A 71,384-nucleotide genomic window follows, 5' to 3' on the forward strand; every position below is an offset into this window, starting at 1 on the left:
ATTGTATGTAGAGAGGAAATTGACTTTTCCTGTGCAAGTCCAGAATGACCAGGGTGACTTAGACCTCTAGAAACACTCTCTCAACCTCTCACCCCTCTGCCAGTTTCATACTCCACTATGCAGGGTTGGAGGAAACTGGAAACTTGTCTCAGGGGTATGTGTGTGTGTGTGTGTGTTAGTGTGCGTGTGTGTGTGTTTGTGTGTGTGTGTTGGTGGGTGGGATTGTGTCTGTGTCTGAGTGTGTGTGGGTGGAGGGGGGGGATTGTGTGTGTGTGTATGTGTGTCTGTATGTGCGTGTGTGTGTGCGTGTATGGGTGGGGGTGGATTGTGTGTTTGTGGGGGGGGGGAATTGTGTGTGTGTGTGTGTGTGTGCGTTTGTGTGTGTCGATTCATTGTTTGAAGCAAGCACTAGTGGTAATACAGGCACTTCCGGCTGACCTCTTCCTGGCTGACCCCGGGGATACACTTCTTATAGGGGGTTACCACATTGGCGCGACACTGGCTTCTTCCATCTTCCAAGACACCTTTTTAAATAAATCGTAGTTTGTCGATGTTCGATGGCGACAAGGACACGATTTTAGTGTCCTTCTACTTCCGGCTCACGCGCATCTCGAGCATGCGCAGAACGCAAAATCAGATTCCAATCCGATTTAACGTATACGTGCACGATTAATGCGACTATCAATCGAATAATCCGATTGAGAAAGCCGATTGGGTCAGATTTTAGTCCGACTAAGGTGTACACATGCATCTTAAAGGGAACATCTTATACCACCAAGTGTGAGTGTGATTAGCCGTTACAAGCCAAGTGGTCGGGTCCACCTAGATGTGTGACGGATAGATGAGCAACATTTGCTACAGTCCACTGGGTAGGCTGGTAGACCGATCTATCCAGCACAAACGTTATGCCAGCGGGCTGGTGAGCTCTGTAACCCAGCTGCATGCTAACAGGACTGAGGGCTGAATCTGGTGTGCAGAGATACGATGATACGCAGTATCAGAGATGGCACACGATTACCACAGGAAACGCCCAGGAAACCCACTTCCTGTTTGTCCAAAGAAGAAGAGAGTGAAGGGTGAGTGCACACCAGGTGTGCCCATAAACACACACACACACACACACACACACACACACACACACACACACACACACACACACACACACACACACACACACACACACACACACACACACATAATCCCAGGGGGGGATAGGGTGACTCCTCCCACCCTCACAGATCGGTATTCACCCAGGGCCGTCTAGAAACAGATGACTCATGCCTGCTCACTCCCAGGTCTTTTGCATGCGTCTGACTTCGGCTGTATAGTAGGAGGTGGTGTGGGAGCTGGTGGAGGAAGAGTTTGTGGAGGTGGATGTAGGGGAGTTGTTGGGGGTGGAGTTGGATGTGGTGGAGGTGGTGGTGGTGGAGGTGGATGTAGGGGAGGTGGCGGTGGATGTGGTGGAGGTAGTGGTGGTGGTGGTGGAGGTGGATGTAGGGGAGGTGCTTGTGACGTAGGAGAGGGGGGTTGTGGGAGCTGGTGGAGGAACAGGCTGGCGTGGGGACTTTACATTGAATGCAGTGGAATGGTAGACCAAATGTATTCTCCTCAATCGCTCCCTCCCCCTCCACTGCTGGTGTAATCCCATTCCTTACTTCCTCTTCTCATTCGCTTGCTCTCTCACACAGCTCAATGCAAGACCCCAGAGGACCTCAGGGGGCCTGAGGTTCACACACACACACACACACACACACACACACACACACACACACACACACACACACACACACACACACACACACACACACACACACACACACGCGCACACACGCACACGCACACGCACACACATCCAGAAACTTCTGGCAGCGGGGCAGTATCAGTGAACTCAGTGACGTAATTAATTCGGTGACAGCGCGTCCCGCCTGCGACTCTCAGAACGCACGTCGCCGACAGTTAAACAGACTGGTGCACAAAGTGCCGGCTAAGGGCTGGATTAGACTTGCTGTAAGACCAAGCGTGTGCGACCTGCTGCGACCGGCTGTGTCCTGTGTGCAGACTTGCTGCAGCATTATGCGGCCAAAACGTAAGATGCTGGAAGTCTCCACTTAGGGCAGACCACAGTCACATCGGATCCGGAAATCGTGCAAAAGCATGAGTATTGCATGCTCATGTAATTAAACAACATGGAGTCACTGGTAGAGGAAGAACGGATCATTTTACTACTGATAAGAGGGCGGCAGAAAAATGTATCGAAAGAGTGATATCATACAGGTGTGGGCAGTGGCGGATGGTGAATTTTATTTTAGGGGGGGCTGAAAGTTTGTAAACCAAACCTCTGTAGGGGGGTCTGGGGGCATCATCCCCCCGAAGATTATTTTGTGATTTTCATATAAAAACAAAGCATTCTGGTGCTGACAAAATAATAAAGACAAAAAAGAACATTTCCTTACAAAGACGAATGGAGCCGGGAACTAAGTTTTAGCTTAATTTATTTGACTTGTAGAATTCAGCAAGATTAAAAGTGCAGATACATTAATCAAGGGAATCATACACAAGTTATATCAATATCCCACACCATGTGGGATATTGCAGACTAGGTCCGACAGTCTCATCTCAAACATCATCATGATCATCAAACTTGATCGCACCAAACTTTATGGTCAGTATTGCGTCTTGTGAACGCGTCATGTACGCTTGCGATGACGTGTGCGACAGACGCACCATACAGTCACAGAAATCGCATGGCAGCCTGTGAAAAGGTAGCCCTCCTTTTCACGAACATGAGCACCTGGGATTTAATCATTGCCTGATTGGGATGCAGTAACATGACTGGTTGTAAAGGGGGGGGGGGGGGGGGGGGACGTTGTTTTTCTATGTTTAATTATCGTGCTATTTTGCATTTTTGCAACAGTGAACTTTATGATCAAGATGCAAACTGTTAAGATATGCAATGAAGTGTCTGGTTGATTATGATTTTGTTATACAATATAAATGTATTGTGGTACTTGGGTCGGTGAACCCCCATGGCAGTTGGTATCTACCATTTTGTGTAATTGGTTGGCTTTATTTAAGCCCGGTATTTTCTGCTTTCAAGGTTGGTGGAGGATAGAGAGACCGCTTGCTGTGAGGCTGGTTAATGTTCAGGTTAATGGAACTTTTCTTGTTTGTTTTGTTTATCAAGTATTTTGTTTGGCGTTGCAATTTCACTTTTCAAGCATGGAAAATAAATCACAGTTTTTCAACTAATTTATGCTGCTGGCTGAATTTTTGCGGCCTACTCAAAGACCTTCATTGCGTCCTAAACCGCTACGTCCCGAAGTGGAAGTGAGTCGGGAGGCTCATTTTCACACAGCCATAATCCGTACGTATGCGTTGTCTGCAGCAGGTCAATTCCAGCCCTAAGAAGATAATTGCAGCAAACAAACATCCCTGGTTGGTAAACTGAACACACACACACACACGCATAACGTTATAATGCCAACCATGTGTGTATTCATCTCCTTTCTACATAATTGCGCTGTATTTAGGTACCTACAGCTAGCTAGCTAAGCTTTATCGGAAAGGACCAGACTTCAAGGTCTCTCGTCTGGCCCTGCCAAGCTTCAAAGTGGTGACCTCCGTACTTCCACCTGTCAAAAACCCTCGTAGAAGTTCGGATCCATTAAAAGTTTTTCATTTGTAAAAAACGTTTCATTGTTCTGTAAGACGGAACCCCAAACCCCCCTCCCCCTGTTTTCCTGGCTTTTTTTAAGCCAGTCTCACCGATTGTCTGCCCGTACCTCAACAGCTCATCAGAGCTGTTGATTTCCCCCATCACTCGACACCCCAGGAGAGAGGGACGCCCGCGATGCCGCAGGAGACCCGAGCACACAATGGATCCTGTTTCCATTTTATTATTGTAATAACCCCTGTCCAAACATGCTAAGATACATGTGCAGAGTAGGACACAGTGCCGTTTCTAAGAAGTTATTATGACTTTGAATACATGAGTGTCGGCACAATGGGATGTTTTAGGTGTAGCCATCGGTGGAGGATGTTCCCCTGATGGATTTCCTGCAGTTACATCGTGAATCACAGCCAATAAGGCAACATGGGAACAGGAAAGACTCACTCAGCGGTCAGTGGACCAATCCACCGCCCGACTACAATAATAATATTACATGAGACTTATATAGCGCTTTTCCAAATACCAAGACGCTTTACAGAGTGAACACAAAATAAAATAATTTAATAAGAAATGTATTAATATATACAAGAAATAAAAAAATAAAAATCTCAAAAATAAAGAATAGGATTAAAAAACAGGTAGCTAAAAAAACCCCAATAAAAACAAAGAACAGGATCAAATAAAATAAATAACTAGAAAACTAAAATAGTGAGTTAAAACTAGGGAAAGTTAAAGGGGTAGTTCGGAATTTTGGACATAGGGCCTGATTCCGAAGTGAGCATTGGTATTCTATATCACTGGAGACAGTTTAACACATTTCATTCAGTCCTTCTAGTTGCAGAGTTCGCTCGTGCTAGGCTAGCGCACGTCAACGGGCAATGCTAGCCTGCTATTAAAAACAGTCTTACCCACTCCACAGTACACCCGAGGTAAATCAATTATAACGCCAGACTATAGATTTAAATGTCTGTGTTGATAGAATAATGTTAGAAATAAAACCAACTTTGCATCGCATGAATCATCGAGGGACTACTTTCTCAGCAGAAGCGGAATTCTACTATGCACTGCTTAGGTTTGTAACCGAATCACGACAGAACGTAAACAGAAGCGTGGGACAGAAGCGCAATTGAACGACTAGGCAACATGATGGTTCAGTGTGCTTTTAGAAATTGTAGAAATAAACGGTACAGAGGCACCACAAAGTTTCCAGCAATTTCCAGTGCGAGATCCAGAAAGGACTCAACTGTGGCTTGTTGCTGCTGGCTTTGACATCAAAACACCGGCTCGTACATGTACGGTTCGTTGTATACAACAAATTCCTCATAATCGTCTTCAAAAGCAGATGCATCGCTAACGCCTCCAAACGTTGCCATATCTTGTTAATTTAATACGCTTGTAGAATTCCTTCGTTCACTGTACTCTGCGTTTGTAGCAATGACAGCGGCAGGTAACCTAGGTATCAGTCCGCCGCTGCCGTAGCCTATACGTACAGGAATATAAACACTGCTGCTGAGACCCCGCAATTCCCTCAAAATGCAATGCAAGGTTGGTTTTATTTCTAACATTATTCTATAAACAGACATTTAGATTTATAGTCTGTCGTTATAATTGATTTACCTCGGGTGTACTGTGGAGTGGGTAAGACTGTTTTTAAAGCAGGCTAGCATTGCCCGTTGACGTGCGCTAGCCTAGCACGAGCGAACTCTGCAACTAGAAGGACTGAATGAAATGTGTTAAACTGTCTCCAGTGATATAGAATACCAATGCTCACTTCGGAATCAGGCCCTATGTCCAAAATTCCGAACTACCCCTTTAAAAGGAAGAAGGGGAGAGGAGGGAGGGAGATCAGGGTTCAACGAGCCTCCTGCTTGTTTCCCTTTGGGACAACAGAAACACTGTAATGCAGAAGCCAACATGGGAACAGGAAAGACTCACTCAGTGGTCAGGGGACCGCTGTGTGAGTCACACCAGGCCCCCAGGATAGGCGCATACTTCCGCAATCCCCCAGTGCTCAGAGGCCAAGCCTGGTATTGCAGCTGTTTAAGCTGGCTGTGGACGGGGGTCCGTCATTTCAGGCGGCCCAGAAGTAGATATCGCCGTCCACTCCAATACAAGTGGGGAAGAGGATTGTGTCTCCGCAAAAAATGTCTGGATATCAACCAAAGGCTCATAATTACCTTCATGCCATGTCCTAAAAAAATGTAAGTTTTTTCTTTTCAAAACGCCACCTCAAGCGTTTTATTAGCCGTTATCTCGCTGGTGTGCTGCTGAAAGGAGTCCTAGTGAAACAAATGGCATCCGAGAGGGCCTAGTTCAGTGCTCCGTTAACGTGTCCGATTTTTGGACTGGTTCATCTGCTGCTCAATAACTCTCACGGTCCTCTGCTTGCGATCATTGTGATTCATCATGTATTGATCCATTTATTCAAAAGATCCAAAGACCAAGAAGCGGTGCATTACGGTATCAGTTCTATATTTCTGCATCCGGTACGTCACGGACTAGCCCACGTGTCTTGGCCGCATAACGCGGAAGCCAATCGCTCCTGTATGTTACCCCGCGCCACTGAGCAGTTTGTATAGGAATGAATGGGCGGCCATTTTCCAGTCCGTGGTCCATCCTTTATTATGTCCATGAGTCACACACGTTTCGAATGAAATCTACCGCCCGACGGCACAGATAACGTGCCAGGCTACACTTTCTTTTAGCCTGGTACGTCATCTGATAATAATACAATAATAATATTACATGAGACTTATATAGCGCTTTTCCAAATACTCAAAGACGCTTTACAGAGTGAACACAAAATAAAATAATTTAATAAGAAATGTATGCAAGTAAAAATATACAAGAAATAAAAAAATAAAAATCTCAAAAATAAAGAATAGGATTAAAAAGGTAGCTAAAAAAAAAACACAATAAAAACAAAGAACAGGATAAAATAAAATAAATAACTAGAAAACTAAAATAGTGAGTTAAAACCAGGAAAAGGGAGAGGAGGGAAGGAGATTATTTGGGACTCCCAGCCATAGGGGCACACTGAACCTCAGACCGGCTTGGACTTGGACGTTGGCTCGAGTCTGCAGGCCTCGAACGCCTGAAGACGATCACTGGCGATGTTAAGTTGTTCCAGAACTCCCTCTAATGCCACATGTGTAACGGATCAGGAGAGGACCCAAATGCAGCACATGTAGGCAGACAGTCAGTAATGTATTTTATTTACTGATAGGAGCAGACGGAAGACAGGCAGGATCCGTTGTCGGGGGGCGGAAGGCAGGGTCGATCCCCGGGACAGAGACAGACAGACAGGGTCGATAACGGGGAATCAGTCTGGAAACCGCTGGAGAGACTAGTATTAAAGACATAGGACAATCTGGCACTGAGTGAACTGAGAGGGGAGTCTATATACCGGGTTGATTAGTGGTCAGAGGCAGCTGAGCGCAAGCAGGGGAGGAGAGTTGGGTTAATGAGTGGAGAGTGGCCGACAGGCAGGTGAGGAGAAGGAGGGGCCCGTGGAAAAACACTGGGAGCTTAGGTGAAATGAGATGACTGAGGAGAGAATACATAGACGCGACGCAACTTTTGCGTCTTCTGTTCAGACCGTCATTATGTAAACGTAGCCTGAGAGAGGAGATCATGGCAATATGGATTTCAACCAAAAGTCATACAACTGTCATATAACCGTTATTGAGTCAACACCAGTTTGCGATGAAGAGATAATGATTTGTTTGTTTATTTAATTTCGTTTATTTGGTCACCCCGCCAACGCAAATAATTTCGCAACTGTACCTGGACTGGACTGTTGCCAAGCTACACACAAACATTTGACTGTTTTTGTTTTTTTTAGCTTTGATATTTTGGTAGGCATGTATCATGAGCATGTATCAGTGTCTTTACATACACTGGGCCACAAGTGAAACCTGAACCTGTTGACACTTCTTGGTTGGGAATGGCGATTTAGCGGTGAGTTCACAGCTGAGGCTCGTTAAGTTAATTAACGGGTAGGCTACCCAACAATTGGACTCAGTCGGCCCTAGCTGTTTAATGTTTAGCACATGGTCGTTCTTTTTTTAACCAGTATTTCCTGAACGTGCATTGTCTTGACGGGTGTCAGCTTTCAGCTGACAAAGAAAGTGTACCTTTGTTCAGTGACCCAGCTTGTCGCATGTAAATTAAACGCCCGCAGCGATGAAGCATGCTGTGGTCCATAGCATTGTTAACGGTGAGTTTGGGGCTTTTTAACAACTGTACCTTACTTCAGGCGGTCCTACCTAGTGGGAGGCTAACCAAATGACGGACAGCCAGAGGGGTGACAGGGAACACCCGATCGCTCATTTGCCTTCCAATGCTTTGCATGACTAGACAAAACAACGACACTCATAAGTTGCTACTGCCGCAGTTCGTAGTGTGCAGAGATTAAATCAGACAGACAACACAGACAAAATGGCAGACAGGTTGATAGACAGGCATATAGATGGATAGATAGATAGATGGCTACAAATTGAAAGACAGACACAGACATACAGATAGATAGATAGATAGATAGATAGATAGATAGAGAGATAGATATGTAGAGACAAAAAGGCAGACAGACAAAGTTCGGCCGAAAGACGAGATAGAAAGAGATATAGAGACAGACAGCGGGACAAATAGATGAGACAGTCAGATAGGCATGCAGATGACATATTTTGTTTACAGAGCAAGGCAAAAACATCATATTCATAACGTGTGTGCGTGAGCCTCAATTATATCTGACATCATGTGAGGACTAAACATTTCCCTGTTGCCTTGGCCGTTTACCAAGGCTTGATCGTCGTGACGACCACGTGCTGAATGGGGTGTCGTTGTCAATGCCGGTGTGCCAGGGTTTTGCTCACATGCACTTCACACTCCCTCTCCCTCACACTCTCTCTCTTTTTCTTACTCTCTCTCTTTCTCTTGCTCTCTCTCTTTCTCTCTCTCACACTGTCTCTCTCTTCCTCTCTCTCTCTCCCTCTCGCTCTCTCTCACACACTCTTTTTCTCACTCTCTCTCTCTCTTTGTCTTGCTCTCTGTCTCTCTTTGTCTCTCTCTCGCTCTCGCTCTCTCTCGCTCTCTCTCTCTCTGCATGATCACTGTCAGAGTGGCTAGTTTGATTCCCTCTGAAGTCACCCATGCCCTCACAGTAAGACACGGGGACAGGGACAGCTGGGTGGCTGACGAACTACACACACACACACACACACACACGGGCGGCAGTAGCTCAGGAGGTAGAGCGGGTTGGCTGGTAACCTGAAGGTTGTTGGTTCGATCCCCGGCTCCTCCTAGCTGAGTGTCGAGGTGTCCTTGAGCAAGGCACCTAACCCTGACTGTTAGCTCCCGACGAGCTGGCTGTCGCCTTGCATGGTTGACTCCGCCGTCGGTGTGTGAATGTGTGCGTGAACGGTGACTGTGAGGCAATATTGTAAAGCGCTTTGGGTGGCCAATGGTTAGAAAAGCACTATATAATGCAGTCCATTTACATTTACATTTACACACACACACGCACACACGCACACACATAAACTCACACCCTTGACCAAAAACATTTAGCCGGTAGAATGCGAATACTGTCTCATGCATACTCCCACATGCACACGCATTTAAACCTGTCACATTTACACCGCTCTGCAATGCAATTCAGCATTCAAAATAGAGACTGGTTTTGTTGTCCGAAATCTAGGAGGACGTTGAAGGTCATTCTATTACCCTAATTGGATTTAGACGGCTTGCTCCGCAGCGCAGCGGCCAGGGCAGAGAGGAACACGTTGTCCCTGGCCCGGCATGCTGACTCAAGACAGACCTCGCTGGGTCAAGTTGCTCCTCTTTCTTATTGGATTCTGCTCTGGGCTGTCGTGGGGTGAAGTCGAGTACACACACATAGTTCAGAATCTCTCTTCAAACAGGTACACACACGCACACATGCGCGTGTGCATAAACACACACGCATTGTGTAACCTGAAGATGTTAACATTTCTTTGTTGATATCAAATAAATTCTATCTGCAGTAAAAGAGCAGAGTTTCCTGGTGACAGTGTTGTTGTGCGTTGTGTGTAGAGAGAGAGAGAGAGAGAGAGAGAGAGAGAGAGAGAGAGAACTAAGTAAATACATCCACGTGACACAGTGGGCGGCTGGTGTGTGGATCTGTGGTTGCTGTGACTGTTCCTGTGATCACTGTCCCCCAGCCGTTGACTGGAGTAAGAGTCCAGCGGGCTCCGGTGAGGCTGCCGTTGACCTTCCTCCGGGCCTGCAGAGAAGTCAAGAGAGGTTTCTTCTCTGTATGTGTTGAAACGATGAGTCTCCATCACCCACTGCCCAACGCCTCCCTGTGAGAGAGAGAGAGAGAGAGAGGAGCAAGCAAGCCAGCAAGCCAGCAAGCCAGCAAGCGAAAGAACAAGAGAAGAGAGAGGGAGAGAGGGAGAGGGAGAGAGAGAGAGAGTGTGTGCACATGGGCATGACACAAGTTACCCCCCCCCCCCCCAACAGTGGAGAGACCTTGGCCAGTGTTTGTTTTCCCTCTGGGGGGCCCTGGCTGTGTGTTGGCTGCTCCACGCTGTTCTTAATGCTGACCCCTCGGGCCCCGATAGAGGCCCCGGCCAGAGGGCCCGAGAGCTCCATGTTTGGCTACCGTGGCGATGCACGACCCGAGTCATGTGCACTCACGCACGCACGCACACACACACACACACACACACACACACACACACACACACACACACACACAAACACACAAATGCACACACACACACACTTACATACAGTGCATTCCATTGTTAGCATTGCACAGAGCCATGCTTATGCTGAGGCAAGCATGCTTCGGTATGGTCCGCGTGTCGTTAAACACACATACACACGCGTGCGTGTGCGCGCGCGCGCACACACACACACACACACTGACACAAACACCACTTAAGAAACACTCGCAGATGGGTGCACATTCCCTGCTGTTACTGACACCGGTATCTCTCCCATGGGTGGGGTGGGAGGGGAGGCTGTGAGTGTCAGGGTTTGGGTGTTGGGGTATGCTGCCCGGGGGGGCGGGGGGGGGGGTAATCACACGGGTGCATAGCGAGCAGCTGCCCCCCAGTGCATGGGTTCTGGCACGCCTTGCACCGTAGAGTAAACCCTCGTGCAGCAGGTATGTCAGGCACGTCCCCCCCCCGCCCCCCCCACACACACCACCACCACCCCCACCCCCACCAGCCCAGAAGCACCCTTAGGAACCACCATCCACGTGTGTGTGTGTGTGTGTTTGTCTGTGTCTGTGTGTATATTTTGTGGATACGTGTGGGGGTGCCTGTGTGTGTGTGTGTGTGTGTGTCTGTATGTGTGAGTGTGTGTATTTTTGCATGTGTGTGTGTGCATGTGTGTGTGTTGGGGTGGATGTATGTGTGTGTCCGTGTATGTGTGCGTGCATGTGAGTGAGTGTGTGTGTTTGTGTGGGTGTGTGGGGGGGGGGGGGCAAGGGAGGAAGGAAAGAAAAGGGGAATCAAGGAAGTGGATGGCCAGTCCACTTCCGTGATGTTCCTCATGTTGACTCACCGTCCAATCACAGTGAGAAGGAATGCGTTGTCGACATCCACCTGTTGCGACCATCGCTGGACAACTGCTCAGGACAAAGGGGTCGTGGGAAAAAGATGCCGTGCTATGATGGTTTGAGTGTCTGCCTTAGATTAGCAAGCCCAACAGATGAGTGGCCTCTCACGGAATCTGAGCTAAAAATACAAGCGAATATAAATACTTATACATGTGTATACACAGCATGAAAGCTTTAGTCAGTCAGCGCTACGGGATGACTGATATCAGTCATCCCGAGTCCTGCTAGATACTGTACTACTTGGGAGGGAGGGAGAGAGAGAGAGAGAGAGAGAGAGAGAGAGAGAGAGAGGGAAAATGTATATAGAGAGATAGATTAATAGAGTAAAGATAGACGAAAAATAGATTTAAAATTTATTACTTAAATATCGTAAAACCTGGATAGATTTGCATGTTGCGATAAAAAAATATTTGTTTGAACCCATCATGTCCTTTCAAAAAGGACACAGATAAGTAATTTGCTAATTTTCAGGTCAGACAAGGGGCTGTAAATAGTAATTATCGTTCTTGATACATTCCAACTCAGAGCCCAGAGCTCTTCAAACAATCGCTTCTCACACCCATGCATGCACGCACAGTCGCACACACATACCTGCACACGTATATAAGCACGCAATCGTGCACACGCACGCACGCGAGCCTACACAGACACACAGGGCACACAGGTATCCACACAAACACTCACCCACTCCTACAGATGAACACAAAAAATACCCTTGTGGTGACGCACACACCCACAAAAGCACCCACATGCACCAAATAGAGGAGATCACGTCAGGTGACACAGTAAATCCATTGTGACGGGCTGATAATTTTCTGCGATAACTTTTTCTACGACGGCGCCCTGGGCTGCGAGGCATCACCAAGCAAGTAGAGTCTCTTCTTGACACACAGAGACTCGCGCTGTGAGGGGACGGGGGTTAGACCTGCACTGGGTACCTTCTCCCATTAGCGGTCTCAGTTGTTTTAATCGTCAATTATATAGTTTTCAACGAACGGTTACGCCGGTTAATGCCCATCGGGGAGCACCAGCCCGACCATGTACCGATGCAAAGAGCGTATGGCGCGGTTCCACTTCTAGACGGCCCTATGTGCCCTTGTGCTAACACGCATTGGCTGCAGACTAGCGTCTGGCAAACTTTCATCCGCTGCACCTTATCTCAGCTGCAGTGAGGGATGATGTTTCATAAACCTGCTGTGTGTTCCACTTCCAACCACTTCCGAGGGCTTTCTGTATCGCTTCGTTGTTAACAACATGATGCGTTAACGGTGGGAAACTCTATGTGCCCCAATTTGCTCAACCACAAGCCTAACGCCGAAACCCTTCGCCCATATCCCGGTCTCTCTTGCTTCACATGTATTACGCTCTTTTTTTAATATAAACCACAGTCGCAAAAATAGAGGCAAGACAAAAAAAGAGAAAGAGGAAGAGGAAGACCTGTTCCAGGCCTGACACCTCCCGAGCCTCCTGATTGGCCGAGGCTGAATTGTATTGTTGCCGTGTGGACAGAGAGGAAGAGAGGCTGTTCTTTGATTCCAAGCCATCTCAGCTCTCCTAACGATTGAACACACACACACACACACACACACACACACACACACACACACACACACACACACACACACACACACAATCCCCCTCCCCCACACCCAAACACACACAAACACACGCACACAGACACGCACACACACACACACACACACACACACACACACACACACACACACACACACACACACACACACACACACATACATGGCTAACACATAAAAAATATGTATACTTGTGTGTAGTAGTATTTGTGTGAGTGTTTGTGTACGTGCATGCAAGTGTGTGCCTGTGTGTATTTCTAATTTCTGAAGGTCTCTCTCTATAAATATATCACAATGCATCACACTACACGATTTTACAACATTGGCCCATTGGCTCTGTTTAAAGAAAAAAACAAAGAGGAACTTTTAATTTCAACACCTGAGCCAGGTGAATCAGGTGGTCATGTGACTGGGTAGTCATCCATATTTATGGCCCGGGGTGTTCTGTTCTGTGAGATGGTGCTGAAAACCTCCTCCAGACAGCTTGCTTTCTCTATGGAAAGACAAATACAACGACAACTGTAATACTACAGTTGGTTCTCTGTCTGGATGTTCCCAGACACAGGCCAGCAGCCAGGCTTCTGATTGGCCGAGCAACTTCTGACTCACTCCTGTCTGTAATCACGACAATACGACCCTGCTGTCGAGAATGTGTGTGCGTGTGTGGGATTGTGAGTGTGTGTGTGCGTGCGTGCCTGTGTGTGTGTGTGTGTGTATGTGTATGTGTTACACATACACACACACACACACACACACACCGTTTCTCATGTTCTCTAAGTGGTTAAAATCTACTTCATTGCACATCAAACCGCAACCACTTCTTAGAAAAAACACACACTGTCGCAGACAAAGCCTGAGAGGCAGATCAAAGCGATACCACACACACACACACACACACACACACACACACACACACACACACACACACACACACACACACACACACACACACGATATTCGAATAACAGCAAGCCCTAAACACCAGTGAGTCCATATGGATCTATTTAGCCCTCACCCTCACTACAATCCTCACTACAATCCCCCTCCACTGACCGAAAACATATGCACGCACGCACAGACGGACACACACACACACACACACACACACACACACACACACACACACACACACACACACACACACACACACACACACACACACACACACACACACACGATATTCTAATAACAGCAAGCCCTAAACACCAGTGAGTCCATATGGATCTATTTAGCCCTCATCCTCACTACAATCCTCACTACAATCCCCCCCCACTGACCGAAAACATATACACGCACAGACGGACACACACACACACACACACACACACACACACACACACACATAGACATTTTGTTTGTATTCCCCTTCCCATCGATAATCTATTAACAGCAAGACCTAAACACCAGTGTATGGATCTATATTTAGCCCTCACTACAATCCCCCCCCCCCCCCTCCCACGACGGCAGGGCCCAAGAAGCCTAACTGGATATTCACTGGTGAACCAGGGGGTTACCGCACTGATGTGAAGCTAGAGGGTTCAAGCATCAATGCGAGAGTCTGTTCCAATAAACATGTGAACGGGGGGAAATGGCCACCATTGAATAGTAGATTTGATCCAAAGCGACTTACAATAGGTACATTTGTCAGAGGAAAGAGAAACAACAATATCTCTCTGCCGGTACGGTAAGGATGTTCATAGAATCAAGTGCCAAGCACTAACAATTGTTCGGTTAACTCATTCCCTCGTATACAACAGAGATAGCTAGGATAAGATGCTGCAAACTACTAAGTACTATGTTAAGTGCAAGGAGGGACAACATACAATGAGTGCGTACATTAAGTGCCAGGACGTACACATACAATAAGTGTGTAAGAGGGGGGTCAGGGGTGTGTGTGTGTGTGGGGGGGGTAAAGCTATGCAGAGTCAGGGTGTAAAAGTGAGTCTTGAGTCTTTTCTCAATCCCGTCATGAAGGTAGTGTGATTAAGATGTTGTAGCAGCTCCTCATAACATATAACCGTTTCTGTTCATATAAAGGTTGTTCTAGGGCTGTGTTATTCTAGGGCTGTGTCGCCTCATGTTTCCTGTCCTCTCACTAAAGGGAAGATTCGTATGTTTATCGTAAATGACTAAACCGACTGTTTGCAACCAAAACGTGTGTGGTAGAGCCACAGGGCTTTTCAGACTTTTCTAAAACATTTCCTGTTTCCGTTTTTCTCACCAAAGTTAAGCGTAAACAAGTTTTTCGTAAAGGTCAACTACCAATCCGACTATTTTGTTTCCAAACGGATGCGGTGAACGTGTATGTGAAACTTTCTAATGCTTCCGGTAATCCGCTTCTCACCATAGGGAGAATGTTTGAGTTTCCAAACTAGGAGGTGGAGTCCATCTTTTTCCATTGCACCAGGTACAGAGAGGAGAGCATTATAGCTATAAGAACACACAACTATCTTTAGTGTGATTCACCGTACAATAACGACTTTGTCTTAACATGAGAAGATAACAGTTTCACTTTGGGTGTGTCGCACAATGTGGTCGAAGCAATCAGGATTAAGGTCTACAGAAACAAATTGGACTTGACATGGCTTAACCCATTTTTGCCTAAAACGCCTGCTAAAAACGCCTGCTAAAATCCTATGCTATTCTAGGAAAAATAACCTCATTTCCTGGGGGTTTTCTGAGAAAAGAGTAAGAATTGTCAACGTCTACCTAAACCTTAATATCTAAGCCTCTGGAGCACCTAGAAACATGAAATAAAAAGCATTGTAAAGGTAAGAACTACAGGTTTTATTAAAACATGCTGTCTGAGCACAACCATAACAGCAACATTTTAAAAACATTCTCAAAACAAGATTAAGAAGAAAAAACAGTATAAATCAATGATATAAAATACAACAAATAACATTTTAACCAAAGCATTGTAAAGGCACACCCCTGACCTGCAGATCCAGCAACAACTTCACGCTGGTGTAAAAGTTGTCCATGTAAACACACAAGTTTGACCCAAAATACGGTTTAGCCAGGTCTGACACAATCCGGTAAGCCAGGCCTGTCTCGGTCTTGCCTGCAATGGCCCCTGTGTAAACTTAAATTGTTTACGTAGCCTGTATTGCTCTCTGCCATGACCCACACCTTTATCCCCCACTTCACCGGCTTCATGGGGAGGTACTGCCGGAAGGCAAGGCGTCCCTTGTATTTTACCATGGACTCATCCACGCTCACAAACCCATTGACCTCATAGAGGGCCTGGAACTGATGCAAGAGGAGGTCCATGAACCGCCGGATCTTCCACAGCTTATCGGATTTATCCAAGGCAGGGTCCAAGTTATCTTCTAGATGGAGATATCTGAAAATGCATATATGACAAAGAATTTGAGCCTGACATTTATTTCCATCATTGTGTTTATTTGTATTATTTATAGTATTTATATTTATTCATAATTGTATTACTATTTATTCATTATTCCATTATTGTATTTATAACTAACATTATTGTATTGATTCAATATCAACCATCATCACCATTAGTAATTGCTATAGCACCACTATCATTACTGGCCATTCCGTTTTCTAAGAGAAGAGAACGGAACTGGGAAGAGAGCACAAGAAAAGAAAACATAAATAATTACCTCCAGATCATGTCGAAACGGTCCCCTGACATTTGTTTGGTAGAGCCACTTAGTTTGCCTCCAGTAATCGCGGCGTGCTGGTAGCTTTAAAATTTCAAAGCAAAGACACAGCCCGAGGAATGTTTTCATTTCTGTTTTCGGGACCCGGGTCCACTTGAGTCCTTGGGGTCTGACTCATACCTGTTCCGCGTACTGGTTGTTTCACCCCCGGTGTGCGAGAGAATGTCTTTGTTTTCCGAGGCTGGTAATTGCCGGTTCTCCAGTCCACCTGGAATCCCCGAAAGTCATCCTCCTCCTCTCCTTCGGTGTCCAAAATTTCCCACTTCTGTGCCCGATCCAGTGGATCAACCGGCACAAAATCATTCTCGTCCTCATTCTCATACTCAAATCCCTTGAATTCTATGTCAACATCACTGCCATCGCTATCAAAATCCTCCATGTTCATTGCTACTTCTCGGTCGCCAGCTAGACGCGTCGTTAAAAACAAAGATAGAAAATCACGTGTATATCTGATTGATCTGATTGATTGACGTGATTTTCAGCCAACCAAAGTGCATTTTGGTGGTCACCAGATCTTTACCAAAGCCTTAAGACCCACCTCATGTTTATTTTAACCAACCAAAGTGAGTTATTTGCTGCATTCGTCATGAAAACAATCACGTGTACAAAATGCTGCGCCACGCAGCAGCCGGCAGAAGAGCTAATGTTGCGCTACGCAGCTCCCGGCAGGAGGGGCCATGTTGCGCGACGCAGCATCCGGCGACAATGGGTTAAACACAGACACAGATACTGCTAATGAAACTCAAGCATTGGTGTGATGCATGTTGTTGACCCAGGTGATGACTCTGACATGGAAGGGGGAAGGGAGGAGGTCAAAGGTCAAAGCTACTCTGTAGAGATGGTACTGATAGATACGTACCAAGGGCAAGGTCACAGTTCACGCCTGCAGGCCAAGTGGTTCCACCTCTAAACCCTTAATTACTTACCTACTTGGCCGGCCATTGTTGTTTGAATGGTCGTCTGTGGCATTCCGATGTCGGATTACACACCAAAGCATTCCGCGGATTACCAAAACATACGTGTTGGTGTGTGTGTCTGAAAATACGTAGTATTACTTTTAAAATGAAATAAGTGCTTTGTCTTGTGTATTGTGTCATATGTCAGTTATTAGGTCATCTTTGCCTTATCGATCGATTTACTTCGTTATCAGCCTATGCTTATTGTGCAGTAGGATCTACAACAAAACATTAGTTCCCTTCCCACACACGCTTTTTACATTTGTCATGGGTGAAGACGTTTGCTGCCCCAACGCACCTGTATCCTGGAACTCATTTGCTTATTTTCTCTCTCTATTACCATCTCTTTTTTGCTTATTCTCTTTTTTTTATTCGCAGCTTTAGCTGATTCATCAGAATGGTCCTATTATCAAAATCTTCTTTGCTTTCTGCTCTGGTGGATACAGAACAGATGCATCTGTGTTGAGGTCAAAAGTGGGCTGTGGTTTCAGGTCTGTGGTTGAAATGGTAGCGGTCTCACTCAGGAACCATGCGTTGAGGTGTATCTTCCTCGTTACACCTGATGGAGGAAATGATAGACCAGTCAACTGTGGCTCTTATTTACGTTATGACTGTATTTTACTACCATGTTCCCTTTTTCAAAGCTGAAAAACAGTTTACTTTTTGCACCTGAAATTCATCAGGCAATCAACATTCCGGCTCATTAGTTTCCAAGAATCGGAATGCCAAGACACATATGGCATCAAGGGGAACTTCTTCGTTAACCATTTTTCCTTCATAATTAACATATTGATCATATTCATATTTATATTTCTTCGGTTAGTGTTCTTGACTACAAATGTTTAATTTCCCCATAATTTCAAAGATGTTTCAGGTATATGCTTTGAAGAAAGCCCTTAATTCACTTGAGAATTGTGTGCTTTGGGTTTTCTGGATGTTGTGTGCTTCACAACATCCAGAAATCACATTTTGACCATGTGAATGAGGCTGCAGTTCAGGTTTATAAGTGGAACATCTTTCCTTAAATATGACAATTATGTTATATTTATATATCTCTCATTAGTGTGTTCTTGACTTTTAATTTTGCTCGGACCCTGTTAATCACCGCTTGCGGTTATATTAATTATAGGTATTGGATAAGACACAATTAAATGCATGCAATCAACCGCTATGTAGGCCTAAACAACAGAAAGCACATCAAACTTGTACACGATGTGGGTGAACTTTATTCTAAAAAATAAAATGCCAACCATTACACGTGAGGAAGTAGGATTATGTGGTTCTCTTGTTTACTATAGCTCGCCAAATGAAGGAGTCTGATCTGATCCAGTTGAAAGCTTTCAAGTCTGTTGTTTCAAATACACAGCCGAGTCAACACTTCTCGTTCAACGCTTTATTCTTGAGCTAGCGCAGGACTCCCAGAACACCCACCACAGTCCCTCCAGGGTTATTTTAATGATCCTATTCTGCGTGTTAATCCTGCATGCTCTCCCTTAATTATTCAGTCATTCATCACAAAACACAGAATATCCAAACTTGTGAAAAGGGCGGGGCTATCATTCACCTCAAGTAACTACCGAAAGGTGTGACCCACTGACTCCTATTGGCTTACCGTTATTAAAAGGAAGCCAATCACAAATCGCCTTCACCCTGGTTAGGCTGAGGAGCCATAAGAAGGGCCATTTGATGCTGATAACATCCCCTCAGTGGCTCTTTTAATAAATTCCTATAAGACCAGTAGGCGGGGATTAGGGACAGAGGTCCGGCAGGGATGAGGAGAAGAACATGTTTGTTTACGGTCTGATCCACCTAAAGTGGGGTTCGGAGACGGGAATCTGTCAGAGAGGGGGAGGAAAACAGAACAAGGAGAAACCATATCTAACTGTGGAGAGATTGATACATCCCTCCCTAAACCATGAAGGACCCAGGCAGAGAGAGAGAGAGAGAGAGAGAGAGAGAGAGAGAGAGAGAGAGAGAGAGAGAGAGAGAGAGAGAGAGAGAGAGAGAGAGAGAGAGAGAGAGAGAGAGAGAGAGAGAGAGAGAGAGAGAGAGAGAGAGAGAGAGAGAGAGAGAGAGAGAGAGAGAGCGCCTTACTTTAAAACAACACAGTCATTAAAAGCCCGGCAGGATATAAAAAAAAAAAAAAAAAACTAAAATGTTCTGCCTTTCCTTTTGGTGACTCGGATGATGATAAGCATCAGCCATACTCTCCCTATTAACACTATTTTCCTCCAGCAAACACAGTCTGCCTAAGCACAGTCCCCACCTCCTTTACAAACACATTCATCCAAGCAACACAGGCCTCTCTTATATCTCTCTTTTACTCTGAAGGGGATTACGTGACGAGAGTCACAATTCAAACTCCAGCGTCTATCTTCGAAGAGCGACGCCTAATCACTGAGATGATTATCCTAAACGATTAGCGCTAAACGGTCGTCTCAAGAAATGTATTCGCTTAAGTGTGATTTCCTTAACATCCACCATATGATTAGCGACGAGATGGCTCGAAGACACGAGATGGAGCACTCCGACAAAAGAGAGAATGAAAGAGAGAGTAAGAAAGAGAGAGAGAGAGAGAGAGAGGGAGGGAGGGAGGGGGAGAGAGAGAGAGAGAGAGAGAGAGAGAGAGAGAGAGAGAGAGAGAGAGAGAGAGAGAGAGAGAGAGAGAGAGAGAGAGAGAGAGAGAGAGAGAGAGAGAGAGAGAGAGAGAGAGAGAGAGAGAGAGAGCATCTGCCAGCGGCACCAGACGTTTTTCTCGAGGCTACATAAAGAAAAAAAACACAACGTCATCAGAAGTATGTGTCATCAGATATGTGTGGGTGTGTGTATGTGTGTTTTTGGGGGGGGGGGGGTCAAATTGAGGGCAATGCTTATTAGCGTGCAAAGGTGTGCCACCTGTATCGCTGATAACCCTGGTACTGGCACTGAAGGCAAGCGAGGGCACAATGGGGATGTGTTGTGCTGTCCTCAATCACAGCCAGTGAGACAAACCCATCCAACCGGTGTGCTCTGAGTGTCTTTATACATTTAATGACTGTGTTTGTGTGTGTGAGTGAGTGTGTGCATGTGTGCGTGAGTGCATGCTTGCGTGCGCTGTGTGTGTTGCTGTGCAATTGAATGCATGTATGCCAGTGGACCTGGTTCACCTGTGTGTTGATTTGCATGTGTACCTGTGTGTTTCAGTGGCTGTTGGGAGACAACAGCGAGAAGGCTGGTTTTTCTACTTGCGTACCCCCTCTAAGAGATTTCTCCTTCTCCCCTTCACTGGCACAAAGAAATGTTGGGAGAAAAAACTTTAATAATGTATTTGTGTTCTATTTGGCAGTGTAAACATGAACATTAAAAGGGTGCAAATACTATATATTTTCAGATTTACATTTCAATTACTTTTTTCTGAATGTGATGTGTTTTATCCAAACCGTATTTATAATGATTAAGTGTGATGTGTTTTAACCAAACTGTGAAGCCGAAGACAAATTTCCACATTTGTGGACAATACAGATAATTGTTTTCATATTAACAATAAAAAAGAGCTTGCGTGTTGTTGACGGAAGTCACAAGCTCTGTGTTTGCCAATCTACCGAGGCTTAAAGACAAGATGGCGTTGACGGGTGAACTACTGATGGTATTGTTTGTATAAAATTTATTTTTTAATAAACAATCTGCACACTTACAAAGTTATCAATGCCTCGTTTAATATGTTAAGACCCTTATTATACTACCAAAGAAGTGTCATGCTACTTCTAGCCTTGTAAATGGCTTAAAGTAGCGATTTATTTTTTACCATGGGACATGCCCCTATCGTTCCAAGTTTATAGCGTTTTGGTAGAATCAGCTAAAAACAGCCAACTTAAGAACGAGTCTATATGCTCTTTTTTGCTCCCAAGCGAACATTCCAACTCGTTATCATACCAAACATATCCCAGATCCATTTTACACTTGATTTCTCCTTTAAGCTTTTAAATTCCCATAGGAACAAGGGTCGAACCTTTGCAGCCCTGGGCCCTCCACTCCAGATGAGGCCAAGACAGCGCTTCGTTCATCTTCTCCTGTTCAGAACTGGAGAGAGGAAGGAAGGGCTGTGTTCACCTTACTGTTTTAAGACTGATTTAAGACTTGCCCCAACTCTGAGCACCTTCAAAACAAGACTGAAGACTTTTATGTTTGCTATAGCTTTCTGCTAAATCTTAAATACATTGCACTTTCTAAAAAGCTTTTTTAACTTTGCCTTTATTTTCTATTTTAATACTAAAATGCCTTTTTAACTTTCTATTTTTTGCATATGTTTTTCTTTTACTTACCTATTATTTAATTTAATTGTATGACAATGTTTATATGTGAAGCACTTTGAGTCTGCCTTGTGTATGAAAAGTGCTATATAAATAAAGTTGCCTTGCCTTGCCTTGCCTTGCCTACTGTAAAGTATGCCAGCTAATCCAACGATATGCTCTGCTGTGTTTGTGGAAGAGGTCATTTCTGGCATATGATGGGACTGAAGCATAAAGCAGTGATTTGTGTTGTGTTTGGGATGAGAGTGACCCCATCTGGCTGGAGGGAGCCCAGCTTGACCTCCCCCCACCTCACAACCCCCGCCTTTAAATGTCTGTTTGTGAGTACAGGAAATGGGTGTGTTGGGGGGTTTGTGTATATATCTGTGTGTGTGTGTGTGTGTGTGTGTGTGTGTGTGTGTGTGTGTGTGTGTGTGTGTGTGTGTGTGTGTGTGTGTGTGTGTGTGTGTGCTCAGGCATGCAGCTGGGGGCAGCGTTCCCCGTGCAGGTGTTCCGGTCCGAGAAGGCCTGGGTCAGGTTGCAGGACAATGTCAGAACAGGTGCCGGGAATGATCTCCCTTGAAGAGCTTCTTTGTGCGGTGGCCTTTGTCCGCGTCCTCACCCCTCTGTTCCCTCTGTCTCACCCCGTCTCTCCCCTTACACGCTCCAGGCGGGGTCAAGACTCGGGCTGCATGAACCTCACATGTAATGGAATGCTAGGAAAGAAGCATGAAGGCTAGCAAAAAGCCTGTTGCCAAAAGCAACAGGCTTTGGCTTATTGTATTAAAAATGTTAAAAAAGCAACGTTCTTTGGCTTTTTGGCTTCAAAATGTTTGGGTTAATTATTGACTGTTCGAATCGATGTGTACGTGCCATGTAATTTAGAGCCACAGTTTACAGGTTTAGCATTTATCCTATCAGTGTGAGAAGGAAGATACTCCTCGGGTTCATGGTTCTTGTAACCGCTAACATTTTCATTAGACCGGGGAGAGTATCGACTGAGTCATGTCGACACGCGTGAGCAGTCCTTCAAACCAAGCAAACACACACACACACGCACACACTGTTGATCGTTATTTGTTGGGAGAGCAACCAAGAGTTTAGGAAAGGTCAGGAGAATAATGGGCTTGCTTTTAGGATTACCAACAACGTTTGAGCCACTGCTTGTTGGGCAATATTTGTGAGGCTCAGACAGCGCTGGGGGAGAAAATGTCTCATGCGAAGCGACACTTCCAAAGCAGGGATAGGGAGGGTGGCGGCAGGACGATACTAACACCCTGTAGCTTTATTAACACAACGCAAACATACACGTGTGTGATCAGCCGTTCAAACCAAGCAAACACATACACACACACACACACACACACACACACACACACACACACACACACACACACACACACACACACACACACACACACACACACACACTGTTGAACAGTATTTGTTTTGAGAGCCACGAAGAGTTCAGAATGGCAACGTAAATAGTTTTTGGAAAAAAGATTCATAATGTTCAGTTTGAAGTGCTTGACTACAGTACATGAACATAACTTAAGTACCCTAAAGACACAATTAGGGACATCGGTTGGATTGGCCTCCAGCAGTAGAGCTTACAGCAGAATATGATCTGTGCTGAGTTTCTGAAGAAAGAACAAAGAAGAAGGAAGAAATGAAGGGGCCTCTCTATATTTGAGTCTTGTACATCAGGTTTCTGGACGCTGTTAAGATACAGACTGCACCACGAGGTTGAGACGTCATGCGTGATAAAGACAGACAGACAGACAGACAGACAGACAGACAGACAGACAGACAGACAGACAGACAGACAGACAGACAGATAAACAGACAGAGAGACAGAGAAAATGGGGCGGGGCCGGGGGAGTATTGACTCATCTTTCTTTAATTTAAATGTCTCATTATTTATCAGTTACTTTGCATTTTTCTTTTTGTGCTTTGGCAATGAAAATGACGGTCTTTCCACAGCAAATGAAATAGAAATGGCTTGAGAGAGAGAGATAGAGAAAGAGACAGAGAGCGAGAAGGGGAGCTGATTGACGGACAGATAGATGGACTCAGCACAGAGTATTAACAGTTGCTATTGTTCATCGAGTAATTGAGTTCCCCGACGCGCAGCGTGGAAAACCTGCAACTGGCAACAGAGCGTGTGTGCGGGCTTTTTGTCCTTGAGAAAGACAAGAAAGAGAAAGAGAGAGACACACACACACACACACACACACACACACACACACACACACACACACACACACACACACACACACACACACACACACACACACACACACACACACACACACACACACACACAGTGAGAGAGAGAGAGAGAGAGAGAGAGAGAGAGAGAGAGAGAGAGAGAGAGAGAGAGAGAGAGAGAGAGAGAGAGAGAGAGAGAGAGAGAGAGAGAGACAGAGGGAGAGAGGGTGAGGTAGCCTTAGCGAGAGTGTGTTAGACGCTCGTCTAGACAACAGACTGATCCTTCCTGTCATTGTTGGTCGGCATTGAAAGGCTCATAACAGGAACGCAGTTCTGGGACGCTGCTTTTATAAAACCCAGCGGCGAACCTAAAGCTCCTTAGAATTATTATAACGCATCCGATTATTTTTGATTTTACTGATACGTTGCTGTTCACATATGTTCTGTTAATGAAGAGGGGGAAATTGTACTTAGGATAAAAGCGTCTGCTAAATGCCCTAACTGTAATTGTAAATGTAAGATGTTATCAAGGGCATAGAGGCTAAAGAGACATGGGGTTAAATAACATATTTGACACATGACACAGTGATTCCCCCTTGATTTTTTTGTAGCAGTAGCATGCTACAAAAAAAAAAAAAATTGTAGCATGTCCTGGGGCATGCCCTCTCGGAAGAAAATGTAAAAAAAAAATGGTTACTTCTGGTGAGAGTTTTTTGGGGAAAATGTACAGATTGAACTTCCAAATATGACATAACAACCAACAGAGTCAAGGTGTCTGCTGAGACCAGATCATATGCAAATGTGCCTTGAACTTGGCAGAAACTTTTTCTTTTTGCAGTTGCGCTGACAATTCAGCAGAGGCGCCCCGCTGCATGACACATATTCGATACATCCTCCAACCCATGTTTCTCTACCATGTAGGCCTACCCCCTTGACGACATGTGATGAGCATTCTGGACGTTCTCATTGTTGATTATACCAAATCTTTACCAATGGCCTTCACTGTTCCCCTGAACTAGAAGCTATCAAATAACAACACGAACCATTTTATTCGTTGCCAATCTGAACTGTGGTTTTAATTATTTCAAATTCTAAACAGATCTAAAGTTTCAGGTATTTGGAGTGGTGTATTCTGCCATCTAGTGGACACACAATTACATTATTGAAAAAAGGCTTACTCTGATTAAAACTGACCGCATATGTGAGATCAATTTCTCATCATTAGGAACTGCCAAACTGATTTATATGTTGTACTTGTAGTTTTGGACACAAATTCCCTTAAAAAAAATATATAGGCTGCCTCTGATTAAAAATGTAGCCTACTCTTTATTTGAAAGACATTTTCCATGACTAGGCAGTGCCAAACTATTGAATTGTTTTTTTCAATAAACTAGTTAATAATTCCACATAGATTAAGCAGACGCTGTCCTATCTGTGTAAAATAGGACGGTGACTACTTAAACCGCCAGGTGGCAGTATTTTCATACTGACGACCTGTGTGAGAAATGTCCTTAGAAGAGATCCGTAGAAGGTGCACCACTGTTTAACGTTTCACCGGAGTGTTGATTTGGGCAACACTGCTAACAACTTAACTCCACTCTTTAACCCTAATACTGTATTCAATTTAGGATAACGCAATCATGGAAATTGGGACGGAGATTAGCAAGAAAATAAGGGTGAGTAGGAGATTTCCCCCTTGAATTACTTGTTTTGCATCTAGGCCCGAGTAAGTAAACGTTAGCTTAGCATAGCACGATTGGACCATGGCTAGCCTACTAGCTATAGTGTTATGTGTTGATATCGTATCCACGCCCACCTATCACACACTACAGCCGATTCTGTTACCTGGTGTACAGTATCTCATTGATCCACTCATGCTTGATGTTCTGTTGATTGGTATGAGCACTTGCCCATTCATAAGGTTGCCTGCACCACGCTAGCTATTAGCAGAGCCAGCAGAACCACATCTGGTCAAGCGACCAGATTGTTTTCAAACCTGCCCAACATGTGTTGTTATTTCATTGCAGGCCGCCATAAAGGGCAAGTTGCAAGAACTGGGAGCGTATGTCGGTAAGTTAACGAGTGCACCGCAGACTTTCATTCTGCGACACCCACTGCGTGTTTGCATGTGTTGTTGAGGCTTCTCTTTGACCCCGTGTCCCCGTTTCTCCCCTCAGACGAGGAGCTGCCTGACTACATCATGGTGATGGTTGCCAACAAGAAGACGTCTCAGCAAATGGGGGACGACCTATCTCTCTTTCTAGGGGGCAACACGATCAAGTTCACTGTCTGGTAATAATAGCGACGATCATAATGATAACAATTGGATGGTTCCCCCGCTAAAGTATCGACGTCTTGGGACTCTTTCACCCGGGTGTTGGGTTCTTCTTAAAGTTTTGTTCAAGAAAGACCCTCATTTACTTCAACTTTTTTTATGGAACTGCAGATCACATGATCTGCAGAAACATGATTGAAACAGTAAATGATTATTCATTGTATTTAAAATAGTGTAATATTAGTTTTACCTAAATGGCACTTTTACATTTATTTTATAGGTTACATGGTGTCCTTGAGAAATTGAGATCCGTGGCAGTTGGTAAGTGAACTCTGATGCAAAGGTTTGCCAAAATGTCAGTATATTTACTTGCACAGTTTAGACGGATAAGCAGAGCAATGCCATGATCCCAGTACATTATTTCTATGTTGATTACTGTGTTCACATGGCCACTCATGTTTAACGTGATAAAGTAAATGGAAAGATTGAATCAAGAGCTATTAAGGTGTCCCTGTTACTATACCCCAAGAATAAACCGATCTCCGTTCTTTACATGATCGGTGCATGTAAACATAGTGAGAATCACTTGAATCCGACGCCGGTGAATCTCAATTCTCCCTCGCTGACCCGTGTGTTCTCTCGGTGCGCACAGACCCCGCGTCGTCTCAGCTGCAGCTGGACAGCATCTCCGTGTCGGGGAAGACGCAGTCCTCCTCCTCCTCCGGCGGTGAGAAGAGGGCAGACCCCGCCAAGGCCCTGGCCGTGTCCAGCTCTCGCTCCGACCGCAACGAGACGCGTGTGTCCAGCTCGGCCCAGGAGCACAGGTAGGGCTGGGTCGATGTGCTGCTTCCTTTCCAGTGTCAGTGGCCAGCCGTGGTGACTCTGTTTTAGAATGTGTTGTGAAGGGCTGAAAATGGCAGTAGTAAACCTTTATAGTTCTGCGTCTGGTGTTAGTGAGCGGACCAATCGCAGCCCTGGCTGCTGCGTCGCCTCGATGGAAGGTTACAATTCTTGGGAGGCGCACGTCTGGCCCTTGCGGTGGAGCGTCCGCAAGGACGTAAGGGATCCGTCACCCCCTTTCGATGCGTGAACGTGGGACCATAATCAGGCCTTTACCCTGTGTGGCCGAGGCCTTCATCCAAAAGAACTTCCAGGGAATGGCTCTAGAGGCGCTTCTTTGTGGAGCAGGACGGGTAGGGGGTTGGTTCAGCTGAGGACACGGGGGTTGAACTGGGCACACAGGGGGGTGGAACTGGGGACAGGGGGGTTGAACTGGGGACCGGGGGGTTGAACTTGGGACCGGGGGGTTGAACTGGGGACAGAGGGGGTTGAACTGGGCACACAGGGGGGTTGAACTGGGCACACAGGGGGGTTGAACTGGGCACACAGGGGGGTTGAACTGGGCACACAGGGGGGTTGAACTGGGCACACAGGGGGGTTGAACTGGGCACACAGGGGGGTTGAACTGGGGACAGGGGGGTTGAACTGGGGACAGGGGGGTTGAACTGGGCACACAGGGGGGTTGAACTGGGCAGACAGGGGGGTTGAACTGGGCACACAGGGGGGTTGAACTGGGCACACAGGGGGGTTGAACTGGGCACACGGGGGTTGAACTGGGGACAGGGGGGTTGAACTGGGGACAGGGGGGTTGAACTGGGGACACAGGGGGGTTGAACTGGGCACACAGGGGGGTTGAACTGGGCACACAGGGGGGTTGAACTGGGCACACAGGGGGGTTGAACTGGGCACACAGGGGGGTTGAACTGGGCACACAGGGGGGTTGAACTGGGGACAGGGGGGTTGAACTGGGGACAGGGGGGTTGAACTGGGGACAGGGGGGTTGAACTGGGGACAGGGGGATTGAACTGGGGACAGGGGGATTGAGCCGAGGATACAGGGGTTCAGCCCCGAACCCAGTCAGAAGCACCCTAACCAACTTTCCGCCCGATCGAATGCATTGCTGAATCCATCGCTCTATGACGAAGATGCTCTGACAAAAAGAAAAAGGAGGAACACAAACCTGTTGTTTCCCGACCTCTTCATTAACCAACCCCCCCCCCCCCCCCCCCAGGACGAGCTCCTCCTCCCGCCTCACCTCGGCCGTGAAGCCCCTCATGGAGCAGCCCCCCTTGGAGGCCGTCCTCGACATCAAGCCCGAGATGGACGACGACGACCTCATCGACGAGGACACGCCCCCGGAGTCGGCCCATCAGGGCCGCCAGCGGGGCCCCTCCGGCCGGCCCACCGCGCCCCTCTACCGGCCCTCCCACGGCGGCGGCGGCGGCGGCGGCAGGCTGGCCTCGGGGGGCCGCTCCTCAGACGAGACCAGCGTCCACCACGGCGGGAGGCTGGGGCGGTCCTCGGACGAGTCCGGCGCCCACCACGGCAGCGGGAGGCTGGCCTCGGGCCGGTCCGCCGACGAGGGCGCGGCCCACCAGGGGGGAGGCGGGAGGCAGCAGCACGGAGACAGCCACCGGCACCACCACCACCACCAGGACAGCCGCAGCGGCAGTGGGCGGAGCACCAGGGCGGCCTCCAGCCGGGTGGGGCGCTATGAGACCAGCAGCAGAGAGGAGCTTACCCAGGTAGGGGTTGGGTTAGCCAATCATAGGGCATGTCCCTCATTCGATTAGCCAATCATAGGGCATGCCCGTCATTCGATTAGCCAATCATAGGGCATGTCCGTCATTCGATTAGCCAATCATAGGGCATGCCCGTCATTCGATTAGCCAATCATAGGGCATGCCCGTCATTCGATTAGCCAATCATAGGGCATGCCCGTCATTCGATTAGCCAATCATAGTGCTTGTCTGTCATTCGATTAGCCAATCACATGGCATGTCCGTCATTCGAGTAGTCATTCACGGGGCTTGTCCATTGTCGTTATGTTTGTTTTGGTTGTTGTTTAGTAATTTAATCCTGGAAACTTTTTATCGTTTTGGGGAGAGATTGGTGTGTTTGAAAATCCTGCAATGATTCTCATGTGAGATGCTGAAAAACAAGGTTTTCATTCGCCAGGGTTGCGGTATATTAACCTTTTTATTCAGTATAACTCTCCAGTCCCCTCCATACAATGCTCTGGAGTCCTCTCAATATGCCCATGATGACCCCATGATGCACGGCACGCTGTTGTACAAACCCTCTAAATATCTAATCTTTGTCCAGGGGGAGATGTCCCGCAAGCGCAAGGCGCCGGTGGCGAGCTCCGTGGGCTGGGTCAACCGACGGGCCGAGAAGCAGGACAGCGACGACGTCGAGGAGGAGGAGGAGGAGGAGGAGGAGGAAGAAAAGGGCTACGCCGGCAGGAGCATGTCCAGCCGCGTGTCCCTGCCCTCCAAACCGGAGCGCAAGTGAGTCACACGCACGCACCCGCCTGGGTCGATCACCATCCTAATGACTCGCATGGAGCAATAGTGTCAAACGACATGTGGACAGAAGGTAAACGTCAACCCATGCCCTTCCAGACCCTCCCTGCCGCCGGGCAAGCAGGCCAACAGGAACCTGATCCTGAAGGCCATCTCCGAGGCCCAGGACTCCATCACCAAGACCACCGCCTTCACCGCAAGTAGGTCCACACTGAGGCTTGGCTATTCAACAACCACGATGCGTGTCGCGGCACCTCGTGGAGGAGTTGTAGGCACTAAAGAGAAGGACACAAACGTTTACCGCTGTGTTTTCATAACCGTGCAGTTGATCTGTTTTGACATCAACGACCACCTCGTACCGTTCCCTTCGTACCGTAGACGCTTTTATCCAAAGACGCACACATTAGGTACATTTGTCATAAGAAAGAGAAACGACCCTATATCGCTGTCGGTACGGTAAGGATGTTCGTAGAACCAAGTGCCATGCACTAACAATCACTAGGTTAACCCGTTCCGCGTAGACGAGCGCGAAAGCTAGGACAAGACGCTACACAATACTCAGTACCATTTTTAAAATGCCAGGAAGTACAACATACAATAGTTGCATAAGATGGGCGTGGGGGGGGGGGGGGGGGGGGGGGGTCAGAGGGATTGCCCTGTAACCTGTTGGGCTCTGAACCCGATCCCCGGTTTTCCCCAGACTCCCAGAGGCAGATGGTGCCCGTGGCCCCCCGGACCCGCCTGGCGAACAGCGAGGAGATGACGGCGGCCATCCAGCTGGTCCAGGAGCACCTCCAGACGCTGGCGCCCCAGGCCCCCTCCTACAACCCCACCGAGGGGCCCCCCGCCCGGACGCTGGGTAGGCCACGCGTCCCTGCCGAAACCGCTCCAGAGAACGCACATGTGCAGCCGCTGCTTAGATCGGTGCTGTTTGCAGCGCTCGTGTTGGATTGAGAACGCACATCGCGGAGGACTCTGTCTCTCTCAGTGTGTGTGTGTGTGTGTGTGTGTGTGTGTGTGTGTGTGTGTGTGTGTGTGTGTGTGTGTGTGTGTGTGTGTGTGTGTGTGTGTGTGTGTGTGTGTGTGTGTGTGTGTGTGTGTGTCCGGGCAGTTGTTTCTTTTTAGAAAGTAGGGTGGTCACGCAGAGAAGCCTCATAAAAGCATGCGCCAAACGTATTGTAAATATAATTCAGTCGGCGGCGTTTTGAATCGATGACCCTGGATCAGATCCTAACCGCCCGGCCCGACGGTCCTCTTCTCCTCGTCTGTTGTTCTCCTCTAGTGCCCCCGCCGAGGTCTCTAGCTTCACGCCTTCAGTTGGACCAGCCCCAGAACCTCTCCAGTGTCCCAAAGGAGCCGGCCAACCCCAGTGAGTCTAATTTAAACTTGAAGAACAATCGCGTGTCTTTTTTTATCCGATTGTTGCAGCGGTCCGTCCCGGCGGCTCGACGGCCAGTCGGTCGATGGTGGATATCTCCATCTCTCCGAAACTCGTCCACGAGCTCACGTTATGATGATGTTGTTGTTGTTGTTGTCGCTGCTGTTGTCATGGCAGATGTGGCCGTCACCGGGGGCAACGGCGCCAAGGCCTTCGACACCAAGGCCTTTGACACGCGCTCCTTCATCATGAGCCGGGCCGCGCTCCAGGACACGCCCGTCCGGAGCCGGCTGCAGCTCCAGGAGACCGGGGACCTCGTCAGACCGGGGTTACCCCGCACCGTCCAGGCCAGGTACACACGCACGCACGCACAACGTCACGCACAACGTCACGCACGCACACTGGCACACACGCGCGCACGCAAACACACATCGTCACACGCGCACACACACATCGTCTAGTAAGCACACACAAACAAACACAGTCGCAAATATGCAGGCACACGCATGCACGTCCACACGAAAACACACACCGCCGCACACTCACACACACCCCGCCGTGAGTCCCGTCAGCACTTCCTCCCGGGTCACCTGTCCGCTCTGTGCTCTCAGCAAGGAGACGGAGGCCGGCAGCCCCAAGTTCATCGTGACGCTGGACGGCGTGCCCAGCCCGCTGGGCAACATGGCGGACTGCGACATGGAGCTGGAGAACCCCCGGCCGCCCCCCGTCTCCTCCCGGCTGGGCCTGCAGGCCAAGGGCAGCATCCTGCAGAGGCTCCAGGGCGGGTTCAACATGGCCGACGGTAGGCTCCAGGGCGGGTTCAACATGGCCGACGGTAGGCTCCAGGGGGGGGTTCAACATGGCCGACGGTAGGCTCCAGGGGGGGGTTCAACATGGCCGACGGTAGGCTCCAGGGGGGGGTTCAACATGGCCGACGGTAGTCTCCAGGGGGGGGTTCAACATGGCCGACGGTAGGCTCCAGGGCGGGTTCAACATGGCCGACGGTAGGCTCCAGGGCGGGTTCAACATGGCCGACGGTACGCTCCAGGGCGGGTTCAACATGGCCGACGGTAGGCGCCAGGGGGGGGTTCAACATGGCCGACGGTAGGCTCCAGGGCGGGTTCAACATGGCCGACGGTAGGCTCCAGGGGGGGGTTCAACATGGCCGACGGTAGGCTCCAGGGCGGGTTCAACATGGCCGACGGTAGGCTCCAGGGCAGGTTCAACATGGCCGACAGTAGGCAAGGCAGCTGGGTTGTCTTTCTGGTAGGGGTGGGGGCAGTGCCTCATATGGGTAGCTACTCCTTCCTAAGGAGGTTGAACTTCTAAATTGTTGAGGGTCTGCCCTTCAGACTACCTCATGCATCACGCCTCACTGTCCTGTCCTCCCCCTTCTCTACTCCTCTTCCCTCTCTTCTCCTGTCCTCTTGCTTCTCCTCTCTTCCTTTCCTCTCTTTTCCTCCTCTTCTCCTTTGCTCTTCTATCCTCCTCTCCTTTACTGTCCTATTTTACACTCCTCATCCTACTTTTACCATCTACTCCTTTCCCCTCTCTCTTCTTTACCCTTTCTCTCCCTCCGTCTCCTCTCCTCTCCTCTCCCCTCCTCCTCACCCCTCCTCTCCTCTCCTCTCCCCTCCTCTCCTCTCCCCTCCTCTCCTCTCCTCTCCCCTCCTCTTCTCTCTACTCCCCTCCTCTCCTCTCCCCTCCCCTCCTCTCCTCTCCCCTCCTCTCAGATGACGGCATGGAGGTGGACGATGAAGAGGACGAGGACGGCGCCACCGTCCCCCAGAAGAGGGCGAAGGTTCTGGAGCGATGCCGGTTCTGGCCCGTGTGCAAGAGTGGGGACGAGTGCCCCTACCATCACCCCACCACACAGTGCAAGTACGTAGCCTGGGAGGACAACAACAACATCGACCACAACAACAACATTACAAATGGATGAATTCCCATGTTTGAGTTGTGAAGTCTAACCAAGTGTCTTCTTCTTCTTCTCCTTCTTCTATGCCCTGTTTGCAGGACCTTCCCTAACTGCACATACGGGGAGAAGTGTCTGTTTGTCCATCCCAACTGTAAATACGACGGCAAATGCACAAAGCCCGACTGTCCCTTCACCCACGTGAGCCGACGGGCCGCCGCGCCTCTGCCCCCGCCCAGACCAGGTACCCCACGCACGCACGCACGCACACGCACGCACACGCGTATCCCCACACTCCCTCCCACTGAGACCAAATCAGCTTTTATCCTCACCCCAGGAAAAAAAATAAATTATTTTCTAGTTCAGCAAGTTCAGGAGTTGAGAAGATTCAAAGAAGATAAAGCAGACCCAGGATCTGTAATTATTAGTTTTTTCGTACACGGACTGAGAGAAGTGGAGAGGAGGAGGAGGAGAAGTACAAGGGGGTAATCATAATGAACAGAGAGCTCACTGGATGATGCAAGTATATGCAATTAAATGCAAAATTTGTATAACATAAAATAAATATTGTTCCCCGGCTTTGGCAGTTGAACAATGCATTAATGACACTGCCATGGTAGCATAGTTGGAAAGGGCAGTTGTTGTTGAAGCTGAAATCCCAAGAGCTGACGTGATTGGCTGACATGTCAATGTGTGTGTGTGTGTGTGTGTGTGTGTGTGTGTGTGTGTGTGTGTGTGTGTGCGTCCACAGCGGCAGCAGCCCCGCAGTCTGGCAGTGTGTGTCGCTTCTTCCCAGAGTGCAAGAAGATGGACTGTGCCTTCTATCACCCCAAGGTAACCACGGTTACCTGGTTGTACATCAACATGTCGCACATCGACATGTCGCACATCGACATGTCGCACATCGACATGTCGCACATCAACATGTCGCACATCAACATGTGACGCATCACCGTGTGACATTGACGCGTTGCCATGGTGTCGTTGTGCCCAACAGCCGTGCCGCTTCGCCACCCAGTGCAAGCGAGCGGGCTGCACCTTCTACCACCCCACCACCAGCCTGCCGCCCCGACACGCCCTGAAGTGGACCAAGGCCCAGAGCAGGTAGGGCCCCGACCCCCACAACCCCCCCCCCCCCCTAACACACAACTCACGACCCGTGGACTCCCTCTAGCGGGAGGCATCAGCCCGGCCCTCTGCTCTGCCTGCCTCACTGCCGCCCGCTCTGAGTTCAAACTGACTTTGGGCCACGTGTTGAAATGCACCATTTCCGTTTAGCCAGTCGTTTATAAATATGAATAAAGTTCAAGATTTTCTAAAGCCTGGTTGGTGTTGCTGAAACGTGGGTTTGTTTATCTTTAATGGCGAGTAGCGGTTTGTTTTATTTCAGGATTTAAAATGATTTTAGTCATTTGATCTCGTTGTTAAACAGAGGTTTGTTTCAACGGTTTAACATCGTGGCTGGAAGAAGTTGAACATCAGCTCTCATGTCTTGATACTCCTATTTGGTCGAATACTAATCCATGTGTCTGTCTTTCTTCCGCTGCAGTTAAAGCTGACAGATCCACAGACGTAAAGAAGAAAGTATCGCGACGATGACGACCAGATAGAATTTTGATATCGTTTTCTAAAGTCCTTGGTTCCCCGATCTTAACGTTTTTAGTTTCCATGTTTTGTGAAATGCATTTTATGAAAGGTTTGTGTAAGTGGAACTGTTGACTTTTCTCTAAACGTTGGATGTATTAAAATATCCTCCATATATAAAGTCAGTGTTTTTTATGTGGCCTGAAGTTGTGTCCTTCTTTACACCCAAAAATGATCAAGCACACGATTTTGCATAATATTCACTAAGTACAATGATCAGATACCATTGGACATTTAGGGTAAATACTAAGTACTTTTAGTAAATGCAATAAACACCTTTATCCATAGCAAGTATAAGCAGTGGGAACTAAAAATACAATTTAAATATGATAGCTACGTGACCATAATAGCCTATTAATGTCTGGAGGTTAAATGAAACCACCTGGATTTTGAACCATATCGTCATAATAAATTGATTATATTCCTTTGCCTGGTTTTCTGAAGACAATCATTAAGAGGAAATAAAACGTGAACTAGTTTCGTAGTTGACTGTTGTGGCCGAAGCTTTGTAAAGAGAGAAAGAAGGCTCTCTAAATAGCTCTGGTTGCGGCCACGGTGGTTGACTCATAGCACAAAGTTATAGGTTCCCAGTCAGTACTCCAGCGATGCCTCGCGAGAACATGATCTCGCGAGATCATGCCAGTTAAGCGAGAAACTAATCAGAAATCGCAAGATCAGGATGGTCTCACTCTGAAATATCCAAGTTGGCTGAACATAACTGCCTTCATTTTAATAGCCTACTCTGGGTTATCTCCGATAATGAACCCCTGAAGCCCACTAAAAGCGTTGTTCTTCAGAGGTATTGTTGCCTAAACCTCCTCGGGCTAAGCCAATCATAAACAGAGTTCTGCTTCTGAAAAAAAATCAGCTGTTTTACTTAATTAATGAGATGCCTCAAAATCCCGAGAGAAGCAGTTACCTGCATGGAGTGCGGTTTGCTGACAATCATAGCATTCGGCAACACATTTCATATGGAAAAGGTATGTATTTACCATTTCAATCTCACATAGGCTTTCTACACATAAAGATCGTGCTGTGGCATAAATCGGCACGTTAATTCTAGATATATTTGACAAGGGGCCTGTAACGCTCCCAAGCTGCGAATCATTATCTAACCACCAGATGGAGCGAGAGAGCGTTGGGATGACGTCATGGTTGTCGAAGACAAAACCATTACCAGCGCAGTACAATTTCGCCGGGCGCAGTGGCGTGCGCCTGTAATCCATGCTACTGGGAGGCTGAGGCTGGCGGATCGTTTGAGCTCAGGAGTTCTGAGCTGCAGTGGGCTATGTCGATCGGGTGTCCGCGCTAAGTTCGGTATCGATATGGTGCTCCTGGGGGAGCCCGGGACTACCAGGTCGTCTAAGGAGGGGTGAATCGGCCCAGGTCGGAAACGGAGCAGGTCAAAGCCCCCGTGCCGCTCAGTAGTGGGTTCGCGCCCGTGAATAGACGCTGTAGTGCAGCCTGGGCAATATAGCGGGACTCAGTCTTTTTAAGATAAAATCGATCTACATTTTTAATGTAGTTAAATTTTAAACGTTAGTTCACCATACTGTTCTTAAATAGTATGCAATTGCCATGACCTACTTTCCCCTCAATGCTGAAAATTATAAATATTACAGTAAATGCCTTGGTTTTTATGAATGATTCTAATTCACTCAACATTTAAGAGACAATCCCACCTTTATTGTAATTACGGGGCTTATTTCATACTACTTTTGATGTTCTGAACGCTTACAACATAGCCGATGGCAAGCTCAACGTCCCGTCCAACAGCATCTCCTACTGGTTAAGGGTGTAAAAGCATGACATTTACTCCAATTAGTTCCCTTAACCACCCAGCAGATGTCCCTAGTTTACCATTCAACTGTCATTAAGCTCAGCAGTTTACTTTTTTTCAACTAAGTGGACAGTGTTGACGCATTAATGTTTCACATGTTTTAATGTTTCACCTCAATACCGAAAAGGAGCAAAGATTGTGTATACTGGTTCTGATCTCTTATATTAAAACGCATGTTATTTCCCATGGAAAGGTATTTGGGAAACATAGGCATATAGGCTAATAATAATACATAGGATAAAGATAACTTAAAGGTTGAGGTTAACAATAATTTCAGAGTTGCTTTGATTTTATACTCTTTTTACAATTTAATCACTCGACATGATTAAATCTCGACTGCATAATTATTTTTTAAAGTCCCCTTTAAAGTCCCCTGTGACAGGCAGCTCTTTAAAACTCCCAGTTTAATATTTGCTGGGTCTTCAATACATGGCCATCATGCTTGTATGGTTTGTACAGCCTTACATTTAGCCCACACATTCAAACGGCTACATTAATGTCAAAGTGTGCGTGTCGTTGTGATCCATTGCTTACAATGTTACACAACAAAAAAACATTTTCTTGGTGTATTAGTAAGTTTAAGCCTAAGTTAAGTATTATCCAGGCCATCTCGTCTAAACAATATTAGTGGCAAGGAACATAAAACAAACCTTAACTAGTAGACGCGTACAGATGCATATGAGCGGAATTAATGATTAATATCCCCAAATAATCCCCAACCCCACACATACACACACAAACACACACGCACACACACGCACGCACCTAAAACAAACATTAACTAGAAGACGCCTACACGATGTACAGATGCATCTGAATGAGGGGAATTAATTATCGAAACTATCCCCAAGTAATCCTCACCCCCACACACGCAACCACACACACGTGCACACAGACGCAGCTTGTATTTCCAACTCTCTGTATTAGGTTTTTCTGGGCAGAATCAAGACTGTTGATCCATTTGAGGAGTTTCTGTTTATGTATTTTTTCATATTCAACAGTTTTGGAGCACTCTAAATGCCAAGTACCAGAAACGTCTGTCCGTCAGCCAAGCTCCGCACACTCCGGCTATAGCGCAAAACACGTTTCTGTGTGGGAGGGCTGTTCTGCCCAGTGAAGCTGTTTTCGTCGTGATTTCGCTTTTTCTTTTCAGCTTTTATTTTTTTATATTCGATCTACTCGGTCTTGTGCCACTAATTCTACCTTGTTCCAACGTTTAGGGACAGAGGAAATCATCCCAATAGAGATTTTGGGAACAAATAATTGTGGACATGTGTGGGCATGTATCAAATATTATATATCGTTATTGATAGTTCATTTATACTACACCAGGCTTCTTGCGGGGCAAATATTTAATAATATTTACAATAATAAAAAAAACCATTTGATTTCATATTTTTCTTCAGTTTACCATGCATGGGTACCACCATTTTAAAGACACGCAAATATATGTCATCCCGCGGTGTAAGGGCTGGCAGACCTATACCAAAGGGCATTGAGTTCTATAGGTTACAGGCTCATTCTAATGAGATGTCTCATTTCCTGTAAGTCCCTACGGATAAATGGTGTCCCCCCACCCACACAAACACACATATGCTCTCTCTCTCTCACACACACACACACACACACACACACACACACACACACACACACACACACACACACACACACACACACACACACACACACACACACACACACACACACACACACACACACACACACACACACACACACACAAAGCCTATAGCCTATGCAATGAATCAAAATAATAATATATAAGTTACCGTTATTATGGATTTTTATTCAAAGTTTTCTAATTGATAATAAACCGTACGTTTTTCACGTTAAGGGCTTTTCTGCAGGGTCAGGTTATTTTCAAATAAAATCTACCCCTCCGACGGTCAGTATTCTGCGTACTTTTACCCCTTTCGCCTTACTCGGAAACCTCTTTCTCCTTAAATGCCAATGCATTTCCCTCATGAACACTGTGTCGCGGTCACACACACTTTCCTCCGCTGTTAAGCATGGGCAGAGAGCGCTGGTGAATCAGAGGGATTTCTGACACTAGGTGGGCAGCCAGTCGGTGGAACCCCCCTGCCTCCTCTTCTTCAGATGGCGAGCTGTTCGGGACACCACAGCTGGTGCACAAGATTCAAGAGACCAGAAAGCGCAAGGAGAAAAAACCCACAAAGGGCTTCTGAATACGCAAAACCCAGTCATCCGCGCAGCTTCTCCTTTTCTCCATTCTCTGTCTCTCTCTGTCTCTCTGTCTCTCTCTCTCTCTCTCTCTCTCTCTCTCTCTCTCTCTCTCTCTCTCTCTCTCTCTCTCTCTCTCTCTCTCTCTCTCTCTCTCTCTCTCTCTCTCTCTCTCTCTCTCTCTCTAGACATGGACCATTGAGAATTTGGTCGAAACTTGAAAACAGAAAGAGGTAATTACATTACATTTATTCAGCTGACGGTTTTATCCAGGGCCATTGAACTATGGCAACCCCAAACAAAAAGTGCAAGAATCATGCGAGAATACAAATCAACAAATAGGTCGACTGCTTCGAGTGCATTTAGAAAAAATAAGGGAGAATATTGTTTTAGCTTAGTTTTTTGTAATATCCTAGTAACCTGTACTGCAACTATCCATAATAATTACAGTACAGTATACAACACATATACTCAGTGTCAAATATCATCAAACACACACATCCCTTAATTGGGACTGTTTCTCAATCCACAAATGTGTGTGTTCTGCCACACACTGTATGATAAAAGTAAATGGACTGGGTTTGCACAGTCTTACGATAAACGCAGCGGGGAGTTTTGGTTCTGTGTCGGAGTTTACAAACACCTTATTGTTACCAAGGTGAACATAAAGACCTCACCGGACACATGACTTCTGGGGTAATGACATAACGTGGATCTTACAAGAAAACCCAGCTAATTAGGCACAGTCGAGAGAGAGAGAGAGAGAGAGAGAGAGAGAGAGAGAGAGAGAGAGAGAGAGAGAGAGAGAGAGAGAGAGAGAGAGAGAGAGAGAGAGGAGAGAGAGAGAGAGAGAGAGAGAGAGAGAGAGAGAGGGGGAGGGAGGGAGGGAGGGAGGGAGGGAGAGAGAGAGAGAGAGAGAGAGAGAGAGAGAGAGAGAGAGAGAGAGAGAGAGAGAGAGAGAGAGAGAGAGAGAGAGAGAGAGAGAGAGAGAGAGAGAGAGAGAGAGAGAGAGAGAGAGAGAGAGGCGGGGGGGGGGATAGAGAGAGTGTGGGTGAGAGTCAAATAATAGAGGAGGGTTGTTAGAATGAGAGAGATTCATCACTGGTAAAGTGAAAAGAAGGTTCCTCTCAGAGCAGCCTCACACACAGACACGCATGCTCAGACGCGCGCGCACAAACACACACACAAACACACACAGACACATTGCAGCCAAAGTGAAAGCAGAAGCGGTGCAGAGCGAGACGGGATCGGAGACGCCACACTCGGCATGGCTCACGGCTCCGACAGCAATGACACAAGTTACAACAGGTCTCCTTCACCGGCCAGCCAACCGGTAAGTCGGTAGCGTTTCTCTCTCTCTTTTTCTCTATATATTCCGTCACTGCCCCCCGCCAGGAGAGAGAGGGTAGAATGAATTATTCTCCCCCTTTCAATCTACCCTTCTTTACCTGCTCGGCTTTTTGAACAGTTAAACCTGGGGGGAGGGGGTGGCAAGAACGCTACACACACTCAGAAGAAACCATCTATTGCATGGGTCTGAGGGTGTTCATATTGGTTGATATTCAAATTTTGCCTGAATGGGGGAAACAGCGGGGATTGCAGAGATGTTGTTTATGACTAAAGCAACAGGCGCCAGGGACCCAGAACGCACGCAGTACGAGAATCTGTGAATGAATGAATGCTGCCTGAGATGTCATGTGGTTTTTTGATAACGCGACCTATGGCTCATCTCCGAGTCACTTGTGCTAACTTGTCAGATCAGAAGCTCCGGTCTGGGCCTGTGTGTGCGAACCTATTCAAATCTCCCTACACATTCATGTCCACATTCTTGTATTATGTTTCCAAACCCCAGTGCGATGCAACATGCCTGTGACATGCGCTATGTCTCCTGCGCCCGACTTTATCTTCTGAAGTTCCTGAGAACCACTTTAAGCAACATTGAGGTGGAGATTTTGTTAAATTTATGCAAGCTAGATGATGTCTTATTTTGAAGTGAGATCATTGAGAGAAAGCATTGAGAGGGATATGTCTTGGTGTCTCCTCAATGGCCCACATTATGCTAGTGGCTTTACAGTTGAGTCAGCACTTTGCGGGTGCACCGTAATTCTGATGCCTGTCACAGTTACTGGTGTTTGGGACCTGAAACAGGGTGTGTGTGTGTGTGTGTGTGTGTGTGTGTGTGTGTGTGTGTGTGTGTGTGTGTGTGTGTGTGTGTGTGTGTGTGTGTGTGTGTGTGTGTGTGTGTGTGTGAAATCCAGGGCATATCTCAGCCACACCCCTAACTGTGTGCCATCAGGTACAACGAAAAAAAAAACGCCTATGTCTCAAACTGTCAAACTGTTAATAACCAAAGTATTTGTCTATGTCGAGGTAATTTGGGTGGGGCACGTCGTTATTATTCAGGTGAAATCCCATAACGACCTTAATCATTTTACAACCGTAAGGCATATTTTACCTTCCATATATGGGCCTTATCCACCCAAAAGCAGTCTTGGTTCCATATAATTGAATGCGGCAGGGGCATATAAGGACAAGGGGGCCAGGAAGCAACCTTTGGGAAATTACCTGTGGTCAAAACTATATAAATAACCCATGGTGTTCTCGATTCTAGACAAATGCTGTTGGTTCCATGGTGTTCTCGGTTCTAGAATGAATGCTGTTGGTTCCATGGTGTTCTCGGTTCTAGAATGAATGCTGTTGGTTCAATGGTGTTCTCGGTTCTAGACTGAGGGCTGTTGTTCCAGTGTTCTTGGTTCTAGACTGAATGCTGTTGGTTCTTCTCCGCACTAGGCTGAAGGTTGGTGGTACTGTGTTCTCCGCAGGGTTCCTCAGATGATGCAAAAAGGGTGATGAGACGGGAGAAGAACCGAATCGCGGCCCAGAAGAGCAGAATGAGGCAGACCCAGAAGGCCGACACGCTACACCTGGTGAGAAACTCAGCTTCTCGTGACCGTAGGCCTGGGGGGAGATCCGACCTGGTGCCGTTCTGAATGGGAGTCAAACCCTCTCCACACAAAACTAGATTGTCCTGCCTTGTCTCTCAATTTTACTCTAAATTAGCTACTACTGCTATTACTAATTCAACTACTGAGATAGTTTAGTTTGTGTATCCTATGGGGGGAAGGGGAGCTCACAGTTGATTTCAGGTCAATCTGTGTACACTGTGCGCATGTGTGTGTTTTCAGGGGCACATGTGTGTGTGTGTGTGTGTGTGTGTGCTTGTGTGTGTGTGCATGTGCGAGTGTGTGTGCGTCTGTGTTTGAGTGCATCTGCCCAGCCTAGAACCAGCCTAATGATGACACCCTGATGAAGGTCACAGCTCTGATGAGAGATATCTTGCCAAATTAGGGACAGTAGGGACACACGTACAAACACACACACACGTACACACGTTTGTATATGTGCAGAACGGCACAGAAGTAAGCAAGAAAAGCACACCTGGGTGGACTTGTCGCTCGTTATAACCTGAAGGTCGCTAGTTCGATCCCCGGCTGCCCCTAGGGGGTCGAGGTGTCCCTGAGCGAGAAGTCACCTCACCCTGATTGCTCCCGACGAGCTGGCTGTCGCTTGGCATGGCTGACGCCGCCGTCGATGTGTGGATGTGTGCATGAACGGGTGAACGTCAACATTGTAAAGCCTTTGAGTGGCCACAGGTTACAAAAGCGCTCTATAAATGTAGTCCATTTACCATATAGGCAGAGATGAATCTCTCTCCTCCACCAGTCTCCCTCAGATATGTTTCTCCGCACCCATGCAGTGCTCAGGGAGCGCTTTGGCCCGGGCGTTCTGTTATATTTACAAGGCTCCACCTGACCATGTGGCGCTGGTGTGTCACGGCTTCTGTTGTGTTGCACACTTGGAGGCAAGCGCTGCGTGTTTTCACAGAAGCCTCAGGAATATATTAGCATGTGTGGGCCTCCTCCTCACGTTCTCTCCCGTGCTGTCTCTCGATCTCGCTTGCTCGTGCTGTCTCTCTCTCTCGTGCTGTCTCTCTCTCGGGCTGTCTCTCTCTCTCTCTTTCTCGCTTGTGCTGTCTCTCTCTCGCTCCCTCTCTTCTTTCTCTATCCCTGTCTCTCCATCTCTCTCTCCATGCCCCTCTCCCCCCCATTCTCCCTCTCTCCATCTCCCTCTCTCCCTGTCTCCATCTCCCTCTCCCCCTCCCCCTTTCTCTTTTCTACCTATCAATCTCCTTCTCCCTGTCTCTATCCCTCTCACCCTCTCCCTCTCTCTCCCCTCTCCCTCTCTCTCTCCCTCAATCCTCAGTCCCTCTCCCTTCCTCTGTTCCTCTCTCCGTCTCCCCCCTCTGTCCCCCTCTCCCTCTCTCCCTCCCTCCCTGTCTCCATCCCTCTCTCACGCCCCTCCGGAGCCAAGTGAAAGTGGGCCCGGGTTGAGATTATAGCGCTGAATTTAAACACAGCTGTCTCAATCACTGGCACTGCTCTTTTTCTTGCCATCATCGGCACGTGTTGGACGACACATGAGAGCTGGCCATAAGAAACTGCCCCTTCTGGTCATTACTGTGTAATCATATATTTATTTATATATAGAGAGAAAGGAAGGGAGGGAGGAAGGGAGGGGGAGAGAGAGAGAGAGAGAGAGAGAGAGAGAGAGAGAGAGAGAGAGAGAGAGAGAGAGAGAGAGAGAGAGAGAGAGAGAGAGAGAGAGAGAGAGAGAGAGAGAGAGAGAGGGAGAGAGAGAAGAAAGAGAAGAGGAGGGAGAGAAGAAAGGGGGAGGAGAGAGAGAGGGAGATGAAAGGGGAGGGAGAGAGAGAGACAGAGAGAGAGAGAGAGAGAGAGAGAGAGAGAGAGAGAGAGAGAGAGAGAGAGAGAGAGAGAGAGAGAGAGAGAGAGAGAGAGAGAGGGAGAGAGAGAAGAAAGAGAAGAGGAGGGAGAGAAGAAAGGGGGAGGAGAGAGAGAGAGGGAGATGAAAGGGGAGGGAGAGAGAGAGACAGAGAGGGAGAGAGAGAGAGAGAGAGAGAGAGAGAGAGAGAGAGAGAGAGAGAGAGAGAGAGAGAGAGAGAGAGAGAGAGAGAGAGAGAGAGAGAGAGAGAGAGAGAGAGAGAGAGAGAGAGAGAGAGAGAGAGAGAGGAACTTTTTGTGCCATAACAAAGTCTCTGAAAAGGGATATTTACCGTAACTGTTTTCATATTTGAGATCTGATAACCAGCCCTCTCCAGCCCACGGCCCTATAACGTCCCTGTGACGTAGAGCCCTGCAGGGAAACACAGGGAGGGATTTCCAAAGAACCAAAGCTGCTGTCAGCACATCATCACCTCGTTTCTTACGCAGACCGCTTAATCTTTTGAACTTTATCTGAGTAGAAACAACAGAGAAGAAGTTAGGCGTTGTGGGGGCGGCGGCAGTTCTGGTGTTTGTGAACTCGATCAATGACTTTGTCTTCCCACGCGCGGCAATCGCGGTCCTGATCCCATCTCCGGAGGTGTTTCAGTGTAAAGAGTGCCAGAGCCGCAGCCACACAGACAGGGCTCTTGTGGGTCTTTGGGTTCTTTAGTCGTTCTTCTCTGTCATAAACAGGAAGGTATCTTTTTTTTTTCCTTTACTATGAGAGACGAGAGGCGTTTCCTGTTTCGTCCAGAGTAGTTTATTTTTTCACACTTGCTTTTGAGTCGCGTCACGAGTTCCGTGTAAACGTTATTCAGGGGAGGAGCCGAGGCCGTGGGCAGTTGTTTTGGGGCCGCAGTGGCAGCGGGTTATCACTTCTGGTAAAGATGTCATGCGTGGGAAGGACTGCGTGGTGACAGGCTACGTCACCCGGGGCGATGGGGTTTGCCCAAGGAAAGATTGTGTCTGACGATCAGAGTGGCTTCGGGCTGAATGTGGTTGCGAGACGATGACCTTTTCAATCCCCGTGAGAATTTTGTTGCGTTCGAGGCACCCTCCTCTTCCTCTTCCCTCTGCACTGATCAGAGGTCGACGCGGTTTCAGTTGTAGTAGGCCTACCTGCAAATGTATTTTAACATCATCTTTTTGGAGAAACCCCCAGAGTTCTAGTTATTGTAAATGTAAATAAATATACCATATCCTAGGCTAATCAAAACTTTTTCGCATATTAAACACTCTTAACACTTTTAAAACAACACTTCTTCCCATAATGAGGAATCAATTCAGGATTAATTCCCGAACAATGACCAAACTATTTCTACCTACATAATTAATAACATTCCAATTCTGCAGCGCTCCCAGAATGGCGGCGGTCATTGCGATGCTACGTTGCGATGCACAAGCAACATATCAGGCCTGCTGCATTTCCCACCACTCAGTCAACTGAGCAGTCAGTGATATGCTAACTAATTCCAATTTAGTGAGAAACATGGGTCCGTGCTTCATGCAACTGTTGGCTCCTTTCTCCCCAAAAAAGAAGCGCAATGCTAGGGGAGGGTCAGAGCATGTAGAGGGGAATCCCATTCAAATATAGTCTTCCTGGAATTGACGATGTATATTTATCTTTCTCCATTTTTACAGATTTACATTTCAGCCACTTCTCTATTCTCTCGACTTTGTCTAGATTTCAGCATTTAAACTTGCTCAGGGTGGAAAAAAAAAATCTTTTTAATTATTATTTTCTGAGTGCCCCCTGCAGTACTCCATTTGAGAACCACTCCCCTAACCCACGGCGTTGTGTTGTGTCTCTGGTCCCCAGGAGAGCGAGGAGCTGGAGAAGGTGAACGCTGCGCTCAGGAAGGAGGTGAAGCAGCTCACCGAGGAGAAGAAGCACCTGTCCTCGATCCTGAGCAGCCACGAACCCCAGTGTACGGGGGGTCACACCGGGGGCCACGCGGCCCACAGCCCGGAGCCCATCTTCCCGGCGACGGCAGCGGGGCAGCATGGCGGCGCCACTAGCTACCCCCACCACCCCCACCCCCATCCGCACCACCCTCAGCCCCACAGCGTACCGCACCACCTTCTCCATCAACACCAGCAGCACGTGGCGGCCGGCCCACACTACCAGCACTGACCAGCGGGAGGAGTCTCTGAATGTCGTCTCTCCGCCCAGCCGGAACCTGTGGAAGTCGTGAGGGTCGCGAAACACAATATCGCGACCCCCTCGTAACATTTGGGATGGGCGGAGGGGCTGGGCCGGAGTGGAGGTGGGGGGCCCCTTTTTGTGAGAGTTGGAGCGTGATTGGCTGATACTATACAGTGATCAGAATATAAGTCATATTGGAGGTATTGAATAATGATGATTATTCTTGCACTGTTTTTTTACTTTGTTTGTGTTTTATTGGGTGTTTGCGAAGGGGGGAGTTGGCGCGACATTTGGCACTATTCACAAGTATTTATTGGATTCAGGCCATCTATGATCAATAACCTATAGAGCATGTCGAATCTACAGCGGGGAATTGCACTGCAAACCGACACGGAAGGAAAGCAAAGTTTTGTGTTTTTAACGTTTTTGTTTTGTGAATGTACTAATTGATTATGATTGAGTGATTACTGATAATTATTGATTGATTATGATTATTGCTCAGGGAAGCCTCACACGTGCAGGATATTTGATTGTAGACATATGGAATGTATTTCTCAAAAGCAATTTCGCTTTCGTGAACCAAAGCAGTTAAAAAACAACACGGTTACATTGTGTAAAATATTCTGTAAAAGTGATACATGCTAATTTGTAAAAATGAGAGGCACAGCTATTTATTAAATGTGGTGTCTTTAGATGGTTCCGCTTGCTCTGTTCAGTGCATGATATTCAAAATGCACCATTTCACACATCATTTATTTATATCAACAGGGAACTTGCACCAGATACAATTCTCAATTTATGTTTATCTACAAAATTCATCAGTTTTAATATAATTAATTTTGCAATTGGCCTCAAAACAGGCCTACAGTGTTTACGATCGATTACATCCATTGAACAAGTATATTAATATCTCTAGTCTAGACGACTTCATCGATTCATAGTTTATATCTTTAGACTTGTTTTGAGTGCATTTGGTCGATAGGTGGCACTGTTTACCCATAAACAGAAAATAAGTGAAAGCTAAACTAGTAAGTGTTGCCCACTGGTCTTGTTGACACCTCTGAAATTTTCTCCGGATTGGCACTTTTCAAAGCTCAGGAAAGTGGAGAAGTAATATTAAAAGCCCCATAACTGTCAGGTAATCCCCACGGGGAAATCCATTCTCTGCATTTAACCCGTCCTATGCCAGGGGGGTTCACTTGCATGTTTGTATAAAAAACATTCGCAGCACAGAATATGTTCTCTGATTCGTCTCTGATGTAATTAGTTCGTTTGAGTTTCTTCCTCATTACGTCCCTCCGGATCTCTGGATTAATTGTAAACTGGAGGCCAAACCATTTCGTTTGACCTTGTGAGTATTTGTTTGATTTTCTCCAAATAGGCGATGTCCCTGCACTTAGCAAGTGAGTCATCTGATATCTCATTTGTTTTGCGCCTTTTGGACCTAGTGCTAATTAGTTTAATTAAAATAAGAGAACACTGAAAATTACCTACAACATTCTGAAATAACACCAACTTGACTTTCAAATAATAATCCGAACAGCCACGAAAGGCATGACAACAAACACTTTTTTTTATTCATTGAAAAGAAGAGGGAAGTTTGGAAATAAACCCCGCCTATCCCACGGCAGGAAACTTTAGTTGCAGCAATTTGGTTAGGCCGAGAGAGGATACTGTGTTGTAGCGTTATCCCGGTCTACCGCCCACTTTATTTCCGGTTCTTTACTTCGTGTGAACTGTGTACGCCAGTTTACGGGCCAAGGGCGAAAATAATACAACATGACAAGAACATCAACAAAATGACAGGCTGAATAAATGTATAGCTTGGACGTAGAATCGGACTAAAGTAATATCGGAAACACGTAACGAATAGAGCTAGCTAGCTCCCTCTCGCCGCCACCTATGTCCTGAGTGCTCGCCCTCCCTCACCGATAACGCCAATTCGGAGCACCCCGTTTCGTGCGCTCCGTCTTGAAGTGGGAACGCCTGGAACCGAATTGCTGACTGTCGACTCGAGTAGCTGTGTCACCGGGTAGGGAAATTGTACCACGTGCCGAGCCAACAGTGGCTTGTATCTAGACAAACGGACCCAGTGCTAATACTACATGCGTGGACCTAGAGTGACACAAGGAGATCATGATCACGTGTGATTGCTGGTACTAGGCGGGCACGTAAGTAGCTCACTAAAAGCAAAGACAGACTTTCAACTTGGAGTGAAACGAGTTCTGCTTGTCAATTATATTCCTGGGGTGTTTGAGTTCCATACCGGTTGCGCTGGTTAGGTTGAGTTTACGTTCAACAAGTCTGTTGACTCTAATAGTGTTCTGTTCTGGTGTTAGGGTTAGGGATAGTATGTTTACGCGTTGTCATTTTAAACCGGGCAAACTTTAGTCTCTACAGCTATAGACAGTATAAACACCCTGAACGGGCTGACCCGCCAGTGGGCATTACAACAGTCACACTCAGTGACCCAGAAACTCCCCCAAAAAGAACTTTAAGCAGCCATGTGGACATAAATACACTCGGGACATAGGTACACCCGGGACATAGGGACACCCGGCAGGATGGACGTCGAGGAGCCTCCCGCCGAGCCGCCGCTGCAGCCGACCCGGCTGTACGTGAAGCGCTGGTTCATCGTGCTGCTGTTCAGCTCCTACTCGCTGTGCAACTCGTACCAATGGATCCAATACGGCATCATCAGCAACATCTTCATGCGCTACTACGACGTGAGCACCTTCACCATCGACTGGATGTCCATGATCTACATGCTGACCTACATCCCCTTCATCTTCCCGGTCACCTGGCTCTTGGATAAGAAGGGGCTCCGGGTGGTCGCGCTGGTCGCCACGGCGCTGAACTGCGCGGGCACCTGGATCAAGGTGCTGAGCGTGCGGCCGGACCTCTTCGCCGTCACCTTTCTCGGGCAGTTCTGCTGCTCATGCGCGCAGGTGTTCATCCTGGGCATGCCGTCAACCATCGCATCCGTGTGGTTCGGCTCCGAGGAGGTGTCCACCGCCTGTTCAATAGGAGTGTTCGGCAATCAGGTATGGAGGAGAATAGTGTTTTTTAAGTTAAATATTAACAAATTGTTGTTGATATAACTTGTTACTTCATCACCGATTGGTTAAAAGTGAGTAGGTGAGTGAATGAATGAATGAATGCAAGGGTGTAGTTGACTGGCAGGTCAAACGTTTGGACATCTCTGTGGTGTTCTGGCGATGCAGAACAAGTCGCGTAATTACGCACGCCAACGCCTCCCCGTTCTCTCGTTTAATGTTATAAAAGTTTCCATCTCAGCGTTGCGTGATGGTGTTCCCTAATACTGACCTATTAATAATACCCTCTGGCTACGTCTGCAGAGTAGCTGACCACGAACAGTTCTCCTCACGGTTAGTGCGTTCGCGATTGGTATTAAAGCATCCATTTCAAATCAATAGGTGCGATATAGTAGTAGTGCCTTGAAGTTAGTTTTTTTTTTTGGATACACGAAAGACATTCACTCTGGATCCAGTGGCTTCTTCAGTGTCCCCCAGTGTTGTCAGTAGAGGACGGTTAGCTCACCTCCGAAGGCGCTCAATTGGAACCACAGGGGGTTCCTTTTAGGGACCGTCCATAAACTACATTTTATTTACGCGTTTTTTTTATTTTATTTCGATAACTTCATAGGGACTTGTGGCTTATATCTGGGACAATTTTGGTCTATATATTTTTTAACAAATCGGTCTCATGTAGAACAAATATTTTGACTGCTAGTGTACTATCAATTTGTTTTACATAAATATTTCAAATATTTACATAAATATTCCTTACAAATCTTTTTATGGAAGATGCATTCAATATTTTTTAAAAGCTCCCATGTCATGTGACCCAGTGACTCCTAATCAATGACAGATATTAGATATTAACACTGCACAAATAAGATACACCTCTTTGTAATGGGCATTAGTGCGTCTTCTATTTTAGTATATGTATTGAATGAAAATTCATATTTCTTTAATGTCACATGACACCGCCGGGCTATTGATAAAAGGGATGCCTTTTCCATACAAATATTCTTCCCCACAGGAAGGGGCGGCGGGAGATGATGAGGTAATTTCCTGTGTTCTGTGGTAATGGTACATTTTAGGACTTTCTATACTATAGGCTTTACGTTGACGCTCATTAGCAGTCAATCTAGTATGTGCATCAGCTGACCGATGGGAGCGTGGTGACAGTGATTTCAACTGTGAAATAATGTGGACCAGCTATAATTTATAGTTTCAGCATTGGGCAGCATTGTTACAAAAACTTAAATTAAACTACAAGCTGCTCTGCAGTGTACTCTATTTCTTTTAGTAGAAGCTGATATTGGGCAACACTTTTATTCTTTGGTAGTGGCTCCCATTGTGGATGTTATCAGGCCCTCTGCTCTTGATAGAAGCCCCTCACTGAAGGGCATGTGTGCACATCAACGTCTCCATGCACACCGACAGATCCTGTTGGATTTGCTTGGTTCCAACCGTACTTACTTGGTTTCAACTCGTTATCAAGTAGGGAGTATGGAAACCACCACACGCGTGCACGCACGCACGCGCAAGAATGCAAAAACACATCCAGAATAACCACACGCACAACCCACTTGTATTTTCTAAGTATTTTCCAACTCAAATGTATCATTCATGGGTGGTTAGACTTGTTCGGCTTCTGTCAACTTTAGTTGTGATGCCCTTATCATCAGTGATATATTATGGTCATTGCTTAGCAGTTCACCATTAACAGGCCGTTTCATATTTAGCCTTATCCCTGGAAAGTTGATACTGACCTGACTGTTTCAGGTCAGGGTGCTGTAAAATATTAGCGAAAAGGAGCCACTTCAACTTGACCTGAATGTTGTTTAAAGAAGCACAATTAGGCGATTGTGAGGAAATGCATGGTCTTTATGGTCTTTAGACCCTAGCCAAGATGTCATCACAGTTCAGCCTAGCTCCAGTCGGCAGGCTGGTTTATTGCCTGAATATCAGGCAGTATCTTCGAATGGATTCTCCATGACTGGGCTGCATCCTGTTGAGACCATGACTTTTATTAAATCAGATACCAGCATTACCAGTTTCAATTCCACAGGGTAGCTTCCAGGAATCAACCGGTGGATCGGTGTGGAGGTGATGCAGGACTGGTCAGTGGGGGAGGAGGAGGGTGGGGGAGGGTGTGCTACCAGGGCTCGGGGCAGTTGAGGAGAACCCTAGCAATGGGTCACTACAATGCGTATTGCCTTCATGGTCACACACTCGCAGGTGGAGCCGCTGAGCCGAAGCGCAGAGAGAATCATCCTTCTAATCACTGGAGCAAGGACATAACTGAGCACTTGGCGGCTTCTAGGTCGTCCCGTAAACGTAACAATGCAGGACACAAATGATTCAAAGTGCTGACCCAAGTGTTTGTTTATAGATACTTTTAGGTATTAAGCTCCTATAAACATGCTTACAACGATTAGTTATATATTTCAACAGTTAGCGAGAGTTGCCAGAGCAATTATAGGTCAACTTTTCTGTTCTGCCTGCGGTGCCCGTGATGCGAGTGTGTTCATGTTGAATTGATGGGGGCTGAGGGTTCAGCAACACTGCTGTTTAGGATAAATACAGATGCACGTGCATCAAAGTGGACGCATGTAACAGGGTGGGAATGGGTTAACGTGGTCTGCGCGACACATAAACAGCCTACAGAGACAACATTGCACAGCAGAGTGGTCGCAGCTGTCCCTCTTGGATTGGTCAGAGTGCAGCATATCCTCTTAAAACATCAGATGGTTCATCGTGTTAAACCGATTTTATTTTAGTTTAGCAAATCATTGGCCTGTGTCTATTTTAGTATTTTATTCTTGGGAATAAGACTCGACAGACGGTTAAGGGAGTTAGAGTCTGCCGATTGCAGTCAGAGATCACACCGCTCGTTCTCTCAGCCAACACCGCGGCCTCGGAATGCCCCAGATCGGAGACACCGAGCGCAGCTGTGCGGACCCCTCGGAGCCCCGCGGGGACGACTGGATGAAGACGGCCCCGGGCCTCGCCTCCATCGTGTGGAGCCCCGGGCCCTTAGGCAAGTCCCTCTCCACCAGCTCCCGGTTGGACCTGGTCGAGGGAGACCCCCAGCTCCGGCCGGCACCGGGGGCCGCCGAGACAAAGGTGTACCGCCGCCGCTGGGTCATGCTGGTTCTCTTCAGCGCCGTGTCGGCGAGCAACGCCTTCATGTGGCTGCAGTACGGCATCGTCAGCAACATCTTCACCCGCTTCTACGGCGTGGACCCCCTCGCGGTCGACTGGCTGTCCATGATCTACCTGCTGACCTACATCCCCCTCATCCTGCCCGTGCTGTGGCTGCTGGACCGCCGCGGCGTCCGCGACGTCGTGCTAGTGGGCGCCGCCTTCAACTGCATCGGCGCCTGGGTGAAGATCGGCAGCGTGGGGCCCGAGCTGTTCGCCGTCACCTTCTTCGGCCAGTTCGTGTGCTCGGTGGCCACAGTGTTCGTGCTGGGCATCCCCTCGTACCTGGCGTCCGTGTGGTTCGGGCCCAGGGAGGTGTCCACTGCCTGCTCCGTCGGGGTGCTGGGGAACCAGGTTTGTCAGAGGGGCGTCTCCCCGGAAATGGGGACCTCACCGCACTGACTTGTTTTCCGATCTTCGGTGCCTCTTTTAGTCCTGCTGTGTTTTTCTCTCGTTTTGAGGTAGTGTGTGCCGTTAGGGGAAGCTAGTGTGTACGGATGTGCGAGCGGCACTTTGTTTTGTGTGTACACACCGGCCTGGCCTCGGGTGCTGGGGGAAGGTGTGACTTTTATTGGCTTAGCGTGAGAGTCGGCATCAGGTTATGGCCCGGGCAGGCCTCCTCATACTGTATCAGTTTTATCAAGCCAAGCTATGCCACTATTGTTGAGTCAAACTTTGGGTTGTGCGATGCTTTCTTCTCCGTTGCTCAGTGAATGGTTAGTGGTGGTTAATGTGTGTATGGTAACTTTGAGTGTTGTGTTTTCGGTGTTTGGTTTGCATGTTATAATAAATTGGTGACAATTTTACAATAAGGGCGCACTAAATAACCATTAGTTAACGTTAGTTGATGCAGTGATAAGCATTTACTAACAGTTCATTAATAGTTAACTGATGTGTCTAGTAATCATTTACTTCATGTTTCCTAATTGTGTTAATTTCTGTAAGTTTTTAATTATATATTATTTAACTCAAACCCTAACCCCTATGCTACCCTAATCCTATAAAATAATGCTTATTACTGCATCAAGGAATGTTGACTAATGGTTAATTCCTTAAGTGTTTAATAAACAAATGTACTAAATGTAGCAGGTCAAATTTAAATGCAGATATTCTGAACTTCTGCTCTTCAAAGTTATTAGTCAATAGTATTTGACGTGTATATAGTTCTGCTGCTCGATTATGAGAAAAATCCTAATCACGATTATTCAAACGATTATTTTTGTGTTAGAAAACATGTATTTATTCAGCATGTCTCTCCAAAAAAAACTTTGCAACTGAGAACTTTGATATTTTTGCCTTAAAAAAATACCAAAATTGTCCAAAAGAAATGTTCAAATCTAAAATAATATACAGATATGTATCCATCTGTTCTGCCCTTTCTATAAAACATAAAAAAAAACAAAAATAAATAAATCGAAAAACTTGATTATATTAATTTTGTGATCGTTTGACGCTAAAATCGAAATCGCAATCCAAATTAAATTAATCGCCCAGCCCTAAGTTCTACTGTCTGATAGTATTCTGCATTCTGTCAGCTGCTCTAATCTCCTGAGGAGTGTCCCTCACTAATAACATAATTAAGGGTTATAAATGGACAGCAACCCTTTATCGCATTATTAAGGGTTATCAATGCACCCATTGATAACCCTTAATCACACAATTAGAATGTTGTGAACTAAGCCTCAGAAAAGTGTGTTCCATGAAATCCATTGCAAATCTCATGACTCCTTTTTTTAATTGTCTTCTTTGCCTTCAAGTCGTTCAAAGCGTGGAGTTTATTTTTCCTAACGTGGTACGCAGCCAGTTGTCTGACCAATCACCATCTACTGACGTGGCCTAGCCACTATCCAAGGACCTTTTACTTTGAAATGTTTCAGACATTTTCTTGGCAATATATCTGGTAGCTGTGAGATTTTCGTTTCCTCTCTATGTCCTCTGTTGCTCATTTCTTTAGCCAATACTCTAATTTGGATACCAATACTGGGCTGTTGAATGGTTACTTTTTAAGATCCTGTCTTCCATCACTTTATTATTGGGACTGTTAGAGCCCACTAAGGTTCCACCATTCATTCATTCATCAAAGTTTATTCGGTTCAATCTCAAAGTGGCAATCTCAAAGATTTCCGTTTCGTTCTCTTTGACGATAAGCGATAATTCTTCCCAAAAATACAAATAGGGTCGCTATCACCCAGTTCCTAGAATTCATAATACAGCAAATAGAAGAGCTTCCATCAGTGGGCCACAGGCTCCGTCACCATTGTTTTCCCTCAATCGGCCAGAGATAGCAACCTCGAAAACATTAAATTCCATGAAAATCCTCAAGATTGCCAGAGTAGGCACTGGGCTGCGACCCAGGCGACACAAAGAAGGTCAATCCCGTGGTCCGACCTTGTGGAGTTGACCGCTGAAGCAACATTTTGTACAACAACTGTTCGTGGCAATGCAACACTTCACAGTTGGTCCCTCAGCCAGCAATTAACCCTGCAGCTGTTGTTCTCCCATAAAGACTCATTCACCAAGAAAGGCGAATAAAGATTTACTTCGAATGATAGCATGAGAGAGAATGTCTTTGCATGATAAGTCTTTGGGGTTAGCCCCGTCACGTATCCAGGACAACGTGTGGACTCGGCATATCCTGCCAGGACAATCAGGGGCGGAGCCTTACCCTGGACCGGTAGACTGGGGCAGACCTGGTGGTGGTGGGGTTGAAGGGGGCGCATCGAACGAAATACCTCTGCAGCAAAGAACGTGTGTTAGACTACTCTTTATAAAGCAGGTGTAGGCAGGTGATTGGTGATTGGTAAACTGGCTCGCGTGAGTTTGAGACCCTCTGGTAGAACTTGCCATTAAAGCTTACATTTCTCCTGTTCTCCAGCTGGGCATCGCCATCGGGTTCCTGCTGCCGCCCATCCTGGTTCCCAACGTGGAGGACATGGACGAGCTGGCTGGGCACATCCGCAACATGTTCTACATCACGGCCGGTGTGGCCACCTTCCTCTTCATACTGGTCATCATTGGTGAGACACTCGGCTGGTTTTGTGTTTTTTGACCAGGAGCGGCGGATTTGTAACGTCTGCGTGATAAAACACCTCAACGCCTCTGTTGTCCTGGGTGAATGTCGACATGTCAACACGCCGCACTAGGTTTCTCCATCGCCATGACACTGACGGTCAGTGTCATGGTGATGGAGAAACCGAACCAAATGTCATCGTGGAGGAATTCAACTTTGATTCCCAAAATGAAGTTTGACCACCAAACTGCATTGCACCGAAACATTTTGTATACACAACTCATCGCTGAGCCCTTTCCTTATCTTTGACTTTTGAATCCCAAAGATAAAGTACGGTGAAGATCCTCTAACAAAATGTTTTTTTAGAGAACAACTCAACACTCTTATCAACTCGCTTATCTCCCTTATCTTTATCATTTGAAGTGCAAATTTAATAATCAGGTGTAAAGATCATCACTAACAAAATGAGTTTTCCGGTGCACAACTCAAACAAGGCCCACTCCCTTATCTTGGACATTTTATGTGCAACGATAATGATCAGGTGTAAAGATCACAACTATCAAAATGAGTTTTTCGTACACAGGTAGACAAGGCCCCCTCCCTTATCTTGGACTTTTGGATCGTAAAGATATTGCACTGGAGTAACGATCACGAGCTTTCCATTCAAGACATTTTCGGGTTGCGGTGTCGGATGACACGTGGTCATGGAGGAAGTTACTCACGTGGGAGGAAATGGGTTTTACAACGGAACCCCACTGCCCCCTGATTGCTGTTACTTCACCATTCTCCTCACTCCAACCGACCACTAGTATAGTCTCCTTTCTTCCACTCTGCATTCACACAAACTCACCCCAGCCTGCTTTAGGCTTCTTTGACTTGTTCCTTTTGTAATGTATGTCTCAAAGTCACGAGACAGGTTCACAACGACGAGAGCGTTACTTTCAGTTCATGCGTACACTCATTCAGTAAGGTATATGCATGTTTAAAGGCCTGGAGGGAGGCCTAGGGACAGCCAGGGTGTTGGGTACGGAAACCCCCATCGCAGGGGTACCCTAAGCCTGGGCAGAGAGGGGGATCTCAGCCGGGTCGCGGGCAGAACCCGATGAGATGGTAGAAACACCGTCATGGTCTTGGTGGAGGCCAGGCTCCATGCATGGAGCCAGCTTGGAGGTCATGAAATGCCGTAATCTTTGTAGAAATTCAATCTTGAACACAACTGTATTCAAAATCAGCATTTGAGAACTTCCCAGAGATGAGTAAATGCTTAATTCAGTTGAGACTTCTTAATTTGTGTCCACCATGTGTGACATTTGTTGGTGCGTGTCTGGCTGGCTCCAAACCTTTTAGTCTCCAGTCAACAAAAGGTTGACTGGTCGGGGCATTCCATGTGAATGGCAAGCACAGCAATGTTTGACGGTGTTGACGCGATTACCCAACTGCCGTTTGACCTACGATTTAAACACAGCTTCCTCCCCTGTTTGAAGCATGGACCCTTTGACTTGTGTGTGTGTGTCTGTGTGTGTGAGAAACAACACGTACCAGTTGGTCAGTCGTGTGAAGCGTCCATTGTCCGTGACTCAGCTCTCTCTCTCTCTCTCTCTCTCTCTCTCTCTCTCTCTCTCTCTCTCTCTCTCTCTCTCTCTCTCTCTCTCTCTCTCTCTCTCTCTCTCTCTCTCTCTCTCTCTCTCTCTCTCTCTCTCTCTCTCTCTCTAACAAACTTCTCCCCCTCATGTACACATCATCGGATGCCAAATGTGTGAAGGTTGCCCTGCTGGCGGGGCCATCTGGGGCCCCCCTGAGTCACGGCCCCTGGGAACAGTCTTGCTGTGGGTGGTTCGGGGCCCCGGGGCCAGAACATGTCTCATCGGCTCCACGGGGGGGGGGACGCGGGCTTCGGCTTCTCCTGCAGGACTTTAGGACGATCACATGACTGAACTCAAGGAAGGGGTCACTCCAGATGTGTGCTTCCGGGCGAGAGAGAGAGGGCGGGACTTTGGAGGGAGCGACGCCCCTTTTAGTAACATGGGGTTAACAGTGAGAGGGAGAGAAGGCGAGGCTACGGAGGGAGCGACGCCCCTTTTAGTAACATGGGGTTTAACAGTGAGAGGGAGAGAAGGCGGGGCTACGGAGGGAGCGACGCCCCTTTTAGTAACATGGGGTTTAACAGTGAGAGGGAGAGAAGGCGGGGCTACGGAGGGATCGACGCCCCTTTAGTCGCATGGGTTTAGCGGTGAGAGGCGACAGAGGGAGTGTGGATCTCCTGATAAGAGGGATATCCATCTCTTGTCACGTTTCAGATATTGCTTGGTCAAAGTCTTTGTTCAAAAACCTCCATATTTCTTCTCCCTGTGTATGTGGTTCTTGTCATTGTATCAATCTCCTCACTCCACCGTCTGTCAGCTGGCGTACACACTGTCCATCCTTCTGACATTTCACCCAACCCAAACTAAGAACGAGTTTAGTACTTATAACAACACAAACAGAAATGCTTCGTTAATACCCAAAGTACTTCTGCTAACACAACAGACCTTCTCTTTTTAAGTGATATTTTGGACCCTGTGTTGTCTGTCTCAGTAGGGGGTTGATTATAGGGGGCGCAGGGTTCAGAATGTTATGTCCCCAAAAGTCACCACCACAGGGGGGGGGGCCAAGGGCTCCCCACCTAGTTTGGTGCCATTCAGTTCAAACTCGCTGGCATTGGAAATATAAATTTAACAGTTTGAAAGATCAAACAATAATGGCGGTCTAGTCAAACAAAAATAAACACCAGGAATGTACAAATACCTCGTCCTCCCTCACCTCCCCTTCCTTCCCCCCTCCCCCCTGCAGACCTTTTTCCTGTTCCATAAAAAGGGAAACATAAAAAAACGCTGCACTGCTCTAAGAAAACGCCGGTCCTCCTGTGATGTGATGCATTGTACTGGGTTTATTCCTGAAGCTTTGAGGCCGACTTCCGAGTGGAAGTACCTGCCGATTTCTACGGGAGTTTTTTGTATTTATATAATCAAACAAACAAAGGGAAAGTAATAACACAAAGTATTTTTATTTATCTCATATGACTACATATATATGGGTTTTGGTTTTTAGTGAATTCCTTAAACATGTGCAGCATTCCAACAACGTTCCGGTTCTCTCCGCAGTGTTCCAGGAGCGTCCGGAGCTGCCCCCGACCCAGGCCCAGGCCCGGGCGCGTAGCCTCCCCCCGGAGCAGTACTCCTACCTGGCCTCCATCCTCCGCCTGGTGCGGAACCGGCCCTTCATGCTGCTCGTCGTCACCTACGGTACGGGGGCGTGGCCCGGAGAGGCGTTCCTTCGTTGAGAACGCTCCTCCCCCTTCTACAGTTGTTCCGATACCGATGCTAGTGTCGGAAACGACTTGCGAGTAGATTAGTCTATGCGCCGATCCGATGCATCACGTGACTCCTTTACGATACAGGCAAAGAACATCACAACACTACGGTGTTATTCTATGTTTAGTTAACGGTTAACAACTCCGACCTTCTTGAGTTTGAGCTACCAAGTCAGAAAAACATAGATGCTTCTGCTTAACTACAAGAATAGAAATGAATTAATATAATTAAAGATTAGAAATGTAAATGATCTTGTTCTGAAAAATGGATAGTCAAAAGTAAGTGGACATTGCTGTCATTGTAAGAGAACCAGTGCCATCATCAGTTACAATGCTGTATCGGTATATACTCGGTATCGGCCGATTCTCAAGTTCAGGTATCGTTATCGGGAAGGAAAAAATGGTATTTGAACATCTCTACTCCCTTCTAAACCCCCCCTCTCTTGTACTCCTCTTCCTGGTAGATCTTCGTGGACTTTTGATATCTCAAAACCCACACAGACCTTTTGATAGAGTATCTTTACGCCGACTCCACCCAACGGTGATGTAGTCATGGCGGTATCTACAGGGGATTTATTGAGTTATTGAGAGATTAGATTGTGAGATTGCTATCGGCACTTTTCCGGTCTATTTATTTTATAGATTTGGTTGCCAGTTGTAAAAGGTCAGCAAAAGGAGATGCTGAAGACGCATCTAGCGGTAACGCTCGTTAGTTATTTGTCGTTTTACTAACTAGACTGTCTCCCGTCTAAATAGGTCACAATACTTTGTGTGACAAAAGTGTACGAGATGAGAAGTGACCTGGCTGATGAGCTTGGCGAGGTTGTGGGGACAGAATGATGTGACGTCGGAGTTAATAAACAAACGTTTTGTTTGCCAAACTTTTGTCAGAACTTACTCCTCCAAAATTGTTTAACTTGTAGTCCATGGCAGAGGACTGCAATTTGAACATTGTGTGTGATTGGTCAGAAGTGAAAGGCAAGGGGGTATTTTGATCATGTCTCCATGGAGACCCACTGGTTCTTGTTAATGGAACGTTCAGCAGCCAAACTTAAACAGCATTGAAATAAAACTAAAATGTCCTCAAAAGACTTTCTCAGTGTAAATAAAATCTGGCCATTGTTTGAAGTACTGAGTACAAATATAGAAATTATACAATATTCAGTAAATAGTACTTGGTTACCACCAACTACTGGTTTAATTATTACCAACTGCTAATCGCATTATGAATAATCTAGAATGACAGGCCTGGCAAATTCCTGTCCTAATATGCAGACTTCTTTTCATACTTTTGTTTGGGTTCATGGAGGACTGGTCAGGGTATTACATACTTTCCTGTTGCCAAGAATCCTCATGCCGTCAGACAGTTTGTAACTGGTAATATGTCTATCTTTTCTACCATGACATTATAACTTCTCTCTCTCTTCTCTCTTCTCTCTCTCTCAGGGCTGAACGTTGGCTGTTTCTACGCAGTCGGCACCCTCCTCAACCGGATGATCATCATCCACTACCCTGTAAGTGCTGCCCTTGGGCAATCTAATAGTGATGGTTTTGGTTTTCTACTCCCCGCTGCAGGGTTGTGAGTTCGAACCCCTGTCCACAGTCTGCCCATAGGCTTCCTCGAGTGAGAGGCCCTAAACCCCCCTACCTGCTCCTTACTGACGTCAGAGTTCTGTATGATTAAAAACACTTTGAATAAGAGCAGCCTGCTGTTATTCAAATTATTTTTGGCCAGTCACCATGCTACAGACTTAGCCATTGTTTCTGCCAGTATTGATATAGTTATTTGGCCAAAACCTCCTTTGATTCTTTGACACTCAAGTTGAACGTCACCTGTTGCTACAATACTTACTAGCGGATCGAGAAAAGTGTGTCTTCCATCTTGTATGTGAGGTGTGAAAGGTTGTTCTCCTAGAAAGATACCTAATAAGTGTCCCACCCATGCACCTCCCCCAATGCTGTTCAAATTGGTCAAGTTGACATCTGCAATCGCCCTGTTCTACCTGTCGACTGGGTTTTAAGAGCGCAACCACAGAAGAATGCAGAGAATGCTGACGTCGTCCTTTAACATCTGTGGGTTGTTGTGTGACCTTTGTTCAGGGTGAAGAGGTGAATGCTGGGAGAATCGGACTTACCATCGTGATCGCCGGCATGGTGGGGTCTCTGATCTGTGGCATCTGGCTGGACAAAACCAAGACATACAAGTAAGAGGACTAGCAGCAGACTGGTGAATACGATAAGTACTTACACAGGGGGAAGGGTAATGTAGTGGCCTGCCGGCACCCTGCATATCAGGAGATGTCTGAGTCCAAACTGCTCGTTGATGTCACTGTATGTCGCTTTGGATTAAAGGCTAGATTACTAAATGGGAATATACAACATGTGCATGATTTACACTGCGACCGTGACGATATACCGAATGTACGTCGTCTTTAGGGACGAAGACAAATCTCTGGTTGGATTGGGCAGTTTGGTGGCTGCGTGTCATTGTCATTGTCAGTGTCACGTCCAAATGACTTTGAAACAAAAGTTATGGCTTCAGTGAAAAGGTTTCCTCGAAGAACGCAGTCAGGCGACCTTTCACAAAGGAAACCACCAGGCCATAACCCAGCTCCAAAGAGAGACCAGAGGCCCTGCCCTCCCCTTCCTTCACATCAGGCTCCGCCCCTCCTTCACATCAGGCCCCGCCCCTCCTTCACATCAGGCCCCGCCCCTCCTTCACATCAGGCTCCGCCCTCCCTTCACATCAGGCTCCCGCCCTGAGCATGTGTTGTTGTGCTCGCGGCGCTGTTTGAGACGTCTGGGGCTTGGAGCGTGGATGTTGCTTTGTCGCGGTGGCTGTTTGGGACTCTGTGGGGCCTGTTGACCCAGGTGGGACACTGACGCCCCCCCCCGGGTCTCAACCCAGTCCTCCCTGCCCCCCCAGCCACCCAGCGCTATCCAAACAGGCGTGGGTGCCTGAACTAAAGATGGGACACTATATTGAAATAATCTTGATCGCAATTTCCTGACGGGAAACAATAAAGGGCTATGTTATCTCATCGTAGATTAGGATATGGGACTACATGTTGGCTTTTCTTTTTCATATTGTGATACTATTTGTCCACCTCGGTTATGTTATGAGGGAAGGATTTTGGTATATTTTTATATTGCGATGCAGCAGAAGTGTATTGTCTCTTAAAGTCTATTAAGCTTTGCAGTTTAGTCGAGACCGGGCTAAGTCTATTTAAATGTAATTAAGCCATTTCATTATCGCTCCCGATTCCATCAGACTGATCCGAACACAGGTTTTATTTTATTTTCATTAGATACACCTTTGACGGCCTATTCAAACTCCCACTTTTTACCCAAATTGTTTTTTTTACCCAAACGCATGTCTAGCGGGCCGTGAGACCTTGGGAACCAGCTGGACCCAGTGTATGTTTTTGTTTCAACACTTATCTGTGTGTGTGTGTGTGTGTGTGTGTGTGTGTGTGTGTGTGTGTGTTCTCCCAGGCAGACGACTCTGGTGGTGTACTTCATGTCTCTGGTGGGGATGGTCGTATACACCTCAACCCTTAGTCTGGGCCACCTATGGGTGGTCTTCGTCACGGCCGGATCTCTCGGGTAACCCCTCCTCCATGCATCTGATTGTCTTGTTATTTAAATGTTGGAAATGTCACCGTTGAAGATCAGATAAGAGCCGATGATTCCTTCTATCTCAATCCTTTTGATCTGGCAACCCAAACCACAGCAGGTCTACAAATCAGAATAAAGAATACATGCAGGGTTTCCTGGCAGTCCGGCAGTTGGTATGTGTTTGGGTTCACATACCAACTGCCGTGTTTTTTTTTTTAACTTTTCCAGGGCTATAAACGAGAGGGTTTCATCTGTTTTTAACAGCATGTAGAAAAGTCAATGTGGGTCACTCACATCAAGGAAACTTGTGTAACTGATTCAAAACTGGTTACTCTTAAAGCTACTGCGACAGACGTCAGTCCTTTCAGCCCCTTAAAGTCGTAAAGTCACATGCAAATGAACACAGACACATTTCAGGAGTGATTTTCACTCACAGTCAATTCTCTCTCTCTCTCCCTGTCACTCTCCCTCTCCCTCCCTCCCTCCCTCCCTTCCTCCCTCCACCAACACACACACAAGAAGGTTCCGTACGTGTGTGTTTAAGACAGCCAGCGGCCACCTCTCTATTCGTTCAGCCATCGGGGCAGTACTATACGGTGGCAGTATTTGTCCAGCGTGTCCACACATGCACACACAGGGCCAGGGACGTCGATCGTAGCTTCAGGCCCATTGCAAACATAGCCGAGGCCAAGACCAACGCACCCATAAGATCTTCACCTCTGGGCAGGTGATTCCATAGTTGTGGTTATTGGAGCCAAACCACAGGAAAGGGGTTTAGTTGTGGTTGGCAAAAGGTGGATAACGTAAAAAGAAAGTGGTGTACGTTTTGAATCGTTCAACTTCCTGTTGTGGGGGTCTTAAGAGAGGAAAATACTTGCTTGCCTCTGGGATTTGTTTCTTACCTAATCTGCTCCTAATTTATTTTATTTGAAGCAGTTCCCCCACTCCCTGTCCGCATGAGCAACCAATTAAAAAACGTGTGTGTGTGTGTGTGTGTGTGTGTGTGTGTGTGTGTGTGTGTGTGTGTGTGTGTGTGTGTGTGTGTGTGTGTGTGTGTGTGTGTGTGTGTGTGTGTGTGTGTGTGTGTGTGTGTGACTGTGTGTGGTCCGTCCCTGCGTGTGTTCTTCTAGGTTCTTCATGACGGGGTACCTCCCGCTGGGCTTTGAGTTCGCCGTGGAGCTGACGTACCCCGAGTCAGAGGGCACCTCCTCCGGGCTGCTCAACTGTTCCGCACAGGTGACGGCCTCAGCTGCCGTCTTTGTAGTTGTCGGCCCAGATGTCAGCCTGTGTGTGTGTGTGTGTGTGTGCCACTCACCCTTTCCCCTCGTGCCGACAGGTGTTCGGGATCATATTCACGATATGCCAGGGGAAGATCATCGACACTTACGGCACGCTGCCGGGAAACATCTTCCTCTGCGTGTTCCTGCTGATCGGCGCCGGACTGACGGGTGAGAGGTCAAACGGTTTTGGGGGTTTCGTGACCCTTTTAAAGGTGCAGTGTGCTAAGTCACTTGTTTGAAATGCCTTGTTAATCTCATGTTACGTTTACTGAGTCAGCCTCTCTTTTTGGGGGGGGGGGTTGGGGAGAGAAGGGAGGGAGGCAGAGGGTTTATTATTATTTTTTATTAGAATGAAGCTAGTTTGAAATTGCTAATTATTACATATTGTACTTTTAAAATACAATGGATCATAAGAGGATACTCTAAAGGAGTTTGCCAACAGTTTTTGCCGGGCGAATTTGGTCACCGTGGTTACTGATTAACTCCAGAGGTTCAAAGACGTTCTGCTGATCGATCGTGCGGTCACCTTTGCGTTTTATTGTTCCCAGAATGACATCTTCATACCTCAACGCTGACTAGGACGCACACGTGTGTGCGCTACGACGCGATATGAACAGCGCAATAACGCACCGGTCCGCCCTGTCACCGGGATTTACCCAGGGTCCACGTTGAGATTAGTAGGAGGATCTGGACTTTAGCGTCAACAGCTGTTTGATAATGTACTTTTATGAAGCCATTATCAACCATAACACATAAAAAGTAAACATTTATTTATTCAAACTACAACCTAGTTTCACTTGGCACCGTTACACATTTGTCTTAAATACGGATTAAGGTTAGGTAGCTTACATTTCATGGTCCATTTAACGCTCTATGAGCAATGAATAACTTGGCTAGGAAACAGGAGGGCAAGAGACGCGGACGGTCACAAAGATTCTCCTCTCAGAGATCAGACCACACAGAGACCTCCTTCTTCCATGCCTAACTTATTCAGAGACACCCACTGCTAATGCACCACTTTGTGCCCAGATTCACATTGCCATCTTTGTCTTGGGGAATAAAAGCGGAGCCCTTTCACTTAGTCTGGACATGATCGAGAAATGATTTCCTAGCTTTAACCCTAAAGGAATAACTCTGAGGCCATAGAGGAGTTATGTATCGGTTACCTTGGAAAACTTTTCTGGAACAAAGGTCGTTCTTCCTCGGTACACAAAATTGACTCGGAGGAGACAGAAAGTTTTGTCCTTGTCAACAATAATGCATTGTTTATAAAGAAGCGTTGATGGAGGAATGCTGCGGTGCCAACTTTCTGTGAAGAGTCTCGCTGCGCTTGAGAGCCACCTGCTGGCGGTCTACAGTACTTTCACTGTTTTATATTTTTACATTGTTGTTAAAAAAAGACGATTGATCAAATTATATAATTATATTATATTATATTCATGATAAATTGTACATAATCCATGATTAATCATTATTCATATTTGTAATAGCTTGACAAAAAACAAATCTATTTGTTTCACATGTTATGTTTATACGCAAAGAAAGACTGGGGTTCTAATACAGTAACTCACATTCACTTGTCATTCATCTAACTTCGAAGTGTGTCTGTTTCGTTCCCACAGCTCTGATCAAATCAGATCTTCGTCGACAAAAAGCCAACAAGCTGGTCAAAATAGCAGTAAGTGTTTGGATCCGTCATTAACCAATGCATGTGCTGGGGTTAATTTAGTCCTATGGGTGACTTAATTAATGGGTGGGTTTGGTTTAATCCTGAAGCTGCTTATCCTGATGCTACTCAATTAGATACCATAAAATTACAACCTTATTTCGACAATATTTGCACTACAAATACCAAAAGAAAAACTCACCAGTACGAAGTGGAACTTTTTAAATATGTGGATATTTTAGTCAATGAAACTTGACAATTCCCATTGCTCAAGATTTCCCAACAGCATGTTGACCTGATTGAGTATCAAACTGGAGTATTATAATCCCGGGGCAGTTCGTCCCTGGTTCTGTCTGTCGGTGTAGAAAGTTCTCCTCCTCTCCTCAAATAGTACGCAAAGCAGTTTTAGAAATGAAGGTGGAGGAAAGCAAAGATCGGAGCAGTGATTGGTTCTGTACGACAACAGTTGGACCAGCCATGATTTTTGTATGGTTCTGTAAACTTGATCAGAGCAGCGTAGAGTCATGCTGTGTGCTGTTGCTTTGTGTTAGCAGTAGTGCTTTGTGTTATTGCTTTGTGTTAGCAGTAGTGCCTCGTGTTAGCAGTACTCGATATAACAGCAGACCAGCCGCCGTATGCTGCTTTGTACTCATTCTGATTCTTCCTCTGCTGAAACTCTCTACAGTCACGTGATTAGCACTATAACAAAATATACGTGCGTGTGCGTGTGCGTGTGTGCGTGCGTGTGTGCGTGCTGCTATGAAGGGCTCGTGCTGAACACCACATTGGCTAATTCCACCCCAGCGAGTGGAATTAGTTATTCCACTCGCTGGGGTTGTCACCTTGTGTGATGTCACTACTACCTCACAGGAGTATCATGAGGAAGATTATCATTTGGTTATTTTTCTAAATGTTCCCCCGCCTGTTCTGGACTTTTCTTTTGTTGCTAAACAAAGATTTATTGAACTCCTGTGTTCATCCGCTAAGAACAGTAGGCCTAGTTACTGTGTACCACAGCAGCCTTTTGACCAACCGCTTTGTTAGGTACTTGAATGCCCCAGATAGTTTCCCCTCATTTGTTTCTAATGAAATAATGAACCCCCGCCTAGGAGAATGTGTCGTTTACTTTGCGGAAGGAGCTCTGCGTGAATTTATTCCTGATCCTGTCATATTGTTAACCTGGCGAGTACAAAAAGTTAAGACCCATAATCCGATGTGCAAACGTCCTTCATTTCCAACATTGGCTTGTACTTCAACCTTGAGCATGAGACCGTTAGACTAATCGCTTTATCTGTGGCCTGACAGTTACGGTTGGCCTTAGAAAACTGCGGCTGGCCGTTTAAAGATATTAATCGTTACCACGGCTGCCAAGTCACGGGTTTCTATTGGATTCCAGGAGATTTAACTGAAAAGATTGAACAAATCTGCAATGTCCAACAGTAAAGCGCACTCGCACTGAGCAAGAACATATTCCACAACGCACACTGCCTCACACTTTGAAATAAGTAATTTTTCAACAATGATAAACAACGATCTGAATTAAACAGTAAACAGCGACAGTAAACACGATCATTTTATGATCAAACAGAATGTGAACAGAAATGAAGATGACTGAATTCAAAAAGTGTTAAACATTATACAGTAAACAGAAGAGAGGGCTTCCCTGGCACGAGACAAAAACAACCTGACATGAGCACTCTGACCGTCATATTCACTCCCTCCTGATTGATTGATTGATTGTTTGATTCATCAAGGGATGTCTGTTCGCTCGTGCTTGAAGACAGGGCCGGGCTGTGATATTCTGAGACACCAGCAGAACTTTGTACTATTTATGAAACATTTATATACATAAAACAAATCTCCCGGACTTGGACGTCGGAGACCTTTCCAAGAGGTCCGATTCTGAGGGTCTCCTGAGCACTGACAGTTCCTGCTGACCATTAAAGCAAATATTTCGGCTATCTCTGCACTGTTTACGTAACGTTACGACAGCCATATGTCAAAATGACACCGTGCCCCCGTGGAACGCTCAGCCCCTCGCAGGGTTAGCCGAGCGCACTGTGCTTTGCTTTGAACGGAGTTAAGGGAGAAGTAGAAGATTTATTTCATTAATCCCTGTGGGAGAAATTCGTCCAGCACAGCAAACGGGAACGAATGGTAGGTTTCGGTGCCATTGCCTTGCTCATGAGCCGGGCAGGGGTGTTAGCTTTTGAATAGAGGGGAGAGCGATAGTCGTGGTCTGAACTGTTCTTGTTAACTCAGATAAGTAGGTAGGCCTACGCCCCCGCAAGCGGGAAGCCAACTCTGTTCTCTATGCGTCAACCTGAACTTTGACCTTGTGTTGGCGCAGCCCTGCTGTTTGGCTTTTGGAGATAAGATTAGTCTGATGGGTCAAGTCCAAAAACGTGTGTGCATGTGCCTAGCCATAATCGATAAAACACACACACTGGGATGTAGAGTGATTGTGGATTATTGGTGTGTTTGACAGCGGCCAAGCAAGACAAGAGGTTGTCCCGGTGATGATGTATGACGTGGCACTGACACGTGACACATTATGTTGTGGCAGTTCGACAAACAATATCGCGTTTGAATTACTAAGTAAGAAGGAAACGGAAATTAAACAGAACTTTGATTCTGATCTTCTACCGAGTTGCTCAAAACCTGAGAGTACACATGACTTTGTGGAAGGATGGTACACAAACAAATAAAGAAAAAAACACATGTTTGTGGTTACAAACTTTCGGCGGATGATTGTGTTCGTGATAGAGGGGATTACGTTGAATTCAGAATGCGTTGAATGGGTTTATGATCATTCGGCTAACTTGATACAGTGATATGATGCATGTTCGAGTCTCACCATATTCACCTTTTGAGAGACCCTTATTGGCTAATGTCACTAATAACCACTAATTATTATGCATTACTAATGAGAACTAATGAATCCAAAAAACCTTTAAAAATACTATTATGCGTGGTGAGATCATCACATATAATTACACTTACACCTCCCATATGCAAAAAGTCTGTAAAGAAAATACAAAGAACAAACGTTTCCATAACATATTATTAATAGACAAATAATTATTCAAGTCATTTCCGGTATTCCGCTTAAAAACAATATGATAATCATTTGAATTGCAGAAAGAAAACACAGTACAAACATTTGCATATGGGTTGGCTCGTTTGTCTCTGTGCAGCCTGGTCCGTGCATGACCATCCCTAAGGCCCGGGTTCCTACATGACTGTAGGAGTGGCAGGGCCCCCGCTGGCTCGTGTGTCTCTGAGTATCGTCCTGCATGACCCCATCATGGGGCCCGGGTGTACTTGTCTTTCTGTGGCGCCTCGTTCCTGCATGACCCCCCCCCCCCCCCCCCGTAGGCCCCCAGGTGGAGGTCCGGGGGTCTGAGTTTTGACCACCAGCTGTGTATTTTAGGCCGCAGCAGCGATGACAGACCCGGGCAAGGAGTGCAGGGCCGTCACCCCAATGATCCAGCCGCAGAGCGTCCCGCCTCCTTCTTGAGATTGACCAATCAACCGCCATCGCACCCGCCCCCACCCCTCACCCCCCCCCCCACCCTTTCACTTCCAAAACCAAGCAAACACTTGTTGGGTTCGACAAAAACTAAAATCGAACCAAATCCTAGCGCGACCCGCGGACGAGCGAAGGTAGGTCACGGCTGAGGCACACCGACTATTCACACCACCCAACCCAACCCCGCCCTCACCCCCAATCCCATCACGCTACTGGTAATCAGCACGCTGGACACACACACACACACACACACACACACACACACACACACACACACACACACACACACACACACACACACACACACACACACACACACACACACACACACCTGCCTGTTGGATGTCCTGCCCATCCCACTAACTCTTCCTTTCTCCTCTTCCATCGATGATTCACGTTCCTGCGTTGTATTTTCGTACGATCACGGACGTGTTACCTACTTTAGGATGTGGAGATTCGTCCGAGCGAACTATTGGTACACAGTGTGTCAAACCGACCAGCATTTTAAGTTGATATTTCTATGTGGATTCTAAGTGGTTGTTCAACTTTTTTACACATCTGCTGTTTTTATTGTCATTCCACACTGATTGTACTGTATTTTGCTCTTTGGGTTTACAGTATCAGTGACATAGTCAGTCTTCAAATAATAAGTAGGTAATATAAGAGTAATGTATTTTTAACATCAGGGATGGTTGATTATTACATGTCCTTGAGTATTCCGTGTATTTTGAATGCAATATCCTCCCCGAAGCTTTAAAAAACCCGTCCTAGGACTGCCACCTGGTGGTTGGTGTGTGTATGTTCAACTGAACGGTCACTCACCGAAACGACCGGTCATGGATGTCAGTTGGATAAAATGACACACGGTTACCAGTACAGTTCTTTCAATGTATATTCATAGAATATCAACATAACATTTGGGAATATGCAGGAAGAACACTTTTGTAAAGAAAATGGCTATCAAAGGCTATATTTTATTGACTACTATTGACGAAAAAATAACATTGTTGTTACTTGACAGGATCCTGACTCTGTGACTGGCACACCTTCAACAACCATTTTGAGGGAATTCAAGTGTTAAACACACACACACACACACACACACACACACACACACACACACACACACACACACACACACACACACACACACACACACACACACACACACACACACACACACACACACACACACGATCATTTTATGATCAAACAGAATGTGAAAGTAAATTAAGATGACTGAATTCAAAAAGTGTTAAACATTAATTTATACCTATATCAAAGGTTTCTAATTAACATTGTATAAACACATAGTTTGTTAATCTTTCTTGTACTTGGTATGTTTTGTATCGAATCTCAACCACAGAAATCACAAAATCATTGCACTCTGGATAATGACAGTGCCTAAATATTTTTTGTCTGTACAATTCAATGTCTTTCTATACGTAACTTCTATCACTTTAAAATGTGTTCAAAACGATATTGGGAAACCATACAGCAGAAATGAAATTGTGTAGGTTATTTCTTAATGACTTAACAGTTATTTTATTATTTTTGTGAGAGAAAAAGATTAATTTGTTGTAATAATCTGCTATTATTGTGGTTTGTATGTTTTTACATTTTAAAAATGCCTTAAAAGAGCAACAGATCTGTGAAATATGAAAAATATGCTTAGTTGTATCTTCAATCATGGCTGTCTACTTCGAAGTCTCTGTGAGTCTTCCAAACCATGCCATATCTTTGGAAACATGACATTAAACATGTTGAACTGGGATGAAAATAATTTCATAAGTGGTGAAGATATCACATACAATACCATCGTATCAAAATGCAGTTAATAGTAATCTGTATTTAACGCAACAATGGCTGCCGCACGTAGGCCTACGTTTGTATGAGCGCAGCTCATGTGAACGTGTGTGTGCACAATTTAACCACACATGCCTGGATTAAATTTGGTTTGTTCATGAATAACAATTTGTTGTTAAATATTTTGAGCTCCTCTTTTTAATAAAGTAACCTATAAGTAAACGTTTGTCCCAAAGCATGGTGGCATTGTTAATCAAACTGGTTAATTACCTGATTATAACCGAAAAGCTGGCTATGAATCAAGAAAAAGCGAACTCAATGACATCAGTAAAGTTGCAATAAACTGTTTTATATTGCTCGTATATCAAACATCCAAAAAAATATATGCAATTACGTGTTCTGTCCACACGGTGACACTGTTGCAATCCAGTTTACAGTGGCTTCAATGGCTCAAAGTTTTAACTGGGATAAACGCTAGCATGAAGCCTATTAGACATTAAATATGAAGGCCAATTAGACATTAAAACCTGTGATCAGTAGAGTTGTATTTAAGAATAATTGTCGTTTGCTTATAGACTAATGCAGTATCCGTGTTGCCTATGACTGCCTATGAGATTATTAAAGCATAGGTCAACAGCTTGACTCCTTATACTACAAAACACTAACCTTATCCTACAGTTGAAATTCTTCCAAAAGCAGGTATGTTAGGGATTCCCTGGCATTACCATCGACTACCACCTGGCTGTGTGGCGGATGTGGGCCGAAACCTTGCATTAAAACTCCCAGAGAGCACATATAGACAAAACGATGACTGTTGCATTAATACGCATGCAAGTATGGGTGGCGTCTCTAGATGTTTCCTTTAGTTTTATGATGTGTGCCTTTAAGTGTGTAGGTGTGTGTATATATGTCTGGGTGGGTGTAGGCATATTGGCGGGGAGAGCGTCTACACATTCGGGCGGTGGAATCGAAGCATGGCCCATCAGGCCAGAAGTGGGCCTGCCCACCTTGCAGCATAAACACACATGGTGTAGCAATATAGACAGGCTTGTTCCTTGGTATGTGTTGGTGTGTGGAGTAAAACTACGAGTTTTTTGTTTTTCTTAACTTGCAGACCGTCTTGTTGGCAGGGTCCTGTGTAAAGGGGGGAATGATCACGTCTCTAAACTGATCAGGACACACATGGGATGATGAAGCCAGGAGTTACATGACAGTGACAGTGAATCAAATAGGTGTGAGATTATTTTGAATACATTTATATTTTTATTTAATAATTGACATGGAAA

The 71,384-nt window shown here is 46.5% G+C and overlaps 3 protein-coding genes across 8 annotated transcripts; all 3 read left to right on the plus strand.

Annotated features, from left to right (window-relative positions):
- The first annotated feature begins 25,499 nt into the window (after positions 1–25,499).
- zc3h14 (zinc finger CCCH-type containing 14) lies at positions 25,500–34,714 on the plus strand. Of its 4 annotated transcripts, none has more exons than XM_030344898.1 (17): positions 25,500–25,674; positions 26,026–26,068; positions 26,176–26,290; positions 26,554–26,594; positions 26,926–27,097; positions 28,345–28,858; positions 29,439–29,623; positions 29,738–29,838; positions 30,339–30,497; positions 30,921–31,007; positions 31,173–31,368; positions 31,628–31,818; positions 32,750–32,897; positions 33,033–33,175; positions 33,683–33,765; positions 33,929–34,035; positions 34,481–34,714. In XM_030344898.1, exons 1-17 carry the CDS (start codon positions 25,639–25,641, stop codon positions 34,482–34,484), a joined length of 2,325 nt encoding a protein of 774 aa, XP_030200758.1. In that variant the 5' UTR covers positions 25,500–25,638; the 3' UTR covers positions 34,485–34,714. The 4 variants fall into 4 exon arrangements, with proteins under 4 accessions (XP_030200758.1, XP_030200759.1, XP_030200760.1 ...); XM_030344899.1 differs by having other exon boundaries at positions 31,182–31,368; XM_030344900.1 differs by having other exon boundaries at positions 31,185–31,368.
- Positions 34,715–39,697: 4,983 nt separating this feature from the next.
- On the plus strand, positions 39,698–46,295 carry batf (basic leucine zipper transcription factor, ATF-like). Its single transcript, XM_030344914.1, has 3 exons — positions 39,698–39,947; positions 41,437–41,541; positions 45,275–46,295. The coding sequence occupies exons 1-3, from the start codon at positions 39,882–39,884 to the stop codon at positions 45,587–45,589; spliced, it is 486 nt and encodes a 161-aa protein (XP_030200774.1). The 5' UTR covers positions 39,698–39,881; the 3' UTR covers positions 45,590–46,295.
- An 881-nt stretch (positions 46,296–47,176) lies between these two features.
- On the plus strand, positions 47,177–70,324 carry flvcr2b (FLVCR choline and putative heme transporter 2b). 3 transcript variants are annotated; one of them, XM_030344906.1, is made up of 10 exons: positions 47,177–48,645; positions 54,713–54,854; positions 57,988–58,128; positions 59,643–59,710; positions 60,297–60,400; positions 61,692–61,802; positions 62,945–63,050; positions 63,151–63,262; positions 64,717–64,772; positions 68,194–70,324. In XM_030344906.1, exons 1-10 carry the CDS (start codon positions 48,166–48,168, stop codon positions 68,278–68,280), a joined length of 1,407 nt encoding a protein of 468 aa, XP_030200766.1. In that variant the 5' UTR covers positions 47,177–48,165; the 3' UTR covers positions 68,281–70,324. The 3 variants fall into 3 exon arrangements, with proteins under 3 accessions (XP_030200766.1, XP_030200765.1, XP_030200763.1); XM_030344905.1 differs by lacking the exon at positions 47,177–48,645 and adding an exon at positions 51,286–52,191 and having other exon boundaries at positions 69,314–70,324; XM_030344903.1 differs by lacking the exon at positions 47,177–48,645 and adding an exon at positions 51,289–52,191.
- Positions 70,325–71,384: the final 1,060 nt, after the last annotated feature.

Source organism: Gadus morhua, chromosome 21 (genome assembly GCF_902167405.1).
Source record: "Gadus morhua chromosome 21, gadMor3.0, whole genome shotgun sequence".
Taxonomy (NCBI): Eukaryota; Metazoa; Chordata; class Actinopteri; order Gadiformes; family Gadidae; genus Gadus; species Gadus morhua.

Bases quoted from the DNA above. Each gene is read 5' to 3' on its own strand.
- zc3h14 (XM_030344898.1), top strand. From the start codon at position 25,639: ATGGAAATTGGGACGGAGATTAGCAAGAAAATAAGG. The intron at 32,898-33,032 runs GTACGTAGCCTG...CCCTGTTTGCAG, and splicing joins CACCCCACCACACAGTGCAA to GACCTTCCCTAACTGCACAT. The intron at 33,176-33,682 runs GTACCCCACGCA...GTGCGTCCACAG, and splicing joins TCTGCCCCCGCCCAGACCAG to CGGCAGCAGCCCCGCAGTCT.
- flvcr2b (XM_030344903.1), top strand. From the start codon at position 51,556: ATGCCCCAGATCGGAGACACCGAGCGCAGCTGTGCGGACCCCTCGGAG. The intron at 59,711-60,296 runs GTAAGTGCTGCC...ACCTTTGTTCAG, and splicing joins TGATCATCATCCACTACCCT to GGTGAAGAGGTGAATGCTGG. The intron at 64,773-68,193 runs GTAAGTGTTTGG...TGTGTATTTTAG, and splicing joins ACAAGCTGGTCAAAATAGCA to GCCGCAGCAGCGATGACAGA.
- batf (XM_030344914.1), top strand. From the start codon at position 39,882: ATGGCTCACGGCTCCGACAGCAATGACACAAGTTACAACAGGTCTCCT. The intron at 39,948-41,436 runs GTAAGTCGGTAG...TGTTCTCCGCAG, and splicing joins CTTCACCGGCCAGCCAACCG to GGTTCCTCAGATGATGCAAA. The intron at 41,542-45,274 runs GTGAGAAACTCA...TCTGGTCCCCAG, and splicing joins AGGCCGACACGCTACACCTG to GAGAGCGAGGAGCTGGAGAA.